Source organism: Bufo bufo, chromosome 3, assembly GCF_905171765.1.
Source record: "Bufo bufo chromosome 3, aBufBuf1.1, whole genome shotgun sequence".
NCBI lineage: Eukaryota > Metazoa > Chordata > Amphibia > Anura > Bufonidae > Bufo > Bufo bufo.
Window position 1 is genome coordinate 687,784,026 of NC_053391.1, and position 72,089 is coordinate 687,856,114.

General features: G+C 44.6%; 1 protein-coding gene across 1 annotated transcript; it reads right to left on the reverse strand.

Moving 5' to 3' along the window:
• Positions 1 to 7,568: 7,568 nt before the first annotated feature.
• LOC120994052 (odorant receptor 131-2-like) lies at positions 7,569 to 34,594 on the reverse strand. Its single transcript, XM_040422510.1, has 3 exons — positions 34,469 to 34,594; positions 33,335 to 33,412; positions 7,569 to 8,546 (listed from the first exon to the last, which is right to left on the reverse strand). Exons 1-3 carry the CDS (start codon positions 34,592 to 34,594, stop codon positions 7,569 to 7,571), a joined length of 1,182 nt encoding a protein of 393 aa, XP_040278444.1.
• Positions 34,595 to 72,089: the final 37,495 nt, after the last annotated feature.

The following is a 72,089-nucleotide window of genomic DNA, read 5'->3' on the forward strand; positions in this document are numbered from 1 at the left end:
AAGGGTCATCATCTCCTCTAAGGTCTCTGGAAGTTGATAACTGACCAGAAGATCCTTTAATTTATCAGACAGACCTGACCTGAACTGACTCTTCAGGGCTGGTTCGTTCCATCCTGAGGGGACACACCACCTTCTAAATTGGGTGCAATAATCCTCCGCTGGTAGATTGTTTTGAACCAGTGCCTTTAGAGCCGTCTTGGCTACTAGAGCCCTGTCTGGTTCATCATAGAGGGTACCCAGGGCCTGAAAGAACCCCTCCACAGAATATAAACAACTGGCGCCAGCAGGTAAAGAGAACGCCCAGTCCTGGGTATCACCCTGTAATCGGGAAATGATAATGCCCACGCGTTGACTCTCGGGGCCAGAGGACACGGGGCGCTAACGGAAGTAAAGTTTACAATTCTCCTTTAAAAGAGAGAAACTTCTTCCGGTCTCCAGAAAAGGGTTCTGGGAGCTTAATCTGGGGCTTACAATGCGGACTGGAGGCCTGAGGAGTGGAAGAACCTTGCCCTAACTCAAAAGAACTGAGTTTTTCCCCTAACTCCTGCACCCTCTGCGTCAGATTAGAGACATGGTCAGTCAGGGTCACCAGAGGATTCATAATACAGTGGTTATTGGGCCTGTTAATCTGTAACAGTTGCGTACACACACATACAGGGGGAAGGGAAGTGACCACTGCGCTCCACCCTTACCCCTGGCCCTGCCTACTTGCCTCGCGAGTCCTAATGACAGGGGACAACTGGACGGCAATCCCTAACTTGGAATAAGTGCAGGGATGACAGACAGACAAACAACTGGACGTGAACGGACCGAGTCAATACCAGGAAAGCTACAAAGTACAAAAGGAGCAAGCAGAGAATTGTCAGGAGAAGCCGGGGTCATAAATACCAGGAGAGCAGCAAAGTACATAAGGAGCAGGCAGAGGATCGTCAGGAATTCAGCAGGAGGTAAGTACCCCAGGAAAGACCAAATCACAGGTGGAACCTAAATTAACAGGCAACCTGTGGCCAGCAGGCTGCCTGTATTTATAGTGGGGAGTGAGGGTCCTGTGACGTGGCCAGCGTCACATGACCGACAGACCAACCAGTCGAGCACCGAGTGATCAGCTCGGCACTCAAGGCAGACTTAGGAGCAGGGAGCCACCCAGCTAGTAACGCCGCCCTGGGAATGAGGTCAAACACAGATCCTCATTCCCAAAGCTAAGCAACAGGTCTGCGGGTAATGGGGGACCGAGTGCACCTTCGGAACCCCGTTACAGTGGGACTTCCTTTGTTAGCAGAATTGCCGCCCCCATATCAGAGTCCTCAAGTACTTTAGCAAAAAGAAAGGAATTAGCTGAACAACTTGCTATCAAGAGAGCAGAAATTGAGATGGAAGCTGCCATCGAGGCGCAGCGGCAACTGATGGCTGAAAAGGAAGCTGAAATCGAGACACAGGGCAAAAAGAAGTTAAGATCATAGAAGCCAGACTTAGAATACATGAAGAGGATATGAATCAGAGTAGTCTTAGGTTCAAATCTGTACTAAGTGAAGAAACGGACTCCTATTTTCACTACTTAGTGAGGAAATTAGTCATTATCCTCTCATCCCTGCTCATAAAGACAAAGAGAGACCTAGTCCAGGGCTAGGAAAAAGGTGTGTGAACTTACCTTCTATCTCTAACGGAAAAAATGAAAAAGAGGACTCCCCTAATTCAGAACTAAATGAGAAAATAGAACTGGATGATTCTATTCCTAGATGTCACTGCAAAGGTCAGGAGAATGTTAAAACCATTGTCCCAGTAATACCACAGAGAACAGTCCTCACTAGACTTCCCATTCCGGAACCTACTGTACTTTTCAGGAGACGTACTGAAGTTCATAGAGTGGAAGGCAAGCTTTGAAATGATCATTGAGCACCATTGCTTCAGTCCAGTATACAAGTTATTCTACCTTCAGAGATATGTTGGTGGAGAATCCAAGGAAGTTCTTGAAGGTAACTTCTATAGAAGAGACGAAGAAGCCTACAAGCAAGCTTGGGAAAAATTTAATGCAATGTATGGTCATCCTTTCTTAGTACAAAGAGCCTTTAGAAAGAAACTGAATAACTGGCCTAAAATAGGTCCTAAAGAACACTTCAGACTCCAAAGTAAGGTGATTTCCTGCAAGCATGCAGCAATGCCATCCCACATGTTCAAGGACTAGAAGTACTGAACGACTATCTAGAAAACCACAGGATGCTAACTAAGCTACCTGAAGAAGTGGCTTCTAGATGGAATCGCTATGTGACTAAACAGTTAGATCTAAGTAAGAACTTCTCAAGTTTTAAAGAGTTCTCTGAGTTCATCAATAAGGAAGCACGGATAGCATGTAATCCAGTAACACCATCTTACGTCTTAAAATCCTTACAAGAAAGGCCTGCAAGAGAGATAAGACGTGCAAGAGCAACTAGCTTTGCAACCAACACAGCAGCTAAAGAGCAAGAGCAATTTCAAAGTCATTACTGGGATCAGTAGAGAGACAGAACCGACAAATCTTCAGACTACCTTCAAATGTATGTTCTGTGGAGAGAACCACTCCATACACAAGTACCAACAATTAAAGGAGAAGTCCCCAGATGAAAAGAAAAGGTTTGTATTTGAGAACCAACTGTGTTTCGGTAGTCTAAGGAAAGGTCATGTTACTAAGGAGTGTAAGAAAAAGACCACATGCAGCGTTCGCAAAGGACGCCATCCTACACCACTATTTGAAGAACGTCCAAAGAAATATAAATCCTCAATACCGAAAGATACTGAGGAAGAAAATAAAGTATTGGTATTCTCTTGCAGAGTGAGGAAATGTGATAGCAACAGCACATCAATGGTTGTACCAGTGTGCATTTCAAATCCTAAAAGGAGGAACAAGAAGGTATATGCCTATGCGCTACTGGATGCCCAGAGTGACATCACCTTCATTGAACAAAAAATCTGGAAGAAATTACAAGTGGCTACAGAACCAGTGAAGCTCAAACTCACCACAATGACGGGAAGAGACACAGTAGTGAACAGTCAAAGGGTCAAAGGACTGAGAGTTAGAGGACTTTATTAAAACTTCACATTCAATCTACCTCCAGCTTATACAAAAGACGATATACCTCTAGATCGAGATTGCATACCTACCTGTGAAACAGCCAATAAATGGGAACACCTATCTGTCATATCTCATGAAATGTCCCCGCTGAAGGAATTTGGTGTTGGACTGTTGATAGGCTACGATTGTCCCGAAGCCTTGGTACCATGAAAGGTAATCACAGGAGGAAAGGGTGAACCCTACCCTATTCAAACTGATCTAGGATAGGGTGTTGTTGGAGGAAAACAGCAGAATGTCTCTTGCTGTACGTCTTGATAGACGCCTGAGGGAGAGATCTAGGGGTCCTCACCTTCATGACGTACTGTCCAATAAGGGTACTGCTTCCTTTGACACTTATGGTGGAGAGACACGGGTGGTTGTGCCTTGTGATGAGCCTATGCAGTTAGGAGGAGCTACTAGTGAAACTATTGGCAAAAGCTTGGGTCATGTGAAAGGAGTCTGCTTTTGTTGTGGCAAGAAGGGTCATTTGGTGAATATTTGTCCGTACTTGCAGCATCAAGGTGTAAACAAAAAGAAAAAAACGTTTAATCCCCAAATTATTATTGGTAGTATGGGTGGGGAGCAAGAAAACCTACTTTTGTATTTTAGTGGTAGTATCCGTTTTCTCCTGTCTGCCGAGGTGGCGCTAGAGTCCAAAACTGTGAAAATCGAAGCATTTATCGACAGTAGGGCAGGAGTTAACTTGATTGATGGACAGTTTGTACGCATTCATGGGTTGACTACTAATGCATTAGAGAAAAGTATTTCTGTCTTTGAAATTGACTCAGCACCTCTCGCCCAAAGATGCCTGTCGCAGGTAGTGAATGACATTCATTTAAGAGTGGGTGATTTGCATCAGGAATCTATCTCCTGTTATGTGTTGGAGGGTCTGCCTGCTCCGTTGGTGTTGGGCTTACCATGGTTAAGCAAACATAACCCTAACATCGATTGGCAAGCGAGACAGATTCTCGATTGGAGTGATTTTTGCATGGACAACTGTCTTAATGCATCGTTCTCTATGGTTACCACTAAAACTGTACCTTCGTTCATTTCTGAATTTTCTGATGTTTTCTCTGAGAGTGGTAATCAGGAGTTGCCTCCACACCGGGAGTATGACTGTCCCGTCAATCTTATTCCCGGAGCTAAATTGCCCAAATCTCGGTTGTATAATCTTTCGGAACCCGAAAGAAAGGCTATGCGAGAATATATCACTGAGAGTTTGGCAAAGGGACATATTAGACCATCCAAGTCCCCAGTGGCTGCTGGATTTTTCTTTATAAAGAAAAAGGATGGTACCCTGAGACCATGTCTGGACTTCCGTGAGCTCAATCGTATTACCATCCGTGATCCTTACCCCCTTCCTTTGATTCCGGATTTGTTTAGTCAGATTGTCGGTACCAAGGTGTTCTCTAAATTGGATCTGAGGGGGGCATATAATCTGGTAAGGATCAAGGAGGGGGATGAGTGGAAGACCGCATTTAATACCCCTGAGGGTCATTTTGAAAACCTGGTCATGCCCTTTGGGTTAACCAATGCTCCTGCCGTTTTTTCAACACTTTGTCAATGACATCTTTCATCATCTGGTGGGGAGGTTTTTCGTTGTATACCTTGATGACATACTAATTTATTCACCTAATACGGAGACTCATCAGGATCATGTGAGACAGGTGTATGCTAAGATGGAAAAGTGTGTATTTGCTGTAAAGTAAGGGCAATTTCTGGGTTACCTGCTCTCATCCTCAGGTTTTCGTATGGATCCCGAGAAGGTCCCTGCCGTGTTGGACTGGAATCGACCCGAAAATCTGAAAGCGCTTATGTGGTTTTTGGGGTTTACCAACTACTACCGTAAATTTATCTTAAACTATTCATCGGTGGTTAAACCTTTAAAAGACATGACTAGGAAGGGTGCTGATATTTCTATCTTGTCTGATGCGGCATTACAGGCCTTTTCTGCTGTGAAAGAATGTTTTGCTTCGGCCCCTATTCTGGTGCAACCGGACGTGTCTCAGCCATTTATTGTTGAGGTTGACGCGTCTGAGGTTGGGGTAGGAGCAATATTGTCGCAGGGTCCTTCACCCCTATGTGCATTGTTTTCAAAAAAACTCTCGACTGCTGAAAGGAATTATGATGTGGGGAATAGGGAATTGCTGCCCATTAAGTTGGCATTCGAGGAGTGGCGGCATTGGTTGGAAGGAGCAATTCATCCTATTAAGGTAATTACGGATCACAAGAATCTGGCCTACTTGGAGTCGGCTAAGCGACTGAACCCAAGGCAGGCCAGATGGTCATTGTTTTTCACTAGATTTAACTTCATCGTCACTTATCGTCCTGGGGTTAAGAACGTCAAGGCGGATGCTTTGTCATGTAGCTTTCCTAGGGGGGGTGAGTCTAATGACCCTAGTCCCATTTTATCTGAAGGGGTGGTTATATCCGCTATTTATCCTGATCTCGAGGCCAGGGTGTTGGAGGCACAGGAGGATGCTCCGGACTCTTGTCCTCAGGGAAAATTGTTTGTTCCCTCCGAATTACGTCACAAGGTGTTCGAGGAACATCACTGTACGGTGCTTGCTGGGCACCCTGGGAGCAGATCGACTGTCGATCTCATCTTTCGCAGATTCTGGTGGCCGGGGTTGCGTAAGTGTATTGAGGACTATGTGTCAGCCTGTGGTACCTGTGCACGTGCTAAGGGGACACATACTCGGCCTTCAGGATCTCTGCTTCCATTGCCCATCCCGTCCAGACCGTGGACCCATTTGTCCATGGATTTTATCACGGATTAACGAATTCTTCGGGAAAGACTGTGATTCTGGTGGTTGTCGATCGTTTTAGTAAAATGGCACACTTTATTGCATTACCTAGTCTACCCAATGCTAAAACTCTTGCGCAGGTGTTTGTCGACAACATCGTGAAACTACATGGCAAGAGGTGCCCATACGGATAGGAGTTAGGGCCAGGAGCAGGGTTTTATAGGTGGTGACCCTTTTCCTTCCCTAGCGGTGAGGCCCAGTGTCTTTTCCCTTCCTTCTTGTTGTCCTTTGGTGTTCTCCCCTACAACAGCAGGGACCGCTAATTAATCAGTGGGTGAAGGAGGTCCCACGCAATCTTCCCACTGGTGGTTATGATTGCATGTATCCAGTCTCTAATTCACACAGTTCATAAATTTTGATACTGAATCTGGCACGCTTTTAAGGCAAATAATGACACCATTTTACCCTGTTCTTGAAAGACACAAGGTAGCAGTCAACAGAAAGTATAGATTTCAGAAACATTTTGGATCAAAATATTAACAAAGGGATGATTTTTAAAAAGGAAATCAAAATTTGGGTCATCCTCGGAGATTAATTTTTGTCTGTAAAATTTGTTTCGCATGAAACTCTAAAGACATTTCTTATTACAGTAGCTTTAACATGGATACACACTAATTTTTTTTATATTTTATTTTTAAAATAACAGTAACACCTAATACAGTAAAGGACTGACAATGATACGATTGATTGATGTTAAAGGGATTTTCCGAGATTATGATACTGATGACCTATCTTGGGCATAGGTCATCAGTATCTGATCGGTGGGGGTCCGACCCCTGGGAGATCAGAGTCTGACAGCCTGCCTAGCCATTGTAAAGCACTGTGATAAGTTGAGATAAGCCTGAAATGTATGCTGTGGAGCAGGAAGTTACCCCTGACCACCATGTACAGTTATGTCATGGTTCCTGAATGGGTCAAGCTGGCCATGCACACTAGATAACTGTCAATCAGCAATGGTTGCCTCTCCTCATCCAACACACACACATGCATGCTCAGCTTGGCTGAGTTATGTTGTAAATGGGGAGGGGAAAAAAGACTCTGGAAGTCCCCTCTGGATGTAGCTTACCTTCCCGAGAACAAAAGGATAGAGCATGTTGAAATCCAACATGCCCAACCTTTCTCTCCCCGACATCTGTTTTTAAATGGATTGACCAACATGGGCATATATTTAATGTGTATGGCCAGCTTAGAGACCAAGGAGATGAGAAAATGACACAAGGAGCAGATAAAGACGATATGACATCATCAAGTTCATCCTTTGCTCATGACCATTGGTCCTGGTGAAGTAAGAACACCATTGGAGTCACCCTGGTTGTTGTTGTTTCATAATGTTTATCTATTTAGACTCAATGTCTTAAAGTGGTATTACACTACCCAATCCTTGGGCAGCGCGAGTGCAGATGGAAGCTAACACATCCATTGGCACTCATTTGCACTAGTCTGACTACATAGGCCGATGCATACTGAATGTGGGAGGAACAAATGTGTTCCTTCCTCATTCTGCATATTCGTTATCGGCAGCACATCCTGATGACACAGGAAGATGTGCTGCCGATAAGCTGAATCTTTCATCCTGAAGGATGCCGATTAGCCAATAAACGAGCGTTGTCTCATTCACTGGCCGATCGGTAGCTCGATTATTCGAGTCGATTATGGGAAACGAGCATTCGGATCTCTCATGACTGGCCTGAAATCATGCAGGGTAATAGAACCCTTACAAGTTGAAGATTCCTCATGCATTTGCTAAGCGCTTGGTCCCTTAAACCATAAATGATGGGGCTGAGGAACCGGGGAAGAAACATGAAGATGAGAAAGTTGACCAGGGAGAGATGGTAAAAACTGTTTTTGAAGCGTTCTTCAAATACTGAGGATGTTAAGGAAAATAAGCAGAGGAGAAACTGCACGGCATGGAGCATGACGGTTTTCCCAGCTTTTGAGGCCGAGCCATTATGGGAGCTCATGTTCTTGGCAATGTACATAACACGTATATAGGTGAAAGCAATGATGAGTCCAGCCAACACGAGACTGGTGAAGAGGAAAATGGAGCTTAGGAGCGATTGGATTTGGCTCACTATTACGTATTTGCGGCTGCATATTATGCTAAGGGAAAAGATTTTCTTGTTCACTGAAGTACTCAGGATAACACAGTCAACTATATTTGGTATAAGTCCAAGGAACCATATGATGGCAATGGCAAATTTAGACCTCCGTGGCGTACAAAGAGTCACATGAGTCAGAGGGAAACATATGGCAGCATAGCGTTCTAGAGCCATGACCACCAGGTTGTAGGGGGTAACCCTAAAGGAAACTGTCGCCATGGAGACAAAGACATAGCAAATAGGAAACGGTATGTATACAGCATTCACGGCGACAATCAGAAGATATAGTCCATCCACCAGATGCAAGGAGTCATTGATTAACATGTGAGCAAAGAGGATGTAGCGGGCGTGCTCTCGGATGCTGGGAGTGCTGAAGAAGATGTGCAGTATCAGAGAGATGAAGAAGAGGAAGAGGCTGAAAAAGATGAAGACTAAGACGTATAGAAAAATCTTGATGTGCTCTGACACTGCACTAACACTGACTTCCTGAGTCATATTATTGTACGTGGTCGACGTCATTATGACTGAAGAATTCATCTTCCCAATAACAGCAACCTAGAAAAATGAAGAGAAAACACGTTATAGGCAAAGGAAATTCAACAGAACACAATTCTATTATCCTCTATACATAGAAAACTACAACCCCCAACCTGGCTGATCACTGGACATGACCATAATTCAATTCTATTATCCTCTATACATAGAACACTACAACTCCCACTATGACAGACCACTGGAAATGACCATAATACCCTCTTTTATACTCTATACATAGAAAAATACAACCCCCAACCTGACTGATCACAATTTTATTATCCTCTATTCATAGAAAACTACAACCCCCAACCTGACTGATCACTGGACATGACCATAACACACTTCTATTATACTCTGTACCTAGAGCACTACAACTCCCAACATGATTAGAATACACTTCTGTTATAATGCATACATAAACCCCTACAACTCTCAACATGACTTGAACATTTGTATAACATTGTATTCATAAAGCACTACAACCCTCAACATGAAACAAATAAACTTCTATTATACTAAATATTTGGAGCACTACAACCCCCAGAATGACAAGAATACACTTATATTATACTGTATTCTGAGAGCACTACAACCCCTAACATGACCAGAATATACTTTTATAGTAATATATACATAAAATACTACAACCTCCAACATGACCAGAAAACACTTATATTAAACATAGTAACATAGTAGGCCGAAAAAATACATTTGTCCATCCAGTTCGGCCTGTTATTGTCACGGCTGTGTCATGGTCTGGTGTAGTGGACCATGACACTTTTGCCGTGCATGCTTGTTGCTGGTGGCAACATGTTGTTTTGCATGTTTTGACACGTCCCCTTTAAGTTGTGTGTCCCTTCCCATCCTGGTGTGTTCGGGGTTAAGATGTGTGCTTGGTGGAGCTGGGTGTGGCCTCTGGCTCTTCTTATACTGTGTTGTGAGCCTGAAGGTCAGTTGGTTGTTTGCCTGTATATGTGTAGGAGCTTTGCTCCTTTCTGGATGTGCCATCTTTCCAGTATGAGGGCATTCTAGTTGGACATAGTTTGTCTCCCTTTGTCTCCTTTCCCCTCCTCACCTGTTATGTTGTTTTGTGTGGTTTATGTCATGTTTGGTGTTCCATGTCAGCTCGGTTTGGTGTTGAGATCTGCATGGATGATTGATATGCATATGGTCTTTTCCCTTCTGTTACTAGGCCTCTGGAGACTCTGGTTTGTCTGTTTCCTTGAGGAACCGGTTGTCTCCTATCCCTGACCCCTATGCAAGGGACCGTTAGAGTCAGTAGGATCCAGGTTCGAGTGTATGAGCCCTCCCACCTTCAGGGGGCTGTCACGGATGGTGTTGCAGAAAACTAGAAGTCACAAATAAAGATCTGACTGACTTGATCCCAAACTAAGGAACATATGGGTGAGCCCTATAAAAGCCCTAGAGCTCTCCCTGACTGCTCAGCCCATGCAAAGATCTTTATGATAGAAAATTGCATGCCCTCGTACCTAGACTGAGTGACACCTGAAAACCCTATAATAATGAGGGGACACGACCACCGGCTCCCTGCACTCAATACGGAGGGAGTCAGGGTCACCTAGAATCAAGCCAACAGGAAAACACAAATAAAGGAATAGACCTATCTGAGGAACCAGCAGTTGCAGCATCTAGCAATGAGCACAATCCAGGAAGTAGTATAAACCGCAAAGTGAGGCAGTATGGGAGGGGATATAAAGAGAGGCAATCACTGCTAATAGATGACAGCTGGGAGAGAGAGAAGAGATGACAAAATGAAACCAAAACAAAAGAACATCATGCAAGAGGTACTGAAGAACGTCTGTCAGAACTTCTCAGAGATCTGGCGGTGACAGTATCCCTCCCTCTATGAGTGGACTCCAGACACTCAGAGCCCACCTTCTCAGGATGGGACCTATGGAAAGCCCTGATAAGACGAGTGGCCTTAATGTTCGCCACTGGAACCCACATCCTCTCCTCAGGACCATAACCCTCCCAATGAACAAGGTACTGGAGAGAACCGCGGATAATACGAGAATCCACAATCCTAGAGACCTGAAATTCAAGATTACCATCAACAACAAGCGGAGAAGGAGGCAAAGAGGAGGGTACAGTGGGTTGGACATAAGGTTTTAATAGGGACTTGTGAAAAATATTATGGATCTTTCAAGTCTGAGGAAGATCAAGACGGAAAGCAACGGGATTGATGACGGACAAGATCTTGTAAGGCCCAATAAACTAAGGACCCAACTTCCAGGAGGGAACCTTCAATTTGATATTCTTAGTAGACAACCACACCAGATCACCCACATTCAGGTCCGGACCAGGCACACGTCTCTTATCCGCCACACGCTTATATCTCTCACTCATGCTCTTTAGATTACCCTGAATCTTTTGCAAAATAGATGACAAAGACGAGGAAAATCTCTCCTCATCAGGTAAACCAGAAGACCCCTCTCCAGAGAATGTCCCAAACTGCGGATGAAACCCATATGCACCAAAAAATGGTGACTTATCAGAGGCCTCCTGGCGACGGTTATTTAGAGCAAACTCAGCAAGGGACAAAAAAGAACACCAATCCTCCTGATTCTCTGTCACAAAACAGCGCAGATATGTCTCCAGATTCTGATTGACACGCTCCGTTTGGCCATTCGACTGCGGGTGAAAAGCAGAAGAGAACGACAACAGAACCCCCAAGCGAGAACAGAAGGCCTTCCAAAATCTGGAAACAAATTGTGTGTCCCTATCAGAAACGATGTCTAAAGGAATGCCATGAATTTTAAATGTGATCAACAAATGCTTGCGCCAGCAACTTAGCATTGGGTAACCCAGGAAAGGGAATGAAATGCGCCATTTTGCTAAAACGGTCCACCACCACCAGAATCACAGTCTTCCCCGAGGAACGAGGCAGGTCCGTAATGAAGTCCATGGACAGATGCGTCCAAGGACGGGAAGGAACGGGAGGAGAGGACCCGATGGCCGTGAATGAGGGACCTTGGCACGAGCGCAGGTCTCGCAGGCTGCCACAAAACCCTCAACCGTCTTACGAAGAGCCGGCCACCAGAATCTCCGAGCAATGAGATCCACTGTGGCTGTACCCCCCGGGTGCCCAGCAAGGACAGTATCGTGGTGCTCCTTAAAAACCTTGTGTCGTAAAGCGAGAGGCACAAACAACCTCCCAGGAGAACAAAGATCAGGAGCCTCTGCCTGGGCTGCCTGGACCTCTGCCTCCAAATCAGGGTAAAGAGCAGAGACGACCACCCCTTCAGCCAAAATGGGACCCGGGTCTTCAAATTTCCCCCCTCCCGGAAAACAACGTGACAGGGCATCAGCCTTCACATTTTTAACCCCAGGGTGGAACGTGACAACAAAATTAAACCTAGAAAAGAATAAAGACCATCTGGCCTGTCTCGGGTTCAGACTCTTGGCTGACTCCAAGTAGGCCAGATTCTTATGGCCGGTACACACGGTAATAGGGTGTCTGTCTCCCTCTAGCCAATGGAAAGAAAGAAACAGGTCAGCACTTCACCTTGGTATTGCACGCTGCACGGGAGAGGAGCAACCTCCAATGTATCAAAGATAAAGGAATCCCAGCTGCTGTGTCTTTGTGAATAAGCCTCTTTTTATTTTCTCAAAGTAGAATGTCCTACAACCAGGACCGGTTTCGGCATGCAAGCCTTTCTCAACAGATACATCCAATACAGAAAAATCAAGCTATATATAACATATAGTACCGCCCATCTAGGGACGTCTCCACCCATTCTAATGTGTGGTATTCAATTAATGATCAATCAAACTGATTAAACAAGGTGAGACAAAGTAACATGTAACTGAAATTTATATTTGTATTCTACCTTTTTGAAGAATCTAAATGTTCATATTTATTCACATTTCCATCATAAGGAATATACCTTATTAAATGCCACAGTGGCTCTAGCCAATGGCGCCATTCCTCAAAAGCTAATTTGATGGCCAACAACTCCCTATCTCCCACATCGGAATTTCTGCGGAGGAGAGCTAGAAAAGGCCTTACGTGCATCTACCGACCAGGAGGAAAAATCTACCCCCTTTTTAGTCATATCAGTGAGTGGCTTAACAACAGAAGAATAATTCAAAATGAACTTCCTGTAATAATTGGCAAAACCCAAAAAATGCATCAGCGCCTTCTGATTCTCAGGAAGCTCCCAATCAAGCCCCCGCGCGGACCTTCTCAGGGTCCATGCGAAAACCAGAAGCAGAGAGAAGAAAACCCAGAAATTGAATTTCTGGAACCGCAAAAACACATTTTTCCAGTTTAGCGTATAATTTATTCTCCCGCAGAATGAGCAAGAGCTGACGTAGGTGGTCCCTATGAGTTTTGAAATCAGGAGAAAAAAATCTAAATGTCATCTAGATACACTGGTACAAATTTCCCCATTAAATGATAAAAAATGCTGTTCACAAAATGTTGGAAGACGGCTGGAGCATTCATCAAACCAAAAGGCATAACCAAATTCTCGAAATGGCCCTCAGGGGTATTTAAGGCCGTCTTCCATTCGTCCCCTTCCCTGACCAGGTTGTATGCCCCTCTTAAATCCAACTTAGAAAAAACTTTAGCCCCAACAATCTGGTTAAACAGGTCCGGGATCAGAGGAAGCGGATAAGGGTCACAAATTGTGATACTGTTCAGCTCCCTGAAATCCAGACATGGTCTTAAAGAACCATCTTTTCTTAACAAAAAAAAACCCAGCGGCAACAGGTGACTTCGAGGGTCGGATGTGTCCCTTTCTCAGGCTCTCAGAGATATAAGTATGCATAGCGACCCTTTCAGGTTGGGAGAGATTGTATAAACGAGATTTAGGCAGCTTGGCGCCTGGAATGAGATTAATAGGGCAATCGTACTCCCGGTGAGGGGGCAGCTCCTGGACACCACTCTTTGAAAACACATCCGAAAATTCAGAGAGAAAAGATTGTACAGTCTTAGTAGAAACCTCTGAAAGAGACGCCGAGAGGCAATTCTCTCTGCAAAAGTCCCTGTGGCGAAACCAACCTCGCCACTGGGTTTTGGAGGGGCCTGGCTGCTGGCCTCTTGCCCCAGGATTATGGGCCCTCTCATCAGCCAGGCCTCATTTGTTCACAAAGGACTTGAACTAACTTGAACTCCTGGTCTAATTTGTGCCATTTTGGGATGTTAAATGTGTATTGAAAAGGGTTGTGACATTGTATGTTTAAATGGTGATTTCTGTTTTGTTGTCCCCACATGTGTATTGGTGATTTCCCTTTGTCTTGAGAGATAATTGGATTACTCCTCGGGTGTCTCCAGGGCAGAGAGGAGGAAACCATGATGCATTGTGGGGATGTATTGTCTCTGTGTATCCTGCAGTGCTGCATATCTGTCCTGTGTCACAGTCTTCATTCTGGTCCCCTAGGGGCGTGTCCACGAGATGGGGACCTGCATAAATACGGGCGGGTAGTCCTCAATAAAGTGTTCCTGTTTTATCCTTCATCATGTTGAGGCTGATGTTTGGGTAACTGATCGACGCTGGGGATTGCTATACGCTGGGAGATTTGCTATACTCCCCTGGCTTTACTACTAGCTCTTGTAAGAGCTTGTTCCTGGTTCCTGCTCTCTGGATGTAGGAGAGGTTCACCCACTGGAGCCTGGAGCCTTGTCGTAGGTCCAGGGTGGGTAGGAGACGGTGAGACCTCAACCAAGCTTCGGCACTCATACGGTCAGGATATCAGGGTCAGGATTAGGGCGGCTATAGGAGGTGACCTGCTTCCTATCCTTGTTTTCGGGCTTAGTAACAACTCTAATTATACGGTGGGGGTTTCCCCCACTCCCCACCGTGACATTATCCTAAGCCGATACCGCCATTTTTGTTCTTATCTGTGCAGCTATGGATACTGTCACGGTGGGGGAAACCCCCACCGTATAATTAGAGCTGTTACTAAGCCCAAAAACAAGGATAGGGAGCAGGTCACCTTCTATAGCCGCCCTTATCCTGACCCTGATCTCCTGACCGTAGGAGCGCCCCTGAAGGTGGGAGGGCTCATACACTCGAACCTGGATCCTACTGACCCTAACGGTCCCTTGCATAGGGGTCAGGGATAGGAGACAATTGGTTCCTCAAGGAACAGACAAACCAGAGTCTCCAGCGGCCTAGTAACAGAAGGGAAAAGACCATATGCAGCAACTGGACGGCAGGTAAGTACACAGTGTAACAACAGAACACTAGCAACAACCAACACTTACCTGCCGCAGCAGAAATGGAAAGACGGCGCCAAACATCTACCTGGACCTCCGTGCGAACACCAGATGCATGGAAGCTCCAGGCAGCGCTGCATACAGGCTAATGGTTCAACAACAGACTGGAGAAAATATCAATCATCCATGCAGATCTCAACACCAAACCGACCTGACATGGAACACCAGACATGACATAAACCACACCAAACAACATAACAGGTAAGGAGTAGTGTTGAGCGCGAATATTCGAATTGCAAAATTTTATCGCGAATATCGCAACTTCGAGAATTCGCAAAGAATAAGAATATTTGCCTCTATATTCGTTAAAACAAAATTTCATTTCTCTTGAAGCTAATAAAACAATAGAAATATAATTTATTAGGCCCAATGCATTTAGAACAACTCACATATTATAAATCCCACACAAGCTGTAAGCAAAAGCAGCTAACAGTAGTTTGGATGAGCCAGCTAACCATTACACGAACAGAATTTTTTTAGGAATTTAATGGTAGCGAATTTTCGCATACAATATAAGAAAGAGTCAAAATTATATGAGTAACGGAACACTTTTTACATGTCAAGTGAATTCTCGGCACGGTTGCTTGTCATGGAACATTACCTAGCTTTTGCGAAAAAAAAAACGTCTTTACAACATGCGATCCGCACACAAGCTTTAAGCATTAGCAATAAGCATAGTAATACTTGACTGATGAAATGACTCTAAATTTTTAGAAAATAGTGCTATATGCGAAAATCAAGAATATAGCACTGTATTCGAAAAATACGGAATGCCGTATTTTTCTAATATAGTGCTATATTCTTGATTTTCGTATATAGCACTATTTTCGAAAAATTTCGAGTCATTTCATCAGTCAAGTATTACTATGCTTATTGCTAATGCTTAAAGCTTGTGTGCGGATCGCATGTTGTAAAGACGTTTTTTTTTCGCAAAGGCAAAGGCTAGGTTATGTTCCATGACAAGCAACCGTGCCGAGAATTCACTTGACATGTAAAAAGTGTTCAGTTACTCATATAATTTTGACTCTTTCTTATATTGTATGCGAAAATTCGCTACCATTAAATTCCTAAAAAATTCTGTTCGTGTAATGGTTAGCTGGCTCTTCCCATCCCAACCACTGTTAGCTGCTTTTTCCTTACAGCTTGTATGCGATCCGATCTACTCGCATATTGTAAATACGCTTTTTCGCAAATGCTAAATTATGTTCCATGACAAGCAACCGTGCCCAGAATTCACTTGACATGTCCAAAACCGTTCAGGATCCATACTCATTTAATTGTAACACTTTCCATATATTGTATTGTACGCGAAAATTCGCTGCCATAAAATTCGCAAATATTATTCACATTATATTGGCAAACTTACGAATATTCGATTTCGGCGAATATAATACGAATATTCTAACGAATATTCGCAAAATATCGCGAAATCGAATATGGCACCTCAAGCTCATCCCTAGTGAGGAGGGGAAAGGAGACAAAGGGAGACAAACGATGTCCAACTAGGATGTCCTCACACTGGAAAGATGACACATCCAGAAAGGAGCAGAACTTCTACACATATACAGGCAAACAACCAACTGACCTTCAGGCTCACAACACAGTATAAGAAGAGCCAGAGGCCACACCCAGCTCCACCAAACACACATCTTAACCCCAAACACACCAGGATGGGAAGGGACACACAACTTAAAGGGGAAGTGTCAAAACATGCAAAATAACATGTTGCCACCAGCAACAAGCATGCACGGCAAAAGTGTCATGGTCCACTACACCAGACCATGACACAGCCTTGACAGTTATCCTGAAAGTTGATCCAGAGGAAATAATAAAAAAACAAAAAACTGTGAGGTAGAAGCCAATTTCCCTCATTTTAGGGGAAAAAAATCCTTCTTGACTCCAATCAGGCAATCAGAATAACTCCCTGGATCAACGACCCCTCTCTATAGCCTGTAATATTATTACGCTCCAGAAATACATCCAGGTCCCTCTTGAACTCTTTTAGTGAACTCACCATCCTCACCTCCTCAGGCAGAGAGCTCCATAGTCTCACTGCTCTTACCGTAAAGAATCCTCTTCAATGTTTGTGTACAAGCCTTGTTTTCTCCAGACGCAGAGGATGTCCCCTCGTCACAGTCACAGTCCTGGGGATAAATAGATGATGGGAGTGATCTCTGTACTGACCCCTGATATATTTATACATAGTAATTAGATCTCCCCTCAGTCTTCTTTTTTCTAAAGTAAATAACCCTAATCTTTCTGAGACCTGTAGTCCCCCCATTCCAGTTATTACTTTAGTTGCCCTCCTCTGAACCTTCTCCAGCTCTGCTATGTCTGCCTTGTTCACAGGAGCCCAGAACTGTACACAATACTCCATGTGTGGTCTGACCAGTGATTTGTAAAGTGGTAGGACTATGTTCTTATCACGGGCATCTATGCCCCTTCTGATGCAACCCATTATCTTATTGGCTTTGGCAGCAGCTGCCTGACACTGGTTTTTGCAGCTTAGTTTGCTGTTTATTAAAATTCCTAGATCCTTTTCCATGTCAGTGTTACCCAGTGTTTTACCATTTAGTATGTACGGGTGACTTGCATTATTCCTTCCCATGTGCATAACCTTTGTCAGTGATAAAGCTCATCTGTCCAAGCCTCTAATCTATCCAGATCCATCTGTAGCAGTATACTGTCCTCTTCAGTGTTAATTACCTTACACAGTTTAGTGTCATCTGCAAAAATTGATACTTTACTATGCAAGCCTTCTACAAGATCATTAATAAATATATTGAAGAGAATAGGGCCCAATACTGACCCCTGAGGTACTCCACTAGTGACAGTGACCCAATCTGAGTATGTACCATTAATAACCACCCTCTGTTTTCTATCATTGAGCCAGTTACTTACCCACATACAGACGTTTTCTCCCAGTCCGAGCATTCTCATTTTATATACTAACCTTTTATGTGGTACAGTGTCAAATGCTTGGGAGAAGTCCAGATATACGACATCCATTGATTTGCCGTTGTCAAGTCTAGAACTTACCTCCTCATAGAAACTAATTAAATTAGTTTGACATGACCGATCCCTCATGAAGCCATGCTGATATGATGTTATTTGCTTGTTGTCATTGAGATCCTCTAAGATAGCATCTCTCAGAAAACCTTCAAACAGTTTACCCACAACAGATGTTAAACTTTCCTATAGTTTCCGGGCTCTGTTTGTGGACCCTTTTTGAATATTGGAATATTGGCACCACATTTGCTATGCGCCAATCCTGTGGAACACTCTCTGTCAGTATAAAGTCTGCAAATATGAGAAATAAGGGTCTGGCTATGACATTACTTAATTATCTTAGGATTCGGGGGTGTATGCCATCCGGTCCTGGCGATTTGTCTATTTTAATCTTTTTAAGTCGCTGTTGAATTTCTTCCTGGGTCAGACAGGGCAGTTTTAATGGGGAATTTACCTTTTACATTCTGCATGTCATCTGACAGTTTATTTTCCTCAGTGAATACAGTAGAGAAAAAAATATTTAATAGCTTTGCTTTCTCCTCGTCGCTCTCTGCGACTCCCCCCTCATTACTCTGTAGAGGGCCGACACCTTCAGATTTATACTTTTTACCATTTATATAATTGAAGAACATTTTAGGGTTAGTTTTGCTCTCTTTGGCAATTAATCTCTCGGTCTCTAGTTTGGAGGCTTTTATTTGTTTTTTACATATTCAATTTTTTCCTTATATCTGTAGTTTTTCAGTGCTTCCGTGCTACCCTCATGTTTTAGTGATTTATATGCTTTTTTTTGTCATTTTTTGCCTTCTTTACAGTTCTATTTATCCCCATTGTTTTGTTCTTGTTCCTTAACCTTTTATTCCCATACGGTGTACATGTACCTCTCACAATTAGATATTAGGATGCTTTTAAAAATATCCAATTTTGTGGCTGTATTTTTATTTTTGAGGACTTTGTCCCAGTTAGTTAGGCCTATGGCCTCTCTTAGTTGGCTAAATTTTGCTTTTTTGAAGTTTAGTATTTTTGTTCCTCCCTGTAGAAACGCTCTTTTGAATGATAATTGGAAGGTTATTACTTTATGGTCACTATTTCCCAGGTGTCCCCCGACCTGCACGTCTGTTGTTCTGTCAGGCCTATTGGTTAATACTAAGTCCAGTATGGCCGTCCCTCTAGTCGGGTCCTGAACTAGTTGGGAGAGGTAATTGTCTTTGGTTATTGCCAAGAACCTGTTTCCCTTATAAGATGTACAGCTTTCAGTTTCCCAGTCTATATCTGGGTAGTTGAAGTCCCCCATAATAACCACCTCATTATGATTTGCCCCCTCGTCTATCTCGCTTAGTAGTAGATTTTCTGTGGACTCTGGTATATTAGGTGGTTTATAATAAACTCCTATTAGTAATTTAATATTTTTGCCTCCATGTATCTCTCCCCACAGTGACTCCACATGTTCATGTCCCTCAGTTATATCTTCTCGGACTGTGGGCTTTAGACAGGACTTTACATAAAGGCGAACCCCTCCCCCTCTCCGGTTTTGACGATCCTTTCTAAACAGACTGTAACCTTGTACATTAACTGCCCAGTCATAGCCATCATCCAGCCATGTCTCAGCTATGACAGTGGGAATAACTATCATCCAGCCATGTCTCAGTTATTCCCACTGTCATAGCTATCATCTAGCCGTGTCTCAGTTATTCCCACTGTCATAGCTATCATCCAGCCATGTCTCAGTTATTCTTACTGTCATAGCCATCATCCAGCCATGTCTCAGCTATGACAGTGGGAATAACTATCATCCAGCCATGTCTCAGTTATTCCCACTGTCATAGCCATCATCCAGCCATGTCTCAGTTATTCCCACTGTCATAGCTATCATCCAGCCATGTCTCAGTTATTCCCACTGTCATAGCCATCATCCAGCCATGTCTCAGTTATTCCCACTGTCATAGCTATCCTCCAGCCATGTCTCAGTTATTCCCACTGTCATAGCTATCATCCAGCCGTGTCTCAGTTATTCCCACTGTCATAGCTATCATCCAGCCATGTCTCAGTTATTCCCACTATGTCATAGCTATCATCCAGCCATGCCTCAGTTATTCCCACTGTCATAGCTATCATCCAGCCGTGTCTCAGTTATTCCCACTGTCATAGCTATCATCCAGCCATGTCTCAGTTATTCCCACTGTCATAGCTATCATCCAGCCATGCCTCAGTTATTCCCACTGTCATAGCTATCATCCAGCCATGTCTCAGTTATTCCCACTGTCATAGCTATCATCCATCCATGTCTCAGTTATTCCCACTGTCATAGTCCTCTTCACACATTAGTAATTCCAGTTCCCAGTTTTATTAGTCAGACTTCTGGCATTAGTATACATACATTTGAGAGGTTTATGTATATTTTTTACCCTACACCTTTCCTTCTGAACTGTTCTAGTCCCTCCTTCCATTCCTCCCCCAGTCCCACTACCTGCCCCCGGTCTCTATCTGCACTATCTTCCCCTCCTATAACGTAATTACCCTCCCCCCAGTCCCTAGTTTAAACACTCCTCCAACCTTCTAGCCATCTTTCTCCCCAGCACAGCTGCCCCTTCCCCATTGAGGTGCAGCCCGTCCCTACGATAGAGCCTGTAGCCGATAGAGAAGTCGCCCAGTTCTCCAGGAACCCAAACCCCTCCTTCCTACACCAGTTCTTGAGCCACTTGTTAACCCCCTAATCTCCCGCTGCCTTTCTTGTGTGGCTCGTGGTACAGGCAGTATTTCGGAAAACACTACCTTTGAGGTCCTTTCCCTGAGCTTTTGACCTAAATCCCTAAAATAATTTTTAAGGACGCTCCATCTACTTCTAACTTTGTCATTGGTTCCGACATGGACCATGACCGCTGGATCTTCTCTAGCCCCTCCCAGTAATCTGTCAACCCGATCCGCGATATGTCGAACTCTAGCGCCAGGAAGACAGCACACTGTTCGGCGATCACGATCTTTGTGACAGATTTCCCTATCTGTTCCCCTAATAATGGAGTCTCCCACTACCAGCACCTGTCTGGCCTGCCCTGCTCTCCTGGTCCCCTGCTTACTGGAGCTGACAGTCCCCTGACTGGCAGAGGAAGTGTCCGTCTGCGGCAGTGCCGTCCCTGGACTGACATCCCCCTCATCTGCCAACCTTGTGTCAGATCAGGGCTAGCCTCCCTGGCACTCTTCCCTCTACCCCGCTTTCTGACTGTTACCTCACTTTCCTCAGCCTCCTCTCTGTCACCCTCCCCCTCTTCTACCCCAAAGAGCGCTTGCTCGGTGAGAAGCAAACTCTTTTGCAAATTGTCAACGCTTCTCAGTGTTGAAACTCGCCCGTTTAGAGACTCGATTTGTGATTCCAAACGGGTAATTTGCTCACATTTTGAACAATGATATACACCCTGGAACGGCTGTTCCAGGACTGCAGACATCATGCAAGATGTGCACTGGACTGAGCTGTCAATAATGGAACACGTACTAAAGAGAAAAATACAATATAATGCAGTGATAAGAAACTGATTTACTGCAGTCCCTGAATCTGAAGTCACTTAATCTAAAGTCGCACACTTATACAAACACACACTTATACAAACACACACTTATACAAACACACACTTATACAAACACACACTTAAATCAAACACGCGAGCACAAACTCGCGTTATATTCCTGATTATATAAATGGAGTTCTCAAAACCAGCCTGTTTTGTTTCCTCTGAATTCTGTATATTTAGAACACTACAATCCCCAACATGATCAGAATACACTTTTTTTATACTGTATATACACAGCACTACAACCCTCAATATAACCAGAATACACTTCTAATATAGTCTATACATAGAGCACTACAACCCTCAACATGACCCAAATAAAGTTCTATTATACTGAATATTTGAAGCATTACAACCCCCAAACATGACCAGAATGTGCTTCTATTATACACTATACTTACAGCACTACAACCCCCAACATGATGAGAAAACAATTCTATAATACTGTATGCTTAGAACACTACAATCCCCAACATGACCCAAATACACTTCTATTATACTGTATAAATAGAACACTACAACCCCCAACATGACCAGAATATTGTTTTATAGTATAATATATACATAAAGCACTACAACCCCTAAACATGACCAGAATGTGCTTCTATTATACACTATACTTACAGCACCACAACCCCCAACATGACCAGAAAACACTTCTATAATACTGTATACTTAGAACACTACAATCCCCAACATGATCAGAATACACTTCTATTATAGTCTATACATACACCACTACAACCTCTAACATGACCAAAATGCCCTTCTATTATACTTTATACCTAGAGCACTACAACCCCCACCATGACCAGAATACATTTTTATAATGCTATATATGTAGAGCACTACAACCCTCAACATGACCAGAAAACACTTCTATTACACTGTACAGAGAGCAGTACTAGCCTCAACATGACCAGAATACACTTCTATTATAAACTGTACATAGAGCACTACAACCCCCAACATGATCAGAATACACTTCTATTATAAACTATACATAGAGCACTACAACCCCCAACATAAACAGAATACAATTTTGTTACACAATATACGTAGAGAACTACAACCCCCAACATGATCAGAATACACGTCTGTTACACAAGATACTGTCACGGCTGTATGTGAGCAACAATAGTATACACAGTAAAAGAGCTACTGACCGGACCCAAACTAGGGAGGATAAAGGGTGACCCCTGTCCGACCCTCAAAGCTCTCCCTATTCTGCTAAAGCACATGCCCGGATCCAAATGGCGGAACGAGGCATGCCCACGTGCCTAAGACTGATGACCACTGTAACCCCTACAATAGTGGAAGGGGCACGGCCACCGGTGCCCTACTCAGTATATGGAGGGAACCATGGCCACCTCAGATCCAGTCAGAAAATAATCAGGTACACAACAATGTCTGTACACTTAGCTGAAGGTGTTGCAGCCGCAGAGAAGACGGATCCAAGGACAGCTGGCAATATCCGGAGTGCTTGCTGCAGCAGAACACAGGTCCAGTGAACTGATAGCTACAAGTGAAGATACTAAAGAAAGAGCTACAACTGAAATGAGAACTATAATCCACGCCCTACAATAGGAGGAGGGGTGATATAAAGAGAGGGAAATCAAACGCATGAGGAACAGCTGGGAGGAAGGAAACCAAAAGTAAACAGAGCAGTGAGAACTCCTCCCAGCTCTAGTAGTGACATCATCACAGGGGTGGAGAAACAGAGCTGTGAGAACGTCCCAAAGCTCTGGTAGTGACAGATACTTAGAGCACTACAACCCCTAACATTGCCAGAATACACTTCTATTAAACTGTATACTTAGATCACTGCAACCCCCAACATGATCAGAATGCACTTTTATAACAATTGTAGGAAAGGGGTCGTCATTGATGGAAGGTACAGTACAGACCAAAAGTTTGGACACACCTTCTCATTCAAAGAGTTTTCTTTATTTTCATGACTATGAAGGCATCAAAACTATGAATTAACACATGTGGAATTATATACATAACAAACAAGTGTGAAACAACTGAAAATATGTCATATTCTAGGTTCTTCAAAGTAGCCACCTTTTGCTTTGATTACTGATTTGCACACTCTTGGCATTCTCTTGATGAGCTTCAAGAGGTAGTCCCCTGAAATGGTCTTCACTTCACAGGTGTGCCATGTCAGGTTTAATAAGTGGGATTTCTTGCCTTATAAATGGGGTTGGGACCATCAGTGGCGTTGAGGAGAAGTCAGGTGGATACACAGCTGATAGTCCTACTGAATAGACTGTTAGAATTTGTATTATGGCAAGAAAAAATCAGCTAAGTAAAGAAAAACGAGTGGCCATCATTACTTTAAGAAATGAAGGTCAGTCAGTCAGCCGAAAAATTGGGAAAACTTTGAAAATAAGGGCTATTTGACCATGAAGGAGAGTGATGGGGTGCTGCGCCAGATGACCTGGCCTCCACAGTCACCGGACCTGAACCCAATCGAGGTGATTTGGGGTGAGCTGGACCGCAGAGTAAAGGCAATAGGGCCAACAAGTGCTAAGCATCTCTGGGAACTCCTTCAAGACTGTTGGAAGACCATTTCAGGGGACTACCTCTTGAAGCTCATCAAGAGAATGCCAAGAGTGTGCAAAGCAGTAATCAAAGCAAAAGGTGGCTACTTTGAAGAACCTAGAATATGACATATTTTCAGTTGTTTCACACTTGTTTGTTATGTATATAATTCCACATGTGTTAATTCATAGTTTTGATGCCTTCATAGTCAGGAAAATAAAGAAAACTCTTTGAATGAGAAGGTGTGTCCAAACTTTTGGTCTGTACTGTATGTGTCACCGAGATTCCTGGCCTCGGTGAGGTAAGAGCCGGTAGTTTTAGGTGTCAGCGGCAGCTAGTGCTGACTGACACTGTTTTGTTGTTAGTATGGCTGCAAAGCCGATCCGGACCGGCTCTTACTGGGAGCAGCCAAAGTGCTGGGTGGGTGGCTGCTCCCCATGCTCCAGGCCGGGTCTTTTTTTGGCTATATAAAACCCAGCCAGCAGTCTCAGCTCGGTGTGGTTTATCCTCCATCTGACAGGGAAGCTGGGGAGTCTCTGTGTTTTGAGACCTGTGAATTTGTGCCGTGCTAAAGGGCTGAGAGCCGCATGACGGGAAAGAGGCCCCTAAAGCTGTGGACTGCGGGTGGAAAACTGCTAACCAGGTGAAGATTTTGTTCTATGGACATTGCATGGTGTGAACAAACACCAAGACTGAAACGGTCATTTTGTGTTTCCTTATGTGTGAATAAACACCGAACTGTTTAAGGTAAAGACTTTGTGGTTGCCTCTATACTGCGTCCGCTAGCCTGTCTACCAGAGCAAATCCCCAGAATACATAGAGCACTACAAGTCCCAACATGACAGCATACCATTTTATTATACCCTATGCATAGAGCACTACAACCCCAAGCATGACTTGAATACACTGCTATTATACTGTATACCCAGAGCACTACAACCCCCAACAGGACCAGAATGCACTTCTATTATAATGTATTATTATTAGATCGCTACAACCTCCAACATGACCAGAATATAGTTCTATAATAACATATACATAAATCACTACAACCCCCAACATGACCAGAATGCACTTCTACTATACAGTATACACAGAGCACTACAACCCTCAACATGATCAGAATACACTTTTATTATACTGTATAAACAAAGCGCTACAACCCTCAGCATAACCAAAATACATTTCTAATATAGTCTATACAGGGAGCACTACAACCCCCAACATGATCCAAATAAACTTCTATTATACTAATTATTTGGAGCACTACAACCCCTAACATGACACAAATAAATTTCTATTATACTAAATATTTGGAGCACTACAACCCCCAGCATGACAAGAATACACTTCTATTATACTGTATTCTGAGAGCACTACAACCCCTAACATGACCAGAATATACTTTTATAGTAATATATACATAAAGCACTACAACCCCCAACATGACCGAAATACACTTCTATTATACTGCATACATAGATGACTACAACCACCAACATGACAGCATACCATTTTATTATATACTATGCATAGAGCATTACAACCCCAACATGATCAGAATACACGTCTTTTATATTGTATATACACAGTACTACAACCCTCAATATAACCAGAATTCACTTCTAATATAGTCTATACATAGAGCACTACAACCCCCAACATGACCCAAATAAACTTCTATTATACTGAATATTTGAAGCATTACAACCCTCAACATGGCCGGTCTGCCCTTCTATTATACAGAGTACATAGATCACTACAATCCCCAATATGAGCCCAATACACTTCTATTATACTGTATACATAGATGACTACAACCCCCAACATGACCAGAATATTGTTCTATAATAATATATACATAAAGCACTACAACCCCCAACATGACCAAAATGCCCTTCTATTATACTTTATACCTAGAGCACTACAACCCCCACCATGACCAGAATACATGTTTATATGTATATGCTTTATATGTAATTGCTATATACATAGAGAACTACAACCCCCAACATGACCCAATGAAACTTCTATTATACTGAATATTTGGAGCACTACAACCCCCAGCATGAATAAAAAATATGTTTATAGTAATATATACATAAAGCACTACAACCCCCAACATGACCAGAATGTGCTTCTATTATACACTATACTTTTACAGCACTACAACCCCCAACATGACCGAAATACACTTCTATTATGCTGCATACATAGATGACTACAACCCCCAACATGATCAGAATACACTTCTATTATAGTCAATACATACACCACTGTATATACTGTCACTCTATATACTGTCACTCTATATAATGTCACTGTATATACTGTCACTTTCTAATACTGTTGAAGGGGCCCTGACAATAAGATCCTTTAGTTCTCCTCCTGGGTTGGCCCCTTCTGAGTTCGTGCCCCAAAGCAGCCCCTTCCCCTATAGCTACGCCCAGTGTATACAGTATATAATACAGTACGACTCCTCTATGAGTCGCCCTAATTCCTTTCATTGCCCCAACATCAAACTAAAAGATGAAGATTGAAAAGAAGTAGAGATCTAATGGAGAGGAGAGGCCGGATGTGTGATCCAGACCGAACCTACGCACCAGCTGCACCCGGGAGACGTCCAGCAGATGTGGGCTGGTAACACTGGCCCAGCCTGGTACTTATACCCTGCCACCACTACTATTTAACCACAGCAGGGCTGACAGAGGGTGCATTTCGTGACCAAGGAGCAATCAATGCAGTCTCAGTAGAAATATCAGCAGATGCCCCAGGAGACACACGTTCTCACCTCTGCTCCTGTGTGGATCATTAGAAGATTTCTAGGATTCAGCTTGATGGAGCTGACAACGCTACTGAGAAGGGAGCATTACTGTGCACAGAAGCAATAAGAAAGGTTTAGGGCACTACCGTCTCATATACTGTACATCCAAGGGTTAACACGAACATGAAGGGGTTATTGTATCTGAAGTGGTAAGTTCCCCCAGTGGTCTAGGGCAATGAAGGTATCAATCCTTCTGGTGTTCTATTTTAGTGAGCTTGTAAATCTACGGGTTCATTTATGGTTTTGGGTACTGGAGGGGTTAAAGGGGTTGTAACTAGTGTTAAGCAAATCAAAATTAAAGAAGCCCGGGAATGAAGGATCACCCATCATGCCATGCAGATAGCCAATCAGCAGCTAGCCAGCCCCTGTGGTGTCACAGCCCTATAAAAAGTCTCCTTCTGCCCGATCCATTTTCCAGTAAACTTAGTGCAGGGAGAGACATTACAGGCACATTTTTGTGGTGTTCACGTTCTTTTATTGATCCTTGTTTCTGGGGTGAAATTTCAGGCTGACATTACTGCTATTTTACACTTACAGTACAGTATGCCTGACAGACAGGTGACAGGCCCTTCTAAAGGAACGGGCAGTGGCAAAAATGTTTCTGGAACTGGCAGAAGTAGCAGCAGAAGAATGAAGTGGGGGGGGGGGGGGGGGGGGGGGTGTTAGCAGCAGTCGCAGTGACAGGCCTGAGCTCCCAGTGTCATCTAGTGGTCGTGTCTTGACCAGCAACCCAGCTGTCCTTGAATGGTTGACTCGGTCCTCTACTTCGTCGCAGGTTACATCAGAAACCCCCAGCCTGAAGTCAGTGAGTTCCTCTGACACCACGCTTAATTGGATTGGCCCGGGAACAAGCTCTGTGACCACCCACCTGTCCTGAACCTGCATCTGTCATTTTCAGTTTCTTCCGCTTGGGAAGTATTGTATGCCATCAGCTCAGGTCTGCTTTTCAGCAAGGATGAGCTTATTGAGGACAATCAGCAGCTACTGCCCAGCCACAATGTGGAGGAGAGATTGGCTTCTTCCTCCAGTTTGCGGGCAAGTAGTGATGATGACAGTTGCTTGGGAGCAGGTGTTGCGAGCGGTCAGGCATGCGGCCCTGAGACTGGTGAGGGTGACATCAGTAATGTGCAGACAGTAGTGGATGACGAGGTAGCTGATCGCACGTGGGAGCCAGGTAAAGAGGGGTCCTCATCATTATCAGTGGTTGAGGGTGGCATCTTGTGCATGAGGCAGCGGCTGATCCAGCAGGGCGGTAGCGTGGCCGTGAGTCACCAGGGTGGCAGCAGTTTGAGGTCTGAGCAGTTTGAGGTCTGGAGCCAAACGTGCCCAGGGTAGACCGACTGCTACTCAGGAGCCTACCTGTTCAGAAACAAGTAACTGTGGACGGATTCATAGAGGGAGTGGTAATTTTTTATCATGTCCAGCATCACCATAAAGTGGCCTGGGAAACCGTGGCACTAATGTAGTGGTCACTTGAAAGGGTTTACATGCACTTTTTAATACTGTTTAACTGCATTTTATTTATATGCTGTGATAGATATCCTGTTTATTTGCACTCTATTGAAAAGGTTAATGAGCACTGAGAGACTGTTAGGAATTTGAATGAGAAGCTGGTAATTTTCCATAGCTGCCATAGAGTTTAAAGAAGAACATGTTTTGGAGGGAAAAAGTCAGACTTGTTTATCACCAAAAACAGACAGTCTGACCCTTTGAATGTCTGGTTTTAGCTCTGTTGTTATGTCTGGAAACGTGTTTTTGTCTGGAAAAACTGTTGTGTTATTGCCATTGAGTATCATTGAAGCTGTAGTGTAAGTCTATACAAGACGGGAGTGGCAACTTTGTAATTGTTTGTGCTGAGTTTCTCCACTCCACCCCTCCCACTAGAAGGTTCCAGTCTAGATAGAAATGGTATATAAAGAGAGCAGTCAGAGCTTCTAGTGTTCTGTAGGGACCAGTGCTTGGAAGGGAGACTCATGCCAGTCTGCATAAGTGACCAGAAGAAGACGCTGAGATGGGGATGCTGAGCCACAGACCATGGGTTACCAGCCCTGTGACTAAGGAGCCACCTGGACTACTGTTCTATAGATCGTGGGTGTCACAGTGCGGTTCACTGTGATGTTTTCCGTGTAGGCTGGCTGCATACAATCTTGCGTACTGGCTGCAGGCTGAATTCCTGTGCAGGCTGGTTGTTGGTGCTGCGTGCTGGCTGCGGGGTCAGTGAACTCACCTGTGGATGTTGCTATCCCCGTGTCAGTCTGTCTGCGGTTTCAGGGTTGGTTGTGCTCTGGCGTACTGGCTGCTGGTGTCTCCGTGTATGCTGGTTGCCAAGGGGAAAGGCCTGTGGTGCAGTCTATCTGTTATGGTCTGTTCTGGTGGGGTTAACTCCCCTGTTATGTGGCTGGGTGAGGCTTCTCAGGTGCCTTGTTATGCAGCTTTAAGTTCCTGTGAGCTGTGGGGCTTGGGGTCAGTTTGTCCAGTTCCGTTCTAGGTGTAGCTCCTTGCTGCTGACCGAAGGGCTGCTATAAGATTTCGCCTATTATCGCACACCACCAGGCCGGGCTTGAGGCTCACTGGCACCAACCACTCATCGGTCTGTTGTTCAAGGCCCGTCCACAGCTCCTGCGCGGTGTGGGGTTTGTCCCCCAAACAGATAAGTTTTAAAACTGCCTGCTGTCCTTTACCCCTGGCTGTGCTGAAGTTGGTGGTGAAGGTGTTACGCTGACCGGATGAGGAGGCGGTAGAGGATGAGGAAGCAGAGTAGGAAGAGGAAGCAACAGGAGGCAAAGAGAAACACCCTGCAGTCCTCGTGGTGGAAGGACATGCGCCAAACTGCTATCCGCCTCAGGGCCAGCCGCCACTGCATTTAACCAGTGTGCTATTATGAAGATATAACGGTCCTGACCGTGCTTACTGGTCCACGTATCCGTAGTCAGGTGCACCTTGCCACAGATGGCGTTGCGCAGTGCACACCTGATTTTGTCCCCTACTTGGTTGTGAAGGGAAGGGATGGCTCACCTTGAAAAGTAGTGGCGGCTGGGCACAACGTACTGTGGGACAGCCACCGCCATAAGGCCTTTAAAACTATCCGTCTCCACCAGACAGAATGACAGCATTTCAAAGGCCAGTAATTTAGAAATGCTGGCATTCAGGGATAGCGATCGCGGGTGGGTAGGGGGGTAGTGTTGAGCTCGAATATTCGAATCGCGAATATTAATCGCGAATATCGTAACTTCGTAAATTCGCTATTATTTAGAATATAGTGCTTTATATTCGTTATATCGAATATTCGTCATTTTTTTACGTCTGAAAACATGATTCCTCCCTGCTTCTTTCTTGTGGGTCAATAAGCCATTGGCCCACAAGCAACTTAAGCAGGGGGGAATCATGTTTTCATATGGAAAATAAAATGACCAATATTCTAAAAAACGAATACATAGCAATATAGTGAATATATTCGTTATTTAGAATTTTGGCATTATTTTTTTCCTATCTGTACAGTTGTTTGCATACTCCTACCGACAAGCGTCCCGGTCACCATGGGAACGCCTGTGGGTTAGAAAATACCATCGGATCTGAGTTTTCCCTGAGATCGTGAAAACTCAGATCCGATGGTATATTCTAACGCACAGGCGTTCCCATCGTTACGGGGACGCTTGTCGGGGAGCAGTATGCCAAAGTGGAATAACAGTACACATTGGATAAAAAAAAGACGAATATTCTAAATAATGAATTTATTCGTAATATTGCTCTAACTTTGTCTTTTAGAATATTTGTAATATTCTAAAAGACGAAGTTTGAGCAATATTACGAATATTCGTAAAATACACATATAGACTGCAATTTAGCTAATATAGTGCTATAGTAATTTTTTTCATAGTGTACATATATCTTCCAAAACTGAAGTTCAGAAGAGGCAAAAAAAAATTGACAAAAAAAAAGAAAGATTATAGCATTATATTACCTAAATTACAGTCTATATGTGTATTTTACGAATATTCGTAATATTGCCCTAACTTCGTCTTTTAGAATATTCGTAATATTCTAAAAGACGAAGTTAGAGCAATATTACGAATATTTGTAAAATACACATATTAGCCTAGCCATAGTCATAGGAACGTTGCCTTATACTGTCAAAAGAAAAATCGCAATACGCGAATAATTAAATCGTATATTATTCGCAATAAATAGAATAATGACGAATATTCGATTTCGACGAATATAAGACGAATATTCAATAGAATATTCGCGAAATATCGCGAAATTGAATATAGCACCTCCCGCTCATCACTACTAGCCATTGTAAAGCACTGTGATAAGTTGAGATAAGCCTGAAATGTACGCTGTGGAGCAGGAAGTTACCGCTGACCACTATGTACAGTTATGTCATGGTTCCTGAATGGGTCAAACTGGCCATGCACATGAGATAACTGTCAATCGGCAACCGTTGCCTCTCCTCATCCAACACACACACATGCATGCTCAGCTTGGCCGAGTTATGTTGTAAATGGGGAGGGAAAAATAAACTCTGGCAGTCCACTCTGGAGGTAGCTTACCTTCCCGAGAACAAAGTAGAACAAAGGAACATCCCTCGGCGCAAGGAACCAACCAGATGCGAATGGCGAATCTTCCGAAGTATTTATTGCACTCTCACTACGCGTTTCGGGGATAAAATCCCCTTCATCAGGTGAATAATGTTGCAACATTATTTACCTGATAAAGGGGATTTTATCGCTGAAACGCATAGTGAGTTTGCAATTAATACTTCTGAAAATTCGCCATTCGCATCTGGTTGGTTCCTTGCGCCGAGGGATGTTCCTTTCTTCTACTTTACATTAATCCTTTGTGTGGGCCTTGGCACGCTCATCTGAGGACATCTGCATCCGTGGCTGCATTAGCGTTGTGCCTATATATGCATAACCGTTCAAGGTGAGCCTCCTAAATTGAAGTTTACTCAATTTCCCATACATTTTTACCCTATGGTGCGCCCTGTTTTTCTGTCCACACAGCAAACACCACACTTGTTCATTTAACTTCCCGAGAACAAAAGGATGGAGCAGGTTGAAATCCAACATGCCAAACCTATCTCTCCCCGACATCCGTTTTTAAATGGCTAGACCAACGTGGGCATATATTTAATGTGTATGGCCAGCTTAGAGACCAAGGAGATGAGAAAATGACACAAGGAGCAGATAAAGACGATATGACATCATGAAGTTCTTGCTTTGCTCATGACCATTGGTCCTGGTGAAGTGGGGACACCATTGCAGTCACCCTGGTTTTTGTTGCTTCATAATCTTTATATATATAGAATCAATGTCTTAAAGTGGTATTACACTACCCAATCCTCGGGCAGTGCGAGTGTAGATGGAAGCTAACACATCCATCGGAGCTCATTTGCACTACTCTGACTACATAGGCCGATGCATACTGAATGTGGGAGGAACGAGTGTGTTCCTTCCATATTCTGTGTATTCGTTATTGGCAGCACCTTCCTGTGTCATCAGGATGTGCTGCCGATAACGAATACACAGAATATGGAAGGAACACACTCGTTATCGGCAGCACATCCTGATGACACAGGAAGGTGCTGCCGATAAGCTGAATATTTCATCCTGAAGGATGCCGATTAGTCGATGAACGAGCGTTGTCTCATTCACTGGCTGATCGGCAGCTCGATTATGCGAGTCGATTATGAAAAACGAGCGTTAGTATCTCTCATGACTGGCCTGATATCGTGCAGGGTAAAAGAACCTTTACAAGTTGAAGACTCCTCATGCATTTGCTAAGCTCTTGGTTCCTTAAACCATAAATGATGGGGCTGCGGACCTGGGGAAGAAACATGAAGATGAGAAAGTTGACCATGGGGAGATGGTAAAAATTGCTTCTGAAGTGTTCTTCAAATACTGAGGATGTTAAGGAAAATAAGCAGAGGAGAAACTGCACGGCATGGAGCATGACGGTTTTCCCAGCTTTTGAGGCTGAGCCATTATGGGAGCTCATGTTCTTGGCAATGTACATCACACCAATATAGGTGAAGGCAATGATGAGTCCAGCCAACACGAGACTGGTGAAGATAAAAATGGAGCTTAGGAGCGATTGGATTTGGCTCACTATTATGTATTTGCGGCTGCATATTATGCCAAGGGAAAAGATTTTCTTGTTCGCTGAAGTACCCAGGATAACACAGTCAACTATATTTTGTGTAAGTCCAAGGAACCATATGATGGCAATGGCAAATTTAGACCTCCGTGGCGTACAAAGAGTCACATGAGTCAGTGGGAAACATATGGCCGCATTGAGTTCTAGAGCCATGACCACCAGGTTATAGGGGGTAACCCTAAAGGAAACTGTCGCCATGGAGACTAAGACATAGCAAATAGGAAACGGTATGTATACAGCATTCACGACGACCATCAGAAGACATAGTCCATCCACCAGATGCAAGGAGTCATTGATCAACATGTGAGCAAAGAGGATGTAGCGGGCGTGCTCTCGGATGCTGGGAGTGCTGAAGAAGATGTGCAGTATCAGAGAGATGAAGAAGAGGAAGAGGATGAAAAAGATGAAGACTAAGATGTATAAAAAAAATCTTGACGTGCTCTGACACTGCACTAACACTGACTTCCTGAGTCATATTATTGTATGTGGTCGACGTCATTATGACTGAAGAATTAGAGTTCATCTTCCCAATAACAGCAACCTAGAAAAATGAAGAGAGAACACGTTATAGGCCAAGGAAATTCACCAGAACACAATTCTATTATCCTCTATACATAGAAAACTACAACCCCCAACCTGGCTGATCACTGGACATGACCATAATTCAATTCTATTATCCTCTTTACATAGAGCACTACAACTCCCACCATGACAGACCACTGGAAATGACCATAATACTCTCCTGGGCAGTAAATCATGGGGTGAAACCAGTTCAGGCCGTACCAGTGCCATCTCAGCTCCGGTGTCTCTAAGTCCCATGGCCACAGCCTGGCCCACGGTGACCGGTTGAACATTGTCAAGGGACCTCCCACCACCCCTACCCACACACAACACAGTGGATGGGTCCCTTCGGGTGCTGTGGACACGTAGCCTTGAAGTGTCCTGGCTGTTTACACAGGTGGCAAAGTCAGTGTTCCCCCACAGACGTGGAAAGTGAAGCCGGGGCGGTGCCCTCTTGGGCCTAGGGGCAGGGGCAGAGTGTGTCTTACCCCCTCTCCAGCCGACAGATTTCCAGGCCTCTGAAGTCCTGTTGTTGGTGTATTCATCGGCCAGGGCTGCTGTTGCGAAAGCCCCCTTTGGCTTCTGGTCGCGGAGGTACTGCTGTAGGTCCTCCGGGCAATTCCACAAGCACTGTTCTGTGGCGATGAGCTCCTTCAGAGGCTGGACAGTGGTGAGCTCCAATCCTGTGGTCCATTGGTCGACTGCTCTCAGCAAGGCCCCCATGTGATCGGCACAGCTCTGGGTAGAACCCGCTGCAAATTGCTGAGCTTTTTCCGGTACGACTCAGGGGTTAAGTTATACTGCCTGACCAGAGCCTGTTTGATGTCCTCATAGCTCAGGATGGTCTCGCTGGGCAGGTACCCGAAGATTTCAAGAGCTTTTCCCTTGAGTAATCTGACCCACTGGTCCTCTGGCAGCTGGTACTAATGGCAGGCCGTCTCAAATGCCAAAAAAAAGGTGTCCAGGTCCCCATCCTTGTCGGGTAGGGCAAAGTCCTCCGCCCGCAGTTTGGGAATCCGGACCTCTGGAGACTCACATCGGGCTGGAAAGGGCTGCTGGAGTTGGAGCTGGAGCACTCACAGCTGATGCTCACGCTTGGACTGCTCGCGTCGTTCTGCAGCTTCTGCTTGCTCGCATCGCTCTGCAGCCTCTGCTTACTCATGACGCTCTGCAGCCTCTGCTTGCTAGCGAATCTCTGCGGCCTCTGCTTGCTCGTGATGCTCTGCAGCCTCTGCTTGCTTGCAACGCTCTGCAGAAGCCAGGAGAAGCTCAGAGGCTGCCTGGTATCCGGCCTGGAAACGGTCCAGGGCAGCTTGTAGGAGAACAGCCGAGCCTGCCAGGCTGGGGGGATGGGCAGGTGGAGTAAGGCCCACAGCGGACCTCACCTCCGGCAACTGGCTCCTTGGGGAGCTTTGGCTGTGCTCCGCCTCGCCTTGAATAAAGTTGCCTTCTACCTCCTCTCGGCCCCCTATCTGGACTGCGTCCTCCCCGCCATCATTCATAGCCTCGGCCATCTCCTTAGCCTTGCTTCGTGTGTAACTGGCCATCATTGCCACGGATGGTCACTGACACAGACTGCCACCTGATGCACACACACCTTATTGTATTTGTCTCAGTATGTACAGTACACACAATAGAAAAAGTTTCATCACTTATTAAACTCCAAATTTTATTTTAACCGCCTCCGGACCGCCTAACGCAGGATCGCGTTCCGGAGGCGGCAGCCCTGCGCAGAGTCACGCATATATGCGTCATCTCGCGAGACGCGAGATTTCCTGTGAACAGCGCACACAGGCGGTTGTGATGTGATTTTTTTAACCCCTAAGAGGTATATTAGACGCTGTTTTGATAACAGCGTCTAATATACCTGCAAACTGGTCCTCTGGTGGTCCCTTTTGTTTGGATTGACCACCAGAGGACACAGGTAGCTCAGTAATAAGTAGCACCAAGCACCACACTACACTACACCCCCCCGTCACTTATTAACCCCTTATTCACCCCTGATCACCCCTGATCACTGCATATAGACTCCCTGATCACCCCTGTCATTGATCACCCCCCTGTCATTGATCACCCCCCTGTAAGGCTCCATTCAGACGTCCGTATGATTTTTACGGATCCACTGATACATGGATCGGATCCGCAAAACACATACAGACGTCTGAATGGAGCCTTACAGGGGGGTGATCAATGACAGGGGGGTGATCACCCTATATAGACTCCCTGATCACCCCCCTGTCATTGATCACCCCCCTGTCATTGATCACCCCCCTGTAAGGCTGCATTCAGATGTCCGTATGTTTTTTACGGATCCACGGATACATGGATCGGATCCGCAAAACACATACGGACATCTGAATGGAGCCTGACAGGGGGGTGATCAATGACAGGGGGGTGATCACCCCATATAGACTCCCTGATCACCCCCCTGTCATTGATCACCCCCCCTGTCATTGATCACCCCCCTGTCATTGATCACCCCCCTGTAAGGCTGCATTCAGATGTCCGTATGTTTTTTACGGATCCACGGATACATGGATCGGATCCGCAAAACACATACGGACATCTGAATGGAGCCTTATAGGGCGGTGATCAATGACAGGGGGATGATCACCCCATACAGGGAGTGCAGAATTATTAGGCAAATGAGTATTTTGACCACATCATCCTCTTTATGCATGTTGTCTTACTCCAAGCTGTATAGGCTCGAAAGCCTACTACCAATTAAGCATATTAGGTGATGTGCATCTCTGTAATGAGAAGGGGTGTGGTCTAATGACATCAACACCCTATATCAGGTGTGCATAATTATTAGGCAACTTCCTTTCCTTTGGCAAAATGGGTCAAAAGAAGGACTTGACATGCTCAGAAAAGTCAAAAATAGTGAGATATCTTGCAGAGGGATGCAGCACTCTTAAAATTGCAAAGCTTCTGAAGCGTGATCATCGAACAATCAAGCGTTTCATTCAAAATAGTCAACAGGGTCGCAAGAAGCGTGTGGAAAAACCAAGGCGCAAAATAACTGCCCATGAACTGAGAAAAGTCAAGCGTGCAACTGCCAAGATGCCACTTGCCACCAGTTTAGCCATATTTCAGAGCTGCAACATCACTGGAGTGCCCAAAAGCACAAGGTGTGCAATACTCAGAGACATGGCCAAGGTAAGAAAGGCTGAAAGACGACCACCACTGAACAAGACACACAAGCTGAAACGTCAAGACTGGGCCAAGAAATATCTCAAGACTGATTTTTCTAAGGTTTTATGGACTGATGAAATGAGAGTGAGTCTTGATGGGCCAGATGGATGGGCCCGTGGCTGGATTGGTAAAGGGCAGAGAGCTCCAGTCTGACTCAGACGCCAGCAAGGTGGAGGTGGAGTACTGGTTTGGGCTGGTATCATCAAAGATGAGCTTGTGGGGCCTTTTCGGGTTGAGGATGGAGTCAAGCTCAACTCCCAGTCCTACTGCCAGTTTCTGGAAGACACCTTCTTCAAGCAGTGGTACAGGAAGAAGTCTGCATCCTTCAAGAAAAACATGATTTTCATGCAGGACAATGCTCCATCACACGCGTCCAAGTACTCCACAGCGTGGCTGGCAAGAAAGGGTATAAAAGAAGAAAATCTAATGACATGGCCTCCTTGTTCACCTGATCTGAACCCCATTGAGAACCTGTGGTCCATCATCAAATGTGAGATTTACAAGGAGGGAAAACAGTACACCTCTCTGAACAGTGTCTGGGAGGCTGTGGTTGCTGCTGCACGCAATGTTGATGGTGAACAGATCAAAACACTGACAGAATCCATGGATGGCAGGCTTTTGAGTGTCCTTGCAAAGAAAGGTGGCTATATTGGTCACTGATTTGTTTTTGTTTTGTTTTTGAATGTCAGAAATGTATATTTGTGAATGTTGAGATGTTATATTGGTTTCACTGGTAAAAATAAATAATTGAAATGGGCATATATTTGTTTTTTGTTAAGTTGCCTAATAATTATGCACAGTAATAGTCACCTGCACACACAGATATCCCCCTAAAATAGCTAAAACTAAAAACAAACTAAAAACTACTTCCAAAAATATTCAGCTTTGATATTAATGAGTTTTTTGGGTTCATTGAGAACATGGTTGTTGTTCAATAATAAAATTAATCCTCAAAAATACAACTTGCCTAATAATTCTGCACTCCCTGTATAGACTCCCTGATCACCCCCCTGTCATTGATCACCCCCCTGTCATTGATCACCCCCCTGTAAGGCTCCATTCAGACATTTTTTTGGCCCAAGTTAGCGGAAATTTTTTTATTCCACTAACTTGTGTCAAAAAATAAAATCTCACATGAACTCACCATACCCCTCACGGAATCCAAATGCGTAAAATTTTTTAGACATTTATATTCCAGACTTCTTCTCACGCTTTAAAGGGCCCCTAGAATGCCAGGGCAGTATAAATACCCCACATGTGACCCCATTTTGGAAAGAAGACACCCCAAGGTATTCGCTGAGGGGCATATTGAGTCCATGAAAGATTGAAATTTTTGTCCCAAGTTAGCGGAAAGGGAGACTTTGTGAGAAAAAAATATATAAAAATCAATTTCCGCTAACTTGTGCCAAAAAAAAAAAAATTCTATGAACTCGCCATGCCCCTCATTGAATACCTTGGGGTGTCTTCTTTCCAAAATGGGGTCACATGTGGGGTATGTATACTGCCCTGGCATTTTAGGGGCCCTAAAGCGTGAGAAGAAGTCTGGGATCCAAATGTCTAAAAATGCCCTCATAAAAGGAATGTGGGCCCCTTTGCGCATCTAGGCTGCAAAAAAGTGTCAAACATCTGGTATCGCCGTACTCAGGAGAAGTTGGGGAATGTGTTTTGGGGTGTCATTTTACATATACCCATGCTGGGTGAGATAAATATCTTGGTCAAATGCCAACTTTGTATAAAAAATGGTTGTCTTTTGCCAGCATGGGTTTATGTAAAAAGACACCCCAAAACACATTGCCCAACTTCTCCTGAATACGACGATACCACATGTGTGACACTTTTTTGCAGCCTAGGTGGGCAAAGTGGCCCACATTCCAAAGAGCACCTTTCGGATTTCACAGGTCATTTACTTACTGTAACGGACCGTTTCAGCAGACAAGGGGTTAAAATCCGTTTAGGCGATATGCCTCTTTCTGAGAGACAGGCACAGCTACTGCAGAACACCAAACTCCCGAACTGGATACAAAGTAGCACTCCAAACTGGAACCTCAGGAATAGCTGCTAGCAGACGAACAGGAATCAGCTTACACTCCTGGCAATCAGTCTCTAACAGCATACAGCGGATACCCCCAATAACGAGACAAGGCTCCGTGTTGAAGGTCAAGCAGTGGTCTGAGGTCCTGGCACACCCAGCCTGTTTTTTATTACAGTTGTTGCAATTACCGGTCCGCCCACAGGGAGGTATAAAACAACCAAGCCCATCTGGTGTACACGCCCCTAGGGGACCAGAATGAAGACTGTGACATAGGACAGATATGCAGCACTGTAGGATACACAGAGACAATACATCCCCACAATGCATCATGGTTTCCTCCTCTCTGCCCTGGAGACACCCGAGGCGTAATCCAATTATCTCTCAAGACAAAGAGAAATCACCAATACACATGTGGATACAACAGGACAGACATCACTATTTAAACACACAATGGGACAATGGCACAATAGAAACACACCCAGCATATTCCTCCCAAGCTGACAAGTTACACTTATTATAAATTGTTACAACTTTGTGAGTTTACATTGGCCATACATATAACTTACATAAATTTAAACAGTATAACTTGGGGACAAACCTATCCAAAATTCACTTGAATAGGTTCAGGGGTTTAAAAGTTAGTATGGGCCATAATCCTGAGGCAAGAGGCTGATAAACAGGCCTCTCCAAAACCCAGTGGCGAGGTTGGTTTTTCGCCACACTTACTTACCACACATTAAGGCCCCTAGAATGCCAGGGCAGTATAACTACCCCACAAGTGACCCCATTTTGGAAAGAAGACACCCCAAGGTATTCCGTGAGGGGCATGGCGAGTTCCTAGAATTTTTTATTTTTTGTCACAAGTTAGCGGAAAATTATGATTTATTTTTTTTTCTTACAAAGTCTCATATTCCACTATTTTGTGACAAAAAATAAAAACTTCCATGAACTCACTATGCCCATCACGAAATACTTGGGGGTGTCTTCTTTCCAAAATGGGGTCACTTGTGGGGTAGTTATACTGCCCTGGCATTTTAGGGCCCAAATGCGTGCAAAGTGGTTTGAAATCAAAATCTGTAAAAAATGGCCGGTGAAATCTGAAAGTTGCTCTTTGGAATGTGGGCCCCTTTGCCCACCTAGGCTGCAAAAAAGTGTCACACATCTGGTATCCCCGTACTCGGGCAATGTGTTTTAGGGTGTCTTTTTACATATACCCATGCTGGGTGAGAGAAATATCTTGGCAAAAGAAAACTTTTCCCTTTTTTTATACAAAGTTGGCATTTGACCGAGATATTTATCTCACCCAGCATGGGTATATGTAAAATGACACCCCAAAACACATTGCCCAACTTCTCCTGAGTACGGCAATACCAGATGTGTGACACTTTTTTGCAGCCTAGGTGGGCAAAGGGGCCCACATTCCAAAGAGCACCTTTCGGATTTCACCGGCCATTTGTTACAGATTTTGATTTCAAACTACTTTGCACGCATTTGGGCCCCTAAAATGCCAGGGCAGTATAACTACCCCACAAGTGACCCCATTTTGGAAAGAAGACACCCCAAGGTATTTCGTGATGGGCATAGTGAGTTCATAGAAGTTTTTATTTTTTGTCACAAGTTAGTGGAATATGAGACTTTGTAAGAAAAAAAAAAAAAATCATCATTTTCCGCTAACTTGTGACAAAAAATAAAAAGTTCTATGAACTCACTATGCCCATCAGCGAATACCTTAGGGTGTCTACTTTCCGAAATGGGGTCATTTGTGGGGTGTTTGTACTGTCTGGCCATTGTAGAACCTCAGGAAACATGACAGGTGCTCAGAAAGTCAGAGCTGCTTCAAAAAGCGGAAATTCACATTTTTGTACCATAGTTTGTAAACGCTATAACTTTTACCCAAACCATTTTTTTTTTACCCAAACATTTTTTTTTTATCAAAGACATGTAGAACAATAAATTTAGAGAAAAATTTATATATGGATGTCGTTTTTTTTGCAAAATTTTACAACTGAAAGTGAAAAATGTCATTTTTTTGCAAAAAAACGTTAAATTTCGATTAATAACAAAAAAAGTAAAAATGTCAGCAGCAATGAAATACCACCAAATGAAAGCTCTATTAGTGAGAAGAAAAGGAGGTAAAATTCATTTGGGTGGTAAGTTGCATGACCGAGCAATAAACGGTGAAAGTAGGGTAGTTCAGAAGTGTAAAAAGTGGCCTGGTCATTAAGGGTGTTTAAGCTAGGGGGGCTGAGGTGGTTAACCCCTTAGGGACGCATGATGTACCGGTACGGCATGTTTCCCGAGTCCTTAAGGACCCATGACTTACCGGTAGGTCATGGGTTTAAACCGCGATTGCGGTGCAGCGGGGGTTAATCGGAACAGGATGCCCGTTGAAATCATTCAGCGGGCATCCTGTCACAACGCCGGTGGGGGTCATGGTCAATTCAGACATGCGGTTTGCGGCTTTCCCTGCTCTTGCGGCGGCTGTGCGGCGGTGCCATCGGGTCCTCATGCGGCTGTGAAGGGGACCCGATGGCATGGAAGGCAGCGCGATGTCTAAGGAAGGCATCGCGCTGCCTTCCGGTGAAGAGCCTGTGAGATCCAGCCCTCTGGATCTCACAGGCCCCGGAAGCTGTATGAGTAATACACACAGTATTACTCATACAGCCAATGCATTCCAATACAGAAGTATTGGAATGCATTGTAAAGGAATATACCCCCAAAAGTTCAAGTCCCAAAGTGGGACAAAAAATAAAGTGAAAAAAAAAGTTGAAAAAATAAAGTTTTCCCCCCCAAAAATTTAAAGTTTCAAGTAAAAATAAACAAAAACGTCATTTTCCCCAAATAAAGTTAAAAAAAATAGGGGGAAAAAAAATGTATACATATTAGGTATCGCCGCGTCCGTATCGACCGGCTCTATAAACATATCACATGACCTAACCCATCAGATGAACACTGTAAAAAAAAAAAACTGTGCTAAATAAACTATTTTTTTGTCACCTTACATCACAAAAAGTACAACCGTCACCTCATCCCGCAAAAAATAAGCCCCTAGCTGAGACAATCGCCCAAAAAAAAAAAAACTATGGCTCAGAATATGGAGACACTAAAACATCATTTTTTTTGTTTGAAAAAAGCTGTTATTGTGTAAAACGTACATAAATAATTTTTTTTATACATATTAGGTATCGCCGCGTCCGTATCGACCGGCTCTATAAAAATATCACATGACCTAACCTCTCAAATGAACACCGTAAAAAATAAAAAATAAAAACTGTGCTAAATAAACCATTTTTTGTCACCTTACATCACAAAAAGTGTAATAGCAAGCGATCAAAAAGTCATATGCACCCCAAAATATTGCCAATCAAACCGTCATGTCATCCCACAAAAAATGAGACCCTACCTAAGATAATCGCCCAAAAACTGAAAAAATTATGGCTCTCAGAATATGGAAACACTAAAACATGATTTTTTTTGCTTCAAAAATGAAATCATTGTGTAAAACTTACATAAATAAAAAAAAAGTATACATATTAGGTATCGCCGCATCCGTATCGACCGGCTATATAAAAATATCACATGAACTAACGCCTCAGATGAACACCGTAAAAAGTTAAAATAAAAATTGTGCTAAATAAACCATTTTTTGTCACCTTACATCACAAAAAGTGTAATAGCAAGCGATCAAAAAGTCACACGCGCCCCAAAATAGTGCCAATAAAACCGTCATTTCGTTCCGCAAAAATAATACCCTACCCAAGGTAATCACCCAAAAACTGAAAAAATTATGGCTCTCAGACTATGGAAACACTAAAACATGATTTTTTTTGCTTCAAAAATGAAATCATTGTGTAAAACTTACATAAATAAAAAAAAGTATACATATTAGGTATCGCCGCATCCGTGACAACCTAGTCTATAAAAATATCACATGATCTAACCTGTCAGATGAATGTTGTAAATAACAAAAAATAAAAACGGTGCCAAAACAGCTATTTCTTGTTATGTTGCCTCACAAAAAGTGTAATATAGGGCAACCAAAAATCATATGTACCCTAAACTAGTACCATAAATACTGCCATCTTATCCAGTAGTTTCTAAAATGGGGCCAATTTTTTTGAGTTTCTACTCTAGGGGTGCATCAGGGGGGCTTCAAATGGGACATGGTGTCAAAAAAAACTGTCCAGCAAAATCTGCCTTCCAAAAACCGTATGGCATTCCTTTCCTTCTGCGCCCTGCCGTGTGCCCGTACAGCTGTTTACGACCACATATGGGGTTTTTCTGTAAACTACAGAATCAGGGCCATAAATACTGAGTTTGGTTTGGCTGTTAACCCTTGCTTTGTTACTGGGGAAAATGGATTAAAATAAAAATTGGCCAAAAAATTTAAATTCTGAAATTTCATCTCCATTTGCCAATAACTCTTGTGGAACACCTAAAGGGTTAACGACGTTTGTAAAATCTGTTTTTAATAGCTTGAGGGGTGTTGTTTCTTAGATGGGGTCACTTTTATGGAGTTTCTACTCTAGGGGTGCATCAGGGGCTTCAAATGGGACATGGGTGTCAAAAAAACCAGTCCAGCAAAACATTCCTTCCAAAAACCGTATGGCATTCCTTTCCTTCTGCGCCCTGCCGTGTGCCCGTATAGCGGTTTACGCCCACATAATGTATGGGGTGTTTCTGTAAACTACAGAATCAGGGCCATAAATATTGAGTTTGGTTTGGCTGTTAACCCTTGCTTTGTAACTGGAAAATAATTATTAAAATGGAAAATCTGCCAAAAAAGTGAAATTTTGAAATTTTATTTCTATTTTCCATTAATTCTTGTGGAACACCTAAAGGGTTAACGACATTTGTAAAATCAGTTTTGAATACCTTGAGGGGTGTAGTTTCTTAGATGGGGTCACTTTTATGGAGTTTTTACTCTAGGGGTGCATCAGGGGGCTTCAAATGGGACATGGTGTAAAAAAAAACAGTCCAGCAAAACCTGCCTTCCAAAAACCGTATGGCATTCCTTTCCTTCTGCGCCCTGCCGTGTGCCCGTACAGCGGTTTACAAAAACATATGGGGTGCTTCTGTAAACTACAGAATCAGGGCCATAAATATTGAGTTTGGTTTGGCTGTTAACCCTTGCTTTGTAACTGGAAAAAAATTATTAAAATGGAAAATCTGCCAAAAATGGGAAATTTTGAAATTGTATCTCTATTATCCATTAATTCTTGTGGAACACCTAAAAGGTTAACAAAGTCTGTAAAATCAGTTTTGAATACCTTGAGGAGTGTAGTTTATAAAATGGGGTCATTTTTGGGTGGTTTCTATTATGTAAGCCTCGCAAAGTGACTTCAGACCTGAACTGGTCCCTAAAAATAGAATTTTTGAAAATTTCGTAAAAATTTCAAGATTTGCTTCTAAATTTCTAAGCCTTGTAACATCCCCAAATAATAAAATATCATTCCCAAAATGATCCAAACATGAAGTAGACATATGGGGAATGTAAAGTAATAACTATTTTTCAAGGTATTACTATGTATTATAGAAGTAGAGAATATGAAACTTACAAATTGAAATTTACACATTTTTCAAAATTTTTGGTAAATTTGGTATTTTTTTATGCAGAAAATTAACTTTTTCGACCCAATTTTAGTAGTGTCATGAAGTACAATATGTGACGAAAAAACAATCTCAGAACAGCCTGGGTAAGTAAAAGCGTTTTAAAGTTATCAGCACTTAAAGTGACACTGGTCAGATTTGCAAAAAATGGCCAAGTCCTTAAGGTGAAATAGGGGTTAAGAAATGCTGGAACTTTTTTTGGACTGTATATACTCTTGCCGAGGGCCGGAGGTTTTCCTGCATGCAATGGCGGATTTAGATTAATGTTAGTGGAACTAAAGTGGTGAGCATTATTTATTTCTTTTATACTTCCTTATGTAAACCCCCTTTTGTGCTGATGTGACATCCCAGGACGAGGCTGCACTTTCTCCTGCCTCTGCTCCATAGCGAAGAAATTTTTATATATTTTTTGTTTTGATACCCCAAGTAGGTCCCCTGGTGTCCAATCTTTCTGTAAGTCACAAAGGAGTTGCATAATGCTGTCTGAATGTTATACTTATACCATAATGTTTATTTCCTCATAGTATTATAAGTAGAGATGAGTAATGTTTTCAAAAATTCAATTTGGCCGGTTCACCAAATTTTTTGAAAAACTTTTTTACGGTCAATTGTGTTAAAAAATGGCTATATAGTGCCTTTGTATGGTTGTAGAACACTGTGCCTTGCAGTAATACACATAGTGAGTCTGCTGTGGTAGTGAAATAATACTGTGAGTCAGTATGACATGCAGATGACAGGCGTCACTCTTAGAATCACTGCACACTTCACTTATTTGGGCAGTCACGGGACCAAAACTGACCAAATAACTCAAGCCTTACATGTCTATGTTAGCGCCAAGAAGAATCGCACTCCTTTTACACCGTTGTCAGCTGATTCCACATAGATGTCTACAGAACCTGTTCTATTAAACGCTTATAAAAGTAGAGCCCCCCGACAGAGTGGAGAGGGTAATAAAGAAGGAAGGACCAGCACTCGCGATGATGATGAATGTTGCGTTTATTCAGTCACATATTAAGGACATATAGTGACGCGTTTCAGCACAACACGTGCTTTCTTCAGACTATACAATAAACTCCTATCACATCTCTTTTATACACAGAGAGAGGGAGGAGTAACAAGACAAAAGGAAAATGACATCATACTATGTAGCTCCACCCACCTCAGGGCTGACACAGGTGAAGTAATGAAAGATGCAATAAACCAAAAAAAAAAAAAAAAAAAAAAAAAAAATTCAATGTGGATACATTGATGAAACAATGGAACAATTGATAACAATTCAGGAATCAAGTCCGCTGAAAGAGACAAATGAAATGTATATTATTATAATCTAAATTCTTATAATAAGAGTAATATAGTCAAGAACTAGGTGAAACTGGAAATATTGTACTCGCGGTTGAGCCCCCTTGGATCCACAGTTTGTAACCGGTGGATCCAATAAGCCTCACGCTTTAAAAGCAAACTATTCCTATCGCCGCCTCGGCGAGGTAAAGATACACTCTCAATCACTTGAAACCGCAACTGCGATATCGCATGACGCTTCTCATGGAAATGATGCGGTAGGGGTAACAACAAATTCTCAGTGCGGATAGTGGATTTATGCTTACTTAGTCTATCTTTAATCCGCATTGAGGTTTCCCCTACATAGACCAAACCGCAGGGGCATTTCAAAATATAAATGACATTTTTGCTGTCACATGTGAACATGCCTTTAATGGGAATTTGTTCTCCAGAATGAGGGTGGGTCAGTGTAGAACCTCTAATGACACTTGAACAGTTGTTACAATTTAAACACGGAAATGTGCCCTGACGCGGAGTAGTCAGTGTGGTTTGTCTGACTATAGGTTTATTAGTGCCTATGTCTGCTCTAATAATTTTGTCACGGATATTGTCCGCTCTTTTGAAACACATCATTGGAGAATTTTGAAATATCTCCATATGAGGATATGATCTGGACATAATGTGCCAGTGCTTATTAATTATGCCCCTTATTCTCTGTGCCCAAGGATGGCACTTCACTATTAATGGGATACGTGGTGGTTTGATAATCTTCTGTCCCTGCGGTTGATCTAACTTCTGCTTTTGGGATTGTAATAAGTGTAGGGGATAGCCTCTGTTGAGGAACTTTTTCGTCATCTCTTGCAACCTAATTTCACAGGTGTCAGGATCAGTCACGATCCTTTTAACCCTCTGGTACTGTGAAAAAGGAATCGCCTTCTTGATTGCTGGGGGATGGCTACTAGTGTAGGTAAGTAGACTATTTCGATCTGTATCCTTGATATGTAAATCAGTGTACACTGTACCATCATCCTTGCGCTTTACCCATGTATCAAGAAAGGATATTTGTTGAAAATCAAAGTGTATGGTAAATTGAAGCTCACTCCAAATGGAGTTAAGATGACTATTAAATTCCATGAGGGATCGAACGTCGCCTCGCCATACGCAAAACACGTCATCTATAAATCGACGCCAAAATATGCAATGCTTTAAATATAAAGAATTGGAATAAACAAATTCACTTTCAAACGATGACATATAACTGTTTGCGTACGGCGGCGCGACGTTCGATCCCATCGCGGTCCCGCGGCGCTGTTGAAAAAAGGTGTCTTGAAATAAGAAGTAATTTTCCTCCAACACTAGTTTTAAAAGTGTCAGAAAAAAATCCTTCTGTGCTGATGTATAATGACTGGTATTCAATAGTCTGGATGCTGCCTCTAAACCCTTTTCGTGAGTAATGGAAGTATAGAGGCTGCATACATCAAAAGTGACCAGTATGCAGTCTCTATCTAGATGAAGGGGACGTATTTCACTCAAGAAATGTCCTGTGTCTCGTAGGTAGGAAGGAGATAACATGGTCAAAGGTGTGAGCACTTTCTCCAGAAAAATGGCTGGGGGAGAGAGGATTGAATCAGAGGAGGCCACAATAGGGCGTCCCGGTGGTCTGGTCATGGACTTGTGAATTTTCGGAAGGGTGTAAAACACCGGTGTAATAGGATGCTGATTTATCAAAAATTCACTTAATTTATTATCTATGATGCCATCCTCTCTCGCCTCAGTCACTATCCTCTGTAATACACCTTTAATTGAAAAAACCGGATCAGATTGTAAAATCTTATATGTCTCATTATCACTCAGTTGACCTAAAATCTCTGTGATGTAATACTCCCTATCCAGAATCACAAGGGCACCCCCCTTGTCAGCTGGTTTGAATATAAGTGACTTATCCTCTAATATACCATTCAGTGCATGTTTCTCTTCAGCTGTTAAATTATTACGTATCTGTAAAGAACCTTGTTTACACTGTTGCAATAGAGAATTAACATCCCGTTGAACTAAATTAGCAAAGGTTTCCACTGGATGGTATATTTTCGGAGGTGCAAAATGACTTTTAACTCTCAATGAAAATTGTTGCAATGTTAAAGAACCTGACGGCTCCTCAGAGCTAACATGACCGCCCCCCATGTCATCTACATCAACATTTTTAGTAAAGTGTACTTTAAGACGTATATTACGGAAAAACCGCTGCAAATCAATGTCCAGAGAAAAGGTGTCCAGCGTCCCTGTGGGGCTAAAGGACAGTCCCTTCTTTAGTAAATTCAATTGCGCAGGACTCACAGTTTTACTTGAAAGATTAACAACTAAGTTCTCGGCAGTACCTGCGATCTCGTCAGTCTCGGTGCGTCTGCTTCTCCTATGATGGCGGCCGGCTCTCCTGGTGTTGCTCTTCTTTTGCCGCGGCGCTTGCCTAAAAAATGAATTGACGTTGCTCCCGAGGTGTCGCTGCCTGTACTGGAAGATGCAGATCCCGTTCTGCGATCTCTTGTAAACGAAAAAGGGATGGCTGTCCCGGACTTGTCCTGCCACCTGTATACACGCTGTGATGAATAATCCTCCACATCTCGGAGGAACTTGGAGCGTTTGGTAGCTTCTATTTTCACCTGAAGTTCTCTGCATTGTTTGTCGGTTTTCTCATACAATGTCGCGAGATCCTCTGGTTTGAGGCAATCCCTCAGCTGTTCTTTAGCAGTGGTGATGTGAGCTTTACACTCTTCAATGGCAGTATTGAGGTATTCCACAGTTAGAACAATCAAGTCTAATGAGCATTTATTGAGGATGTTAGAGAAACGAGTGCAGTATTCAAGGTTATTACCAAAAAATGTTGGTCTCAATTTCACCCTTAGTCCTCGCGGAATTCTCTGTGTGCGGTGATATTCTGCTAGAGTAGCAGCATGTAGTTCAAGCGCAATCAGGTGTTTGCTTTCCTTCATTAGATTCCTGCTCTTCAGCTCACTGGTGGGAATCTGGAGAAAATCAGTTGAAGCTGTGACTTGTGATACAATATCACGGGCCTCATCCTCTGTGTAGGCAAAGGTGCTCATTTATAGGAGTAATGCGTGCTCGTACCCAAAAGTCAGGCAATCTTATGTAGAAAAGGGTCGGCACTGCTGGAATAGACGCGGTGCACGAGTCAGTGGGGAGACGTCCCAATACTTGCAATAAAGAAGGAAGGACCAGCACTCGCGATGATGATGAATGTTGCGTTTATTCAGTCACATATTAAGGACATATAGTGACGCGTTTCAGCACAACACGTGCTTTCTTCAGACTATACAATAAACTCCTATCACATCTCTTTTATACACAGAGAGAGGGAGGAGTAACAAGACAAAAGGAAAATGACATCATACTATGTAGCTCCACCCACCTCAGGGCTGACACAGGTGAAGTAATGAAAGATGCAATAAACCAAAAAAAAGCGTGAGGCTTATTGGATCCACCGGTTACAAACTGTGGATCCAAGGGGGCTCAACCGCGAGTACAATATTTCCAGTTTCACCTAGTTCTTGACTATATTACTCTTATTATAAGAATTTAGATTATAATAATATACATTTCATTTGTCTCTTTCAGCGGACTTGATTCCTGAATTGTTATCAATTGTTCCATTGTTTCATCAATGTATCCACATTGAATTTTTTTTTTTTTTTTTTTTTTTTTTTTTGGTTTATTGCATCTTTCATTACTTCACCTGTGTCAGCCCTGAGGTGGGTGGAGCTACATAGTATGATGTCATTTTCCTTTTGTCTTGTTACTCCTCCCTCTCTCTGTGTATAAAAGAGATGTGATAGGAGTTTATTGTATAGTCTGAAGAAAGCACGTGTTGTGCTGAAACGCGTCACTATATGTCCTTAATATGTGACTGAATAAACGCAACATTCATCATCATCGCGAGTGCTGGTCCTTCCTTCTTTATTGCAAGTATTGGGACGTCTCCCCACTGACTCGTGCACCGCGTCTATTCCAGCAGTGCCGACCCTTTTCTACATAAGATTGCCTGACTTTTGGGTACGAGCACGCATTACTCCTATAAATGAGCACCTTTGCCTACACAGAGGATGAGGCCCGTGATATTGTATCACAAGTCACAGCTTCAACTGATTTTCTCCAGATTCCCACCAGTGAGCTGAAGAGCAGGAATCTAATGAAGGAAAGCAAACACCTGATTGCGCTTGAACTACATGCTGCTACTCTAGCAGAATATCACCGCACACAGAGAATTCCGCGAGGACTAAGGGTGAAATTGAGACCAACATTTTTTGGTAATAACCTTGAATACTGCACTCGTTTCTCTAACATCCTCAATAAATGCTCATTAGACTTGATTGTTCTAACTGTGGAATACCTCAATACTGCCATTGAAGAGTGTAAAGCTCACATCACCACTGCTAAAGAACAGCTGAGGGATTGCCTCAAACCAGAGGATCTCGCGACATTGTATGAGAAAACCGACAAACAATGCAGAGAACTTCAGGTGAAAATAGAAGCTACCAAACGCTCCAAGTTCCTCCGAGATGTGGAGGATTATTCATCACAGCGTGTATACAGGTGGCAGGACAAGTCCGGGACAGCCATCCCTTTTTCGTTTACAAGAGATCGCAGAACGGGATCTGCATCTTCCAGTACAGGCAGCGACACCTCGGGAGCAACGTCAATTCATTTTTTAGGCAAGCGCCGCGGCAAAAGAAGAGCAACACCAGGAGAGCCGGCCGCCATCATAGGAGAAGCAGACGCACCGAGACTGACGAGATCGCAGGTACTGCCGAGAACTTAGTTGTTAATCTTTCAAGTAAAACTGTGAGTCCTGCGCAATTGAATTTACTAAAGAAGGGACTGTCCTTTAGCCCCACAGGGACGCTGGACACCTTTTCTCTGGACATTGATTTGCAGCGGTTTTTCCGTAATATACGTCTTAAAGTACACTTTACTAAAAATGTTGATGTAGATGACATGGGGGGCGGTCATGTTAGCTCTGAGGAGCCGTCAGGTTCTTTAACATTGCAACAATTTTCATTGAGAGTTAAAAGTCATTTTGCACCTCCGAAAATATACCATCCAGTGGAAACCTTTGCTAATTTAGTTCAACGGGATGTTAATTCTCTATTGCAACAGTGTAAACAAGGTTCTTTACAGATACGTAATAATTTAACAGCTGAAGAGAAACATGCACTGAATGGTATATTAGAGGATAAGTCACTTATATTCAAACCAGCTGACAAGGGGGGTGCCCTTGTGATTCTGGATAGGGAGTATTACATCACAGAGATTTTAGGTCAACTGAGTGATAATGAGACATATAAGATTTTACAATCTGATCCGGTTTTTTCAATTAAAGGTGTATTACAGAGGATAGTGACTGAGGCGAGAGAGGATGGCATCATAGATAATAAATTAAGTGAATTTTTGATAAATCAGCATCCTATTACACCGGTGTTTTACACCCTTCCGAAAATTCACAAGTCCATGACCAGACCACCGGGACGCCCTATTGTGGCCTCCTCTGATTCAATCCTCTCTCCCCCAGCCATTTTTCTGGAGAAAGTGCTCACACCTTTGACCATGTTATCTCCTTCCTACCTACGAGACACAGGACATTTCTTGAGTGAAATACGTCCCCTTCATCTAGATAGAGACTGCATACTGGTCACTTTTGATGTATGCAGCCTCTATACTTCCATTACTCACGAAAAGGGTTTAGAGGCAGCATCCAGACTATTGAATACCAGTCATTATACATCAGCACAGAAGGATTTTTTTCTGACACTTTTAAAACTAGTGTTGGAGGAAAATTACTTCTTATTTCAAGACACCTTTTTTCAACAGCGCCGCGGGACCGCGATGGGATCGAACGTCGCGCCGCCGTACGCAAACAGTTATATGTCATCGTTTGAAAGTGAATTTGTTTATTCCAATTCTTTATATTTAAAGCATTGCATATTTTGGCGTCGATTTATAGATGACGTGTTTTGCGTATGGCGAGGCGACGTTCGATCCCTCATGGAATTTAATAGTCATCTTAACTCCATTTGGAGTGAGCTTCAATTTACCATACACTTTGATTTTCAACAAATATCCTTTCTTGATACATGGGTAAAGCGCAAGGATGATGGTACAGTGTACACTGATTTACATATCAAGGATACAGATCGAAATAGTCTACTTACCTACACTAGTAGCCATCCCCCAGCAATCAAGAAGGCGATTCCTTTTTCACAGTACCAGAGGGTTAAAAGGATCGTGACTGATCCTGACACCTGTGAAATTAGGTTGCAAGAGATGACGAAAAAGTTCCTCAACAGAGGCTATCCCCTACACTTATTACAATCCCAAAAGCAGAAGTTAGATCAACCGCAGGGACAGAAGATTATCAAACCACCACGTATCCCATTAATAGTGAAGTGCCATCCTTGGACACAGAGAATAAGGGGTATAATTAATAAGCATTGGCACATTATGTCTAGATCATATCCTCATATGGAGATATTTCAAAATTCTCCAATGATGTGTTTCAAAAGAGCGGACAATATCCGTGACAAAATTATTAGAGCAGACATAGGCACTAATAAACCTATAGTCAGACAAACCACACTGACTACTCCGCGTCAGGGCACATTTCCGTGTTTAAATTGTAACAACTGTTCAAGTGTCATTAGAGGTTCTACACTGACCCACCCTCATTCTGGAGAACAAATTCCCATTAAAGGCATGTTCACATGTGACAGCAAAAATGTCATTTATATTTTGAAATGCCCCTGCGGTTTGGTCTATGTAGGGGAAACCTCAATGCGGATTAAAGATAGATTAAGCAAGCATAAGTCCACTATCCGCACTGAGAATTTGTTGTTACCCCTACCGCATCATTTCCATGAGAAGCGTCATGCGATATCGCAGTTGCGGTTTCAAGTGATTGAGAGTGTATCTTTACCTCGCCGAGGCGGCGATAGGAATAGTTTGCTTTTAAAGCGTGAGGCTTATTGGATCCACCGGTTACAAACTGTGGATCCAAGGGGGCTCAACCGCGAGTACAATATTTCCAGTTTCACCTAGTTCTTGACTATATTACTCTTATTATAAGAATTTAGATTATAATAATATACATTTCATTTGTCTCTTTCAGCGGACTTGATTCCTGAATTGTTATCAATTGTTCCATTGTTTCATCAATGTATCCACATTGAATTTTTTTTTTTTTTTTTTTTTTTTTTTTTTGGTTTATTGCATCTTTCATTACTTCACCTGTGTCAGCCCTGAGGTGGGTGGAGCTACATAGTATGATGTCATTTTCCTTTTGTCTTGTTACTCCTCCCTCTCTCTGTGTATAAAAGAGATGTGATAGGAGTTTATTGTATAGTCTGAAGAAAGCACGTGTTGTGCTGAAACGCGTCACTATATGTCCTTAATATGTGACTGAATAAACGCAACATTCATCATCATCGCGAGTGCTGGTCCTTCCTTCTTTATTGCAAGTATTGGGACGTCTCCCCACTGACTCGTGCACCGCGTCTATTCCAGCAGTGCCGACCCTTTTCTACATAAGAGTGGAGAGGGTGTCAGCAGTAAGTTTCTGTTAACATCACTGATTATTTTGCCCTTCCTCTGATCCGTCAGAACAATAACCTCCAAAAAACGGATCCTGTCTTTTGAGCATCCCCCTTTAACTCGGTCAGCATTTGGTCAGTAATCCATCAGTATTGCTAATGCCCCCAAAAAAAACAGGAGTGGATCCAAAACAGAGATGACACATGAATGGAATATTTGCCTGTCTTCTGTGTTTTGTACCCACTCCTGCTTTTGGCTACCAAATCATAAGCCAATTCTGGGACCATACAGGCCTTACAGCTGCTACATAGACGGGATCCGTTGTGCGTCTAATTTTTCCTTCCTTCTGACAGATGAGAAGAAGGGTCAAATAAATGAAAATGTCAGCCAGGCCGAAAGGCAAAATAGTGGCCCAGTCATGAACTGGGGAGAGTGGGAACAGCATGAGAAGTCCACAGAGTGGCCCTATGACATAGTGGTCAGGTGGAGGCAGCATGAGGAGACCGCAGAGTGGCCCAATGACAGGGTGGAGGTGGCAGCAGCATCAGGAGGAGGCCACAGAGTGGCCCAATGACAGTGTGGAGGTGGCGGCAGCATCAGGAGGCCACAGAGCAAGGTGACATAGTGTGAAGGTGGAAGCAGCATGGAGAGACCACAGAGTGGCAAGGTGACATAGTGTGGAGGTGGCAGCAGCATCAGAAGACTACAGAGTGGCAAGGTTACATAGTGTGGAGGATGCAGCAGCATCAGGAGACCACAGAGTGACCCGGTGACAGAGTGGGGAGGTGGGTGGCAATACCAGTACCAGCTGAAGATGGTGGGTGAAAGAATGAGTACTTGGCATCAGATGTGTGGCATCAGGCAGGTGGCAGCAACAGAATAGTAGCTGAGGCAGGTAACCAGAAGAAACCGGTCTCTTTTGTCAAAGTGTTGGTGTGGCACCATGGATGATCTAGTCTGATGCATCAGGCATTGGTGGGTGGAAATCCTGGCTGATCCAGGCCTGATTCATCTTGACAAAGGTCAGTCTCTACACATTTTGGGTGGACAGGCGAGTTCTTCTTGGGGTAACTATGGCCTCTGCCACACTAAACACCTGCTCTGATGCCACACTACTGGTAGGGTGGGACAGATTTTCCAGGGCAAACTCGGCCAGTTGCGGCCACAAATCCAGTTTAGCTGCCCAGTAGTCCAGTGGATCTTCAATGTGGGGTGGCAAGGTGCTGTCCAAGTATACCACCACCTGCTGGTTCAGGTCCTGCTCCAGGTCTAGCTGCTGCTGCTGCTGGTGAGTAGTTTCTGTACTAGGTGGGTGAAGAAAGCTGCTGATCAGCGACTCTAGACTCAAGTTGCTGCTAATGGAGAGGAAACTGCTCCTACCCCCCCTCCTGCCACAGCAGCTATGGCAGAGGAACGTGAGCGCAGAGGGCTCCCACGGTCAGACCTGCAAGAGGATGGACAATGGTGCAGATAGGCAGCGGCCAAGTGACTACATAGGATGTCTCTATAGTAGTTCAGTTTGTCCTCCCTCTCAGCGGGTGTAAAAAAAAATGGCCCCCATTTTGGACTGGTAGCGAGTGTCCAACAATGTGGAGAGACAGAAGTCACCCCTCTGCAGAATGGTGACAATTCGGCTGTCACTGCGCAAGCAAGTGAGCATGCATTGGGCCATTTGTGCAAGTGACTCAGAGGGACTCCCTGCCTCCATCTCCACCGCATACTGCCACGGTTTGTCTGGGTCCTCTGCCTCTTCTTCCTCATCACCCTGTAGCTCCTCTGCCTACTCCTCCTGTCCTGTCACCTGTGTGTAAAAACCACCCATTTCGCTACACATTGCTTGTGCTTCATTGTCCTTCTTCTCCTCCTCCTCCAGTTCAGCCCCCGCAGGATTCGATTTTTTTGATGAAAGATACGGAGCTGTTTCTCCCTTGTGTGACTCCGTTCACCCACGCAAACGAGTAGTGATGAGCGGCAGGGATCATATTCGAATTTGTGATATTTCGCTAATATTTTGTAGAATATTTGTCGAATATTCGCGAATACGAATATTCGTTGTATTCTGCATTCTTTTTTTTAATATTAGTTTTTAGAAAATTCGTCATTTTTTCCATCTGAACACATGATTCCTCCCTGATTCTTGCTGGTGGGCCAATAAGTCATTAGCGCACAAGCAACTTAAGCAGGAAGAAATCATGACTTCAGATGAAAAAAAAAAGCAGAATATTCTAAAAAATGAATATATAGCACTATATACAATATAGTGCTATATATTCGTATTTTAGAATATTCAGCATTTTTTTCATCTGAAGTGAAAAGTGTTCAGTGTTCACTTCAGATGGAAAAAAATTATGAATATTCTAAAATATGAATATATAGCACTATATTGAATATAGTGCTATATATTAGTTTTTTAAAATATTTGGCATTTTTTTTCCATCTGAAGTCATGATTCCTCCCTGCTTAAGTTGCTTGTGGGCCAATGACTCATTGGCCCACAAGCAAGAAGCAGGGAGGAATCATATGTTCAGATTGAAAAAATGCTGAATATTCGTAAAAACGAATATATAGCACTGTATTCTAAATATTCGCAAATTCTCGAAGAGATAAAAATTAGCTTTTCAAATATTCGTGCTCAACACTACAAACGAAGGTAGAACAGCGTGACACCGCCGTGCCCTGCACATGTGGTATGCTGGAGGAGCACTGTGAATTGTCCCTGCAGTGGAGGCTGAGGACACGTGGAGGATGAGCAGGCAGAGGCGGAGAATGTTGCTGGACGAACGGCGTTGCTGGTGTGGCTGGGCAGGAACCTCATTTGCCCAGTGGGCCGTAAAGGACATATATTGTCCTTTACCATAGCTACAGCTACCGACAAATTTTCCCAAAAAAGCTGCATCACAAACAAATTTCACCACTGAATGGCTAATCGACGTAATTCTGTTCATACAGAAGAAAGCCTACAATCACCCATCAATTTTCCCGTGTTTTTATTTATTCCAACCCAAAAAATTTTATATAACAATCACAATTCACTGCAGAATGGCTAATAGTACGTACGTATCAAACTTATTATTATACCCTGTAAATGGCTGTAGTACAATGGAACTTCACCGATGAACAGCAATTTTTTTTTGCTACTAATACACACCAAAAAGGGCTGTAATTTTGTCGCTTCAACACACAACGGCTAATAAGCCCTTTTTATTTTTCTCCACTAATACACGCCAAAAAGGGCTTTAGTAAATATCCGCAGAACAGGAAATATATAAAAAAAAATTGCCACTAATACACGCCAAAAAGGACTTTAGAACATATAACTGCACCGCTGAACAGCAAATATTTTTTTCTTTTGCCACTAATACACGACAAAAAGGGCTGTAATTTTCGCACTTCACCACACAACGGCTAATAAGCCTTTTTTTTACCACTAATTTAAGCCTATACAAGCAAAAAAATGCTTTAGAACACGTAACTGCACCGCACAAGGGCAAATAAGACATAGAAATATTTCCTAGTAATACTGTTAATGGCTGTATCTCACAGCACTTGCACCCCAATAACAAGAACGGTTTGCTGGAATTACAGAGCTGTATAATGGCTATTTAGGTCCCCAGTCAGTGAAGCAAAGTGTAATAGGATTGTTCCTATTATCCAGGCTGTCACCTCCCCTACTGAACCCTGTTCTACATAAATGCTGTGGAATGATTCTTCCCTATCCTTTTCCAACACCTTGAATAATTTTTCCCTGAACGTTTTTTAGCACAATTACGTTTTTTTTAGCACTGTCCTTGCGCCTGCTCACGTACACTGGAAAATGGCAGAATCCAAGATGGCTGAGGCTATTTATAGGGCTGTGACATCACAGGGCTGGCAGGCTGCTTATTGGCTGCATGCATGGCATTATGGGTGATCCCACCTTCCCAGAGTTCTTTGCTCCATTTTCTCACACGTGCAGCAGCCTTTTTAGGAAAAAAATGCGATTCGTTACCACGAAGCGTGAGGAAATTTGGATTCGGTGCGAATCAAATTAAACCTGAAATTCGTATCGAATTCCACTTCGTCAACTTCGATTCGCTCATCTCTACTTATAAGACTTTGATCGCTAAGATTGATCCCTTCCTTCCCCCATACATTTATTATACTGTAGACCTGGACCAACTGTCTCGGTAGTTAAAACAAAACACCCCTTCATTATGTGTTAGCTCAGCGGTCCATGCCGGCGCTGCTGCCCCTAACCGTGGGCATGGCCGCCGGGCTTCCTCTTTTCCTCCTGCTGCCATGCGCCGTGCTGACAAACGCAGGCAGCAGGTAGCTTAACTGTTGCATCTGTTCTCCATGGCAGAGTTTACTTCCTGCTGGAGATCTGTACTGTTTGTTAGGGCTTGTATGGGTGTATCTCTCCTCCCTTGTGAGGTAGCACATACATGCCTTCTGTCTCACCAGCCTATGGCTGGATTTCAGTAAGTATTTAAAGGCGCTTCCTACCACAGGAAGATGCCTGAGCAACTCATGGTCTCTAGCTTGTCTAGATTTAAGTGCAAAGGTGTTTATCTTGCCTATTTCGCTGTGTACCGGACTCTGCTTATTGAACTCCTGGACTTTACCTGTTTGCCGCCTACCTCTGACTTTGGTCTCGTTTATGAACTTTGCCTGTTTGCTGCCTGCCTCTGATCTCGGACTTCGCTTACTGACCTTTCTTGATCCCTGCCTGTCCAGACCCGGATCCTCCTGGCCACGCACCTCCCCTTGGTGCTTACACTGGGTATTCTGACCCCATTTTCAACTGCCACAGACTCAGGGGCTGCTCTGGAGTGGCACCTGGCAACTACCCAAACGGCTCAAGCCTATCCTCACCATTAGAGGCTCTAGTGAAGACCAGGTAGTTGCTTAGTTACGCCCCTACAGAGCACAGTCAGTCAGTGGCTTAATGGGTACACACCCACTTGCATAACAGTTTGCTCAGGCCATAGATCTCGCTAATCAGAATCCACCAAGCCTCACCAAACTGTGCCAGAAGTTGGCTCAGGAGAGAGAATGTCAGGATCAAATTCTGTCCTATCTGCACGATGTGAACATGCGCCTAAATGACCTGTCACCCACCAACCCTGCACCTCCAGCTCCTGCTGCAGCAGTCAACCTGGCACCAGCTCCGTCAACACCCTATGTGCCATGTTCTAGTCCTCGTTTGTCAGCTCCACCACACTTTGATGGAGACCCTAAACAGTGCAGGGGATTCATTAATCAGTGCACTCTGCACTTTGAGCTGATGCCGCATCAGTTCATTTCTGACAAAGCCAAGGTCGCCTTTTTAATGTCGAACCTTACAGGAGAAGCCCTGGCTTGGATCAACCCACTTTGGGAGAGATGTGACCCAGTCGTTATAAATCTACAGGCCTTCCTAGAGGCTTTCCGTAGGGTGTTTGATGAGCCAGGACGCACTACCTCAGCCACGTCTTCTATACTGCGGCTGCGCCAAGGAAGTCAGTCCGTGGGCCAGTATGCAGTCCAGTTGCGGACCCGTGCCTCTGAATTGGACTGGAATAATGAGGCTTTAGTGGCCGCCTTTTGGGAAGGTCTCTCCGGGAAAATTAAGGATGAACTGGCCAGTCGGGATGTTCCCTCTACCCTGGATGACCTTATTTCCCAGGCCAGCCCGGATTGATCTGCGCTTCCAGGAGCGTGCTAAGGAGGTAGCACGTCGGAGTAGACCATATCATCCAGGCTCTACTTTCCTCAGTGTTCAGTCCCTCAGCCTTCTACATATGCTGGGGTGTCAGAACCCTTGCAGGGTAACCGAGTCAGGCTTAATGAGCAAGAATGTGCTCACTGTTGTACAATGGGGCTTTGCTTCTATCGTGGCGGTGCTGGACACCTTCTCAGTTGCTGTCCTTTGAAGCCAGGAAATCTCCTGAGCCTAGTTTCGGTTGGGGAGGCGACCCGAGGAAAAGACAATTCCTCTCCTCCTCTGACTCTGCCTGTAATCTTGTCGTTAGGTGATTTACGATTTACGGAGACGGCGCTTCTGGATTCCGGAGCAGCAGGGAACTTCCTGCAACAATGCCTAGTGGATCGTCATCAGATATATATTAGACGCCTGCAGAGTCCTCTGACGGTATCGTTCGTTGATTGAAAGGCTCTGTCTGAGTCCATACAGTTCATCACGGAACCTGTAAAATTACAGGTGGGAGTGCTTCATTCTGAAGAGATTTTGTTCCTGGTCTTCTCAAGTCTGTCTCATCCTCTCCTCATGGGACTTCCGTGGCTTCGTGTTGATGAACCTTTTCTTGACTGGAGGGCCAGAGAGGTGCTTCTTTGGGGCCAGTCCTGTCTTGGGAAGTGTCTTTCTTCTGTTCAGCCAGCTTGGTCACCTCGGGTACCACCCAATCCCCAGGGTCTGCCAGCAGCCTATCATGCTTATGCAGATGTCTTTAACAAGAAAGAGGCTGAGACGCTACCTCCTCACAGGCCGTATGACTGCCCTATTGACTTGGTTCCGGGATCCTCGCCTCCTTGTGGACGCATCTATCCCCTGTCCCCAGCAGAGACTCAATCCATGTCTGAGTATATGGTAAAAGACAGAGTGGACCCAGCATGCATGTGGATTCAACACTTCCTGAACTTTACGGTGGCCATTATGGCGCATAACAGGTAGTATTTAGTGTTAGGTCCCGTCTTACAGAGATCGCCTTGACGTTCGGCAGACGTGCTCAGATGGTTTTGTACAAAATGCATTTGCCAAGCATCTCACTTTATAAATAGGCGTAGCATTAGCACTATAATATTTATCTGGTTTGCAGGGTGCTGTTGCATTGATTATTTTTTTTTGAGTATATCAAGGAGAACCTCGACAGAGGATTTATCCGTAAATCTTCCTCTCTGGCTGGTGCAGGTTTCTTCTTTGTGAAGAAGAAAGATGGCTCCCTATGTACATGCATCGACTATAGGGGACTTAACAAGATAACCGTAAAAAATAAGTACCCTCTTTCCCTAATTCCTGAATTTTTGATCGCCTCAGGGGAGCTAAAGTTTTCTCTATATTTGACCTACGTGGGGCCTACAACCTGATCAGGATTCGCCAGGGGGATGAGTGGAAGACCGCCTATAACACCCGCAATGGTCACTATGAATTCTAAGAATTTGTTAACGACATCTTCAGAGACTTGCTATATTCCTGTGTTGTAGTGTATTTAGATGATATCCTTGTTTTTTCTCCAGATTTGGCTACTCACTAGAAGCAGGTTCGTCTGGTAATTTAAAGGCTAAGAGAAAATCGTCTGTATGCCAAGTTCGAAAAATGTTCCTTTGAGCAGTCCTCTCTTCCATTCCTAGGATACATAATATCCAATACTGGTCTGCAGATGGATCCCGAGAAGCTGTCAGTGATTTTAAAGTGGCCTCGTCCTTCAGGTTTAAAAGCAATCCAGCGGTTCCTGGGATTCGTCAACTACTATCGCCAGTTTGTGCCGCACTTCTCGTCTTTGACTGCTCCCATCTCTGCCTTGACCCGTAAGAGAGCACATCCTAAGAATTGGACAGCTGAGGCTGAATCGGCCTTCCAAACCTTGAAGCCGGCCTTTTCTGTGGCTCCAGTTCTCCATCGCCCTGATACTAACAAGCAATTCTACCTGGAGGTGGATGCATCGTCTCTTGGACCTGGGGTGGTGCTTTCACAACAAGCTTCCTCCAGTAAGATTTTAAATTGTGGTTTCTTCTCCAGGGCCTTCTCTGCTCTTGAGAGCAACTATTCAATTGGGGACAGGGAGATATTGCCCATCAAAATGGCACTGGAGGAATGGCGTTACCTTCTAGAGGGAGCATCTCATCCTGTGGTGATCTACACCGATCACAAAAATCTGACCTATTTGTAGTCCGCACAGAGACTGAATCCTCGTTAGGCCAGATGGTCCTTGTTCTTTGCTCGTTTTGATTTCATTCTTCATTTCCGTGCCACAGAGAAGAATATCAAAGCAGATGCTCTCTCTCGAGGTCCTTTGATTCTACTGATCAGGAGGAGAAGCCTCAACACATCATTGATCTTGCAAAAATTGCTGTATGTCCTGTCAAGTTGTCTGAGATTCCGCCCGGAAAGACTTTTGTTGCACAGAACCTCACGAAGCAAGTTCTAATCTGGGGTCATTCCTCAATAATTTCAGATCATGCCGGACAACGGAAGACTTTTAAATTCATTGCTCAATGGTACAGGCGGCCATCCATGCGGGAAGACATCCAAGAGTTTGTCGCTACCTGTCCGTCATGCGCACAGTATAAAACCTCCAAGCAACGTCCAGCGGGGCTCTTACTTCCTCTTCCTGTTCCTGAGGCTCCTTGGCAACAGATAGCCATGGATTTTATTACTGATCTACCCTTGTCCTCTGGGTGTTCTGTGATCTGGGTCTCTCGGGGTACCGAATTCCTTCCACGTCTCCCTGCTGAAACCTGGTATCCTGAATTGTTTTGTCAAAAGCTCTGTCTCAGCTCCTGTTGCGGTAAGTGATGAAAACATCTATGAGGTGAGAGCTATTGTGGGAATAAAGAGGAGTAGAGGTAAAACCCTGTTTCTTGAGGATTGGAAGGGGTTTGGCCCTGAGGAAATATCTTTGGAACCTAGAGAGAACATCAATGCCCCTCTTCTTCTAAAAAATGTTTTGTCTAGGGCCAAGCATGAGGAGAGGGGGTGTAAGTGGGGGGATTCTGTTAGCCCAGTGGTCTGTGCCGGCGCTGCTGCCCCTACCCACAGGCACGGCCGCCGGGCTCCCTATTTCCCTCCTGCTGCCATGCGCCGTGCTGACTGTTGCATCTGTGCTCCATGCCAGAGTTTACTTCCTGCTGGAGATCTGTACTGTTTGTTAGGGCTTGTATGTAGAGATGTCGCGAACATAAAATTTTCCGTTCGCGAACAGCGAACGTGAATTTCCGCAAATGTTCGCAACCGGGCGAACCGCCATAGACTTCAAAAGGCAGGCAAATTTTAAAACCCACAGGGACTCTTTCTGGCCACAATAGTGATGGAAAAGTTGTTTCAAGGGGACTAACACCTGGACTGTGGCATGCCGGAGGGGGATCCATGGCAAAACTCCCATGGAAAATTATGTAGTTGACGCAGAGTCGGGATTTAATCCATAAAGGGCATAAATCATCTAACATTCCTAAATTGTTTGGAATAACGTGCTTTAAAACATCCAGTGTGTGTATACGATCAGGTATGATGTTGTATCGATCAGGTAGTGTAAGGGTTACACCCGCTTCACAGTGACAGACCAAACTCTGACAGACCAAACTCCCCGTTTAACGCACCGCAAACAGTCCATTTGCACAACCGCAAACTACCCATTTGCACAAGGTTGGATACCAAGCTTGTCCTCACTGATGTCATTGAAGGTCTCTTCCTCCACCCAGCCACGTACAACACCAAGGGTCCCCGAAAGGTGAAAACAAGCCCCCTGGGACGCCTGCTGTGGTTGGTCTTCCACCTCCTCAAGGCCACCTTCCTCCTCTAACTCCTCTTCTTCAGACTCCTCTCTCTGCGTTGCCGCAGGTCCAGCAATCGAGGCTGCTTCTGGTGGTGATGGTGACCACAACTCTTCCTCTTCACGCTCATCTACGGCCTGATCCAGCACTCTTCGCAGGGCACGCTCCAGAAAAAACGCATATGGGATGAGGTCGATGATGTTGCCTTGGGTTTGACTGACCAGGTTTGTCACCTCCGCAAAAGGACGCATGAGCCTACAGCCATTGTGCATGAGCGTTCAGTAACGCGGCCAAAAAATACCCAGCTCCGCAGAGGCTGTCCTCTTTTTTTAAATAAAAAAACTCAGTTCTTACCAGTTTAATCTCTGTTACGTCCCCTATCAGAAGCCTGTGTATGGAATAGATTTTAGGAACCGGGAGATGGAAAAAGATGCTTGGTCAGTCCTCTTACTTCCAATTTGGGGCACGGCGCGTACGCCGTGCAATGTACTGTGCTACCCTATATGAGTGGTATGTTAAGTAGTACTATTCCTATCAGTTTAATCCCTGTTACGTCCCCTATCAGGGGACGGGTATCGAATAGAGTTTAAACAACCGCAAAGAGTTGTCAATAGTTGACACACTCATGACATAAATTTTATTCCTCTATGCGTCAATCTTGGTGTAGTGATGACTGTGCTCGTGCGCACGTTTGGGAGATTGCAGGCGATGGCGGTTTTTCAAAGCCTATGGTCTGCTGAGGTAGTTCAGTGACAGTTAAGTGACCCAGAAAACAATGATTCTGCAGTGTGGGAACATTATTGGCCTAGTAGGCTTTAATGATCACCTTAGATGATCACAAAGAAAATTAATGTTTTTTCTATGCAAAATTATCTAGCCAATCGCTTTTGGTCTGTTCACAATGAAGCAACGACCTTATCATCTGGGGTGTGCCAACATTGCCATTGCCAACACACTCATAGAGGTGATCGCTTCATTGTGATACGCAAGCCCCTTCACCACAACAAGGTAACGATCACGAAGGGGAATTGACACATGTATGTGCCTTTTTTTTTGTTTTGTTTTTGCAGCCACGGTGCAGCACTTGAGGCCAGAAAAATTAGGCATGTACACATGCCTGAAAAATTAGGTATTGTTGCAGCCGCTGCCGCTGCTGATGTTTTCCAGGCAGAAAGTGCACTAAAACATTGCAGCTTGAACCCTAGTTGGTGGCGGAGAAGTCACGCAAGTCATCCGGCATGCAGAGATTAAATACAGCAGCGTGTGGACCATTTTTAGCCCAAGGCATCTCATCAGGCTTTTTTTAGTCAAATGCATCGCCCACTTTCAGTCCCTTCGGGATCCATGCCTCATTCATCTTAATAAAGGTGAGGTAATCTAGACTTTTTTGACCTAGGCGACTTCTCTTTTCAGTGACAATACCTCCTGCTGCACTGAAGGTCCTTTATGACAGGACACTTGAAGCGGGGCAGGCCAGAAGTTCTATCGCAAACTGGGATAGCTCAGGCCACAGGTCAAGCCTGCACACCCAGTAGTCAAGGGGTTCATCGCTCCTCAGAGTGTCGATATCTGCAGTTAAGGCGAGGAAGTCTGCTACCTGTCGGTCGAGTCGTTCTCTGAGGGTGGACCCCAAAGGGCTGTGGCGATGCGTAGGACTTAAAAAGCTCTGCATGTCCTCCATCAACAACACGTCTGTAAAAGCGTCCTGTCCTTGCCGGCGTGGTCGTGGTAGGAGGAGGATTACTTTCACCTCTTCCCCTGTTAGAGTCCCGTTGTGCTGTGACATCACCCTTATACGCTGTGTAAAGCATACTTTTTAACTTGTTTTGTAACTGCTGCATCCTTTCCGACTTCCGGTAATTTGGTAACATTTCAGCCACTTTCTGCTTATACTGGGGGTCTAGTAGCGTGGCCACCCAGTACAGGTCGTTCTCCTTCAGCCTTTTTATACGAGGGTCCCTCAACAGGCATGACAGCATGAAAGACCCCATTTGCACAAGGTTGGATGCCGAGCTACTCATGTCCCGTTCCTCGTCCTCACTGATCTCATTGAAGGTCTGTTCCTCCCCCCAGCCACGTACAACACCACGGGTACCAGATAGGTGACAACGAGCCAGCTGGGATGCCTGCTGTGGTTGGTCTTCCTCCTCCTCAAAGCCACATTCCTCCTCTGACTCCTCTTCCTCAGACTCCTCTTCCAGCGTTGCCGCAGGTCCAGCAAGCAATGCTGATAAGGCTGTTTCTGGTGGTGATGGTTATCACAACTCTTCCTCTTCCTCTTCACGCTCATCTACGGCCTGATCCAGCACTCTTCGCAGGGCACGCTCCAGGAAGAAAAAAAATGGGATGATGTCGCTGATGGTGCCTTCGATGCGACTGACTAGGTTTGTCACCTCCTCAAAAGGACGCATGAGCCTACAGGCATTGCGCATGAGCGTCCAGTAACGTGGCAAAAAAATACCCAGCTCCGCAGAGGCTGTCCTAGCACCCCGGTCATACAAATACTCGTTGACGGCTTTTTCTTGTTGGAGCATTCGGTCGAACATTAGGAGTGCTGAATTCCAACGTGTCGGGCTGTCACAAATCAAGCGCCTCACTGGCATGTTGTTTCGCCGCTGAATATCTGAAAAGTGCGCCATGGCCGTGTAGGAACGCCTGAAATGGTCACACACTTTCCTGGCCTGCTTGAGGACGTCCGGTAAGCCTGGGTACTTATGCACAAAGCGTTGTACGATCAGATTCAACACATGTGCCATGCACGGCACATGTGTCAACTTGCCCAAATTTAATGCCGCCAACAAATTGCTTCCGTTGTCACACACCACTTTGCCGATCTCCAGTTGGTGCGGGGTCAGCCACTGATCCACCTGTTTATTCAGGGCGGACAGGAGTGCTGGTCCGGTGTGACTCTCTGCTTTCAGGCAAGTCAACCCCAAGACGGTGTGACACTGTCGTATCCGGGATGGGGAATAGCCCCTAGGGAGCTGGGGTGGTGCAGTTGATGTGGAGCAAGATGCGGCAGCAGAAGAGGACTCAGCCGAGGAGGTTATGGAAGAGGATGGAGTAGGAAGAGTAGAGGAGGTGGCAGCAAGCCTGCCTGCAAGTCGTGACAGTGTCACCAACTCGTGTGCAAAGCCACGCATTCCATGCTTGGCAGCCGTCAGCAGGTTTACCCAATGCGCAGTGTACGTGATATACCTGCCCTGATCGTGCTTTGCAGACCAGGTATCAGTGGTCAGATGGACCCTTGCCCCAACACTGTGTGCCAGACATGCCATGACTTCCTTTTCCACAATAGAGTACAGGTTGGGGATTGCCTTTTGTGAAAAAAAAATTCGGCCGGGTACCTTCCACTGCGGTGTCCCAATAGCGACAAATTTTTGAAAGGCCTCAGACTCCACCAGCTTGTATGTTAAAAGCTGGCGGGCTAAGAGTTCCGACAAGCCATCTGTCAGATGCCGGGCAAGGGGGTGACTCTGTGACATTGGCTTTTTACGCTCAAACATTTCCTTGACAGACACCTGACTGTGGGCAGATGAGCAGGAACTGCTGAAGGAGAGAGGCGGAGTGGCGGGTGGTTGAGAGGGGGCAAAGAGGACAGCAGTGGTTGACATGGCTGAAGATGCTGGACCAGGAGGAGGATGGTGGCTTTGAGTTTGTGTGCTGCTTGTACTCATCATGTGTTCATCCCAAAGGCGTTTGTGATGTGAGATCATGTGCCTTCGCAAAGCAGTGGTACCTAGGTGGGTGTTGGACTTCCCACGACTCAGTTTCTTTTAACATAAGTTGCAAATGGCATCGCTGTTATCAGAGGCAGACACACACAAAAATTGCCACACTTCTGAGCTTTGCAATGACGGCATTCTGGTGGTGGCAACAGCATGCGTTGATTGGCGTGCTGTCTGGCTGACTCTGGGTGTCGATACATGTTGTCTGACTGTGCCACTAGCTCCTTGAGACGACCTCCCCCTGCTTCCAACTCGTCTCCTCCTCCTCCTCTCTGTCTCCCCATCTGAACTTTCCCCCTGTTCTTCTCTTTGAGCGGGCACCCACGTGACATCCACGGACACATCGTCATCATCAACCGCTTCACTTGTATCTGACAACTCAGCAAAGGAAGCAGCAGCGGGTACAACATCATCATCATCAACCGTACGTCCATGTGTGTAATGCTGCCTAACTGAGACATATCCCTGTTATCTACATCCTCTGGAAATAATGGTTGCGCATCACTCATTTCTTCCAACTGATGTGTAAATAACTCCTCTGACAGATCAAGTGAAGCGGCTGTGGTGCTAGTGTTGGTGGTGGTGTAGTGTCCCACTAGGTAAAGGTGGGCACTACACAAGGGTTAATGTGCTTATTGCATTTACTGTCATGTGTTGTATTTCCCTGTGTTATCTGGGTGTCAGGCCTGTCAGAGTGCAGTTTAGCCTCCCAGACGTTAGAGGGAGCTAGAGAGCCCTAGTTATATATAGGTAGGCCCAGACAGGGGAGAGGCAGTGTATTCCAGGGGACTAGAGGAGTCACTTAGTCTACCTGAAGCTCCTGAGGCTAGGATTAGCTCAGTCGAGATACCCCAGTAGTAGGACAGGACCTCCTGGGAGAAACCTGCAGCTTCCCTACCAAGCAAGGATATTACAAGTCAGATAAGTACCCTGATGGGCAGAGGATCTATAAAGTAAAGCAAGTGCCAATACTGGAGGAAGATTATTTGTACCAAGGATTTAAGCCAGCAATTAGGCATCCGGGCCTTGGGATCCAGCCAGCTAGAATAGCTGAAGGGGATAGAGCAGCATTGCACTGCAAAGCATTAATTGTTTGCCCTCCAAGTATCTTGCATGATTAATACCTGCCATTATATTGAAAGACAACCTGCTTGTGAAGTATTGTTCAAGGGACTGCATTATCGTTATCAACTGTAACTGCCTGTACAAAGTTGGACTGTTTTCACCAAGTAAAGAAACGTTTGATTTAACAACTGCGTACTCAATTACTACTCCTATAAACCGGTGTGCCACCGTTACAGGCACTGGCGTCACGAATCCTAAAAGGGACCTTGCTTCAGGCACTCTAAACACCTGCAACATCCAGGGCACCTCACACAACATCATGTCTACATACAGAGTGTGCCCCAGAGGAACTTGTGTCTACCTCTCCTTCACTGCCGCATGCCTGCCCAGGGTTCTCCTTCAAATAGTGAGTAACCCTCGATTGCCCATAACCGTGACCCTGCAGGTCTGGTGTGCTGCATAAATTGGCGTCACGAACAGGATACCGAACATTCCTGCGCCATTGCGGATACAAAAACTGTGTGCTGTTATTTGCCTTAAAGTGACCAAGCCCTAATTGCTTTATTGAAAATTGCTGGGCCAAAGAACTGTAATAATTTGCGGTGTGAAGATTATATTGCATGGACCGTTTGCTGCTTATTTAAGCCACCGCTTGCTGTCAGTGAATAGACAGTGATTTTGCCCACTTAACCTGAGGGGGATTACAAGTGCGCCTTGTGGAACCGTTTGGCGCGAAAAAGAGGACTTTGGCGCGAAAAGAACCAGGCGGAGTCATCGCCCGGCCAACAAGGAGGAAGAACGCTGCCCTGTCTGGAAGAAAAGGTGCCGCCTACCTGAGTTCCGGAGCTACAAGAGGCCGCGCCCACCTGCTGACGCTGTACGCAGGACGCTCAACGCCCGTAGCCACGCATCTCGCGAGACCTGGAGCGAGCATCACCGGAGTAAGTACAGACTTTGAACTGTTGCCGGCTCTTCTGTTTACCTTACCGGAACATTCCCGACCCCTGCCAGGGCACCGGAGGGAGCCCCTTTAGTGACCAAAGACTTTACTGCGAAAAAAAAATAAAAGTTATTATCATTGCCACTCCGGTCCGCTCTGCTACATTTAAAGGGCCATACCCACCTAGCAACGCCATGTCCGCACCCGAGGAAATCGGACAGGCGGCCCCAGTCGGGCCTTCTGAAGTACTCACAGCCGACTCTAGGGCCCCTGCCGCCGCGGCACCGCCAAGCCTGATGCCGCTAACCATGCCGTATTATTTTGGGGCCCCCTGGTTCCCACGTTATTCAGGGGAAGCCCACAAGTTAAAGGACTTTAGGGAACAGATACTGGCCTTGTTCCGGCTTTACCCCATAACTGCTGAACAACAAATGGAGATCCTCCTAGCCCAGTTAGAAGGGGCCGCCCGCAGGGAAGTCATGTCATGGCCCCGCTCTGAGAAGAGTACCCTGGAACAGATTTTTGACCGTTTGGGCACCACATTCGAGGCCAGAACGGTGTCAGAAGTTAAAATGCGTTTCTTCAGCAGAAAGCAGCAGCCTGGAGAGTCGCTCCGCGATTTTGCCCTGTCCTTACAAGAGACCCTGAGAGCTGTAGTCCAAGTGGATCCCAAAGAATCCGAGGATCAGGACCGGACTCTTAGAGAGCAGTTCATTGCGGGCATAAGCACTGAGAATTTAAAGGGCCAGCTACGGATGTTGTCAGCTCAACACCCTCACTGTACATTTTTGGATTTTAAAGAATTGGCCATCAGTATACTAGGCCAGAACCGTGCTCCAGGGCCAGCAGCCTTCCCTGAACCTCAGGCTTGTCAGCCAAAGACTGTTAATGGGGGGTCTGCAGGAGTCGGTCAGGCCGCCCAAGCTCCAGTCACAGATGTAGTGGCAGCACTAATGGAGCAAGTGAACTATCTTACTCTAAGCCTGGAGAAGGTGTGCAAGAAAATAGAAGAGTGGGAGAGACCATTGTTACTAGAAGATGAAGGCCCTTTTCCTCCAAGGCTCCCACCTGCCTATAGGGATGTATATCCAAAAGAACCTGATGGGCGACCGAGTTACCGGCCCAGAAGTAGAAAACAGCCTGTCTGCCACCACTGCAAGAAATATGGACATACTGAATCAATGTGCTGGCAGTTAAACGGGCAACCCCTGAGGCAGAGGACCGCCCCTCGGGAGGTAGAACAGTAGGTCCAAAGGATCCAAGCTGGATGCCTAAGTATGTAGGATCCCGTCCGAAAATTAATATATGTATCAACGGGATCTCCTTTGAAGCCCTGTTGGACACTTGGTCACAGGTCACCACCATTCAACAGCCTGCCTTTGACAAATTCTGGGATCCAAGTCTCCTCACCCAGCCACCAGAGTCCTGGCTAGATATCATTGCCAGCAACGGTAAGCCAGTGAAAGTGCATGGGTATTGGGAACCTACCCTTCAGGTGGGAGAAGCCACCCTGCCACAGCAAGGCGTGATTGTGGTACAAGCAGGAGATAAAGGAGGACACCCTGTGATCTTAGGGACTAACGTTCTAAAAAAATTGTTACTCCGAAGTGCTTGAAGCATTGAATCAAACTATCTCTTCAGCCTCACCTGCTTCCAGAAGGGTTATTCAAAAGACTATTAGTGTGCTGTGTGCTCAACAAAGGTTCGCCAACAAGAAAGGAGAAATTTGCACTGTCTGGATCCGGGACAACCGGACGGTAATTCTGCCTCCAAATTCCCAGATCATTCTGTGGTGCCGAGCTGTGTTAGGGATCCAGGGCCAGGACTATCAAGCCCTAGTGGAACCTATTCCCATTGAAAATTATCCCTTCATACGGACAGCCAAGAGCCTGGTGACCATGTCTCAAGGTAAAGTGCCTGTCCGTTTAATTAACTTTGGTGATCATCCCGTTACTCTCCTTAAACACTGCCCCGTTGCTCAGCTTTTTCAGGTGTCTTTCCAGGATGTGATCCGTTTGCCTGCCACGGAGGCGTTCCAGACCACACAGAGCAGCAGCACCCCTACAACATCCTGGTGGTATGAATTACATGTGGGGAGCGAATCCACCCCAAAGGAGCAAATAGAGGGAATCCTGAAGCTGGTGAAGGAGCACCACCAGGCTTTCAGCAAGCACTCCACGGATTATGGAGAGGTCAATGTAATCACACACACCATCCCTATTGGCTCTCATCCTCCTATTAAGGAGAGACACCGACCCATACCACCTACTACCTATCAGTCCATGAAAGAGATGATAAAAGAGATGAAGGACTCTAATATAATCCGGGACAGTCATAGTCCCTGGGCTGCGCCCCTAGTCCTTGTCCGGAAAAAAGATGGCAGCATAAGGTTCTGCGTGGATTACAGGAAAATTAATCAAATCACCCATAAAGATGCATATCCATTGCCACGCATTGAAGAGTCCTTGACTGCCCTGGGGTCATCAGCCTATTTCTCCACCTTGGACTTAACCAGTGGGTACTGGCAAGTACCCATGGCCCCAGAAGATCGAGAAAAGACTGCTTTCACTACACCTATGGGCCTGTTCGAATTCAATTATATGCCGTTTGGACTGTGTAACGCTCCGGGAACGTTCCAGAGGCTGATGGAACGTTGTTTAGGCCATAGGAATTTTGAGACTGTACTCTTATACCTGGATGACGTCATTGTATACTCCAAGACGTATGAGGACCATGTAAAGCACCTGGGTGAGGTGTTTCAAGTTCTGACTAAATATGGCCTCAAAATCAAGCCATCCAAGTGCCACCTGCTGAAGCCAGCGGTCAAATACCTTGGGCACGTTGTCAGTGCCGAAGGAGTACAGCCTGATCCTGATAAACTTGCTGCTGTCCGCAACTGGCCTACTCCTACGACCGTGAAAGAGGTGAGAAGCTTTCTCAGTTTTGCAGGGTATTACATGCGTTTCATCCCGCATTTCGCACAAATTGCGGATCCTATCCAGGAACTCCTGAGGGGGCATCCAAAGAAGAGCCCGAAAACTCCTATTCCTGTTGAATGGAACGAAGAATGGGAAATTGCCTTTCAACTCCTAAAGAAGAAGTTGACTGAACCCCCTGTTCTGGGTTACCCAGATTATCAGAAGCCATTCCACCTCTACACAGATGCCAGTAAAAGAGGCCTGGGGGCCGTGTTGGCTCAAGTGCAAGATAACAAAGAAAGGGTGATTGCCTACGCCAGCAGATCCCTGAAGGGAGCTGAAAAGAACGACCAGAACTACAGTTCTTTCAAGCTGGAATTTCTTGCCTTAGTGTGGGCTGTGACCGAAAAGTTTGAAGACTATCTCGCTGCCACACCATTTGTTGCCTTCACGGACAATAATTCCCTGGTGCATCTGAATACAGCCAAATTAGAGGCACTGGAGCAAAGATGGGCCTCCCGCCCTGCCAACTATGACTTTACTGTGAAGTACCGGGCAGGCCGCTCCAACGATAACGCTGATGCTCTGTCGCGGCTTCCCACTACAGAGGCCCCAGATGAACCAAAAGATGCCTGGGAAGAAGTGGAAATGCCAGAGTTCTACCATAAATTTGCCCAGCAGGATAATAGCCATACTGAAGATCTTCCTGCTGCTGATCCTCCCTCATCAGATGGTCCCGAGTCCAGAGGTGAGCAAGAAAGATGGATTAAGCTCCAGTCCGAAAGTAGAGTCCTCGGTGAACTGCTCGACTTCCTTACCAGTGGGAA

Coding starts and splice junctions, on each gene's coding strand:
- LOC120994052 (XM_040422510.1), bottom strand. CDS start 34,594: ATGAGTAAGCAGAGGCTGCAGAGCGATGCGAGCAAGCAGAAGCTGCAG. Junction 33,413..34,468: donor GCAGCCCTTTCCAGCCCGAT/GTGAGTCTCCAG, acceptor TCATTTTTCTAG/GTTGCTGTTATTGGGAAGAT. Junction 8,547..33,334: donor ACAATAATATGACTCAGGAA/GTCAGTGTTAGT, acceptor TCATTTTTCTAG/GTTGCTGTTATTGGGAAGAT.